Raw genomic sequence first — 72,089 nt, forward strand, 5'->3', positions numbered from 1 at the left:
GTTGACAAAACATTTGGCAAACAATGTTAGCAGAAAATATTATTCAGTAACATTTTGAAAACATTTAAAAAATATTTTAGCAGTGTGTTTTCGTACAGAACATTTTAGAACATTTTCATAACCTTTCTATGTTATTAAAACGTTTTACCAAAACCAAAAGCACAAAATATAACCTGTTGAAAACGTTTTAAAAACGTTTTGTGTTTGCTGGGACGTCACCAATGTCACCAGCTACACTGAAATCCGCCAATCAAACTTCAACAGCCATGTTTGTTAGTTTTGAGAGAAGGTCTGGGGGACTTTAAAAGCCAGTCACCAGCTTGTAAATGCGCGATCCAAAGGATGAGCGGTGGTTTTTATGTTATGTGGAGGTTGGGATGGGGAATAAATCCCGGGATAAATCCCCATTAGTTTGTTTGCTAACTCCCCCAAAAAAAAAAAAAGAAAGAAAAGAAAATGTCAATCCTCACAAATAAACCAACTTCCGACGAAAACGTCAACCCTTAAATGTTGTTCCAATATTTTGTTTAATGTTGTGGAGCCGAATTATTTCTTACTTATAAATAACTCAAGAGCAGTACACCGGAATGAAAATATACCCTTTCTTAATCATTAAGAGGAATACATTGGTATGATTTTACCAACATTGAAATTTGAACTCTGCATGAGCAGCCATTTTTGTTTAATGCAAATTAGCATTTCCCCTTGCTTTCTTTTTCTCCTTTATTGATATGTTGATGGCGAGGTCCTTACAATAAACAAACTTTGATGTTCATAGCTTGTCTAGGTCAAACGTAGTGAGTGACATACGTTGGTTACTCTAAAATATAGGATAAGGAAATTAATATTAAAAAAATAAACACATAGTGCAATCCGCTGCGATGAAAGCTACACGTCAGGTATGATTATGTTAGTTTGTAATGCATCATGCAGCATGTACGATTTTGCCGATTTTCCGGCAGGCTGGTGCTCTCTAAGCCTAGCCCACCGCACCCTCGGATCTACCCCAAAATATTTACAAATTATAATAGCCTATAGTTTCGCCATCGTGAAAAAGCCTAAACGCTATTTACAAAAAGACTTATATAACAAGATGAAACAGGGACTATTTTAGTCATAAAAGGTCACTGCACGTTGGCAAGTGTAGTTATATACTTTTGTCGCAGTGCTTGCATCGGAGTGGGGGACTCGGGGTCGAGGGTGGTAGTCTTGAGTTCCCAGATCGGTACGCCTATGATCTCGTCCCGAGGCATTCCCTACAGAAAAATACAGGGAGAAACGGAGTAACTGTTGGCGTCACCGTAAAATTTTGACAAGTGTTTCAGAGACGTTATAAAGCAATTTTTGTTTTTATATAAAATATTGTTTACTGAGAGGAAAACTATACTCATTTTTATGTAGGATCTGTGACTCGGTCTTATTTCGCTGAAAACGTAATTTTCTGGTCATTTGACACGGATTTGTAATTCTCACTGCACAGATTTTTAATCTTACTGCACAAACGTGCCAGGAGGCACGTAAAAATAGCCCCTGAGATGACGGCCGAACTTTTCAAAAATAAGCATTGCACATGGCGTGTAGAGTTTACCAAACAATTATGGAGCTCAAGATAAAACTACACAATTTGTTGTTCTGCTTTAAGATCCCATGCATTTTGTTACATTTCTACATTTGAATAAACTTCGTCATCATTGGTAACTGTTTTTGATTCATTCGTTTCAGGATAATCATAAAGTTCTACATCAACATTACCGCCTCTCTTGGTCTCTTGTGCGCATCCCTTATTTACGTACTGAGTCGACACTGCTCCTTCCAAATTGAGGTCTGTGTATAACTCGGAGGTCCTTCAAAGGATTCAAAGCCATATAGTTATCCTCGTCATTTCTTGTTTTTCCTTGATAACCAAACTTTTCTTGTGAATCATCTTTCTGAGATGCTTTTTGTGGCGACGATGACTTCGCGTTCTTGACATTTGTGTAGCAGATGACACCGACAGCAACAGAACTGATCCATAAAATCAAAACGACCACAAACATTGCAATCCAGATTGTGGTAGAACCCCCTTTGCGTTCTTCTTGAGTAACAGAGTCACCTTGTTCATCTTTAGCAGAAGAGCCACCTTGTTTTGTCACCATGTTCGCGGAAGGGTCCACATCGTCATGATCATGACGATTAACCCATAGATGGACGTCCGCTCGTACAGTATTGCTCTCAAACAACGCAAAGCATGTTACCAAGGTACCATTGTCTTCAGCAAGCACGGGTTCAATCCGCAAGCTTGAGTCAAAAAGAAGCCTCCGTGATTGCGGAATTTCTGGTTCTGTTGTCCAAATCCATTTAGTCGGAATGACATGGGCCAGGTTGGTTTTGCAAGAATATTCTGCTTTTCCTAATACGTCAACACTTAAGAATTGTGGAAGTACAAAAATTGCGTATAAAATGGAATATCCATACAAGAAACATTTCCGAGAAATGGAAAACTCTGAGCTGTTCAACGAACATGTAAACACGTCCGTACTTCTAATCTGTGTGCTCGTAATCATAATTTCGGATGTTACAAACTCTTCATAATGATTAGTTATTGGAAGAATATCGTTGACTTGCTCTCTTTCAACTGCCCAATTCATTGACACTGGAGGGTTGCCTATCTCTGACAAACATGAAAATGACACCTGAGAATTCGCGGTCTCTGGTTTTACTGAACATATGGGGAATTCGCTGTTAGGGTAATACAAAACAGTTACTGTAAGAGATCAAGAGATCTTGCATCAAGAGGAATGTCACTACCTCGGTCATATACACTGCACGTGTAATTACCGCTATAATCTCTCGAAACATTTCCTATTGTTAGTGTTAGGTAGGTATGCCCCGATTTGAAACGAGGATGATATAAATCATCATGGTCACTGTAATATTCCAGACGTATATCTGATCGTTGTTTAAGTTTGTCATTGACAATCATGTCATTTCTGATGAGTTCATTACCGTCTTTACTCCAGACAATGTCATGGACAATGTCATGGTAGTTGAAGCCACCAACACATTTACAGCGAAATATAGTAGCCTCTCCTTCCTTTGGATTTGTCGGATCACTGTGCCGATAATGACAATGGTAAAATGCTGTTACGGTGGTAATCCCAATAAGTAGACATACTATAACTTGCTTTGTGTTTGCCATTATATTGTACGATTCAAAAAATGCCATTTGTACCGTTTGTAACTCGGAAAAACAAATTCAAAAAGCTTCAAAACATACTGCGTGGTATTACTACCTTCGAACTCTCTTAAAAAGGCTTTAATCTCTCTTGTGGTGTATCAGTAAGTATGTAGTTTTATATCCTTCGAACTTGAATCACTGCGGACTATAGATAATTAAATGTATACTTATTTTCCCACGATCTTTGGAGCATCAAACGAAACTGAATCAAAACCATAATAATAACAATGGGGTAGTGCAGAAAAATGAGGAACTATTGTGCAAATACAAATTTTCTTTAAAGGCACATATAAAAGTAACAGATGTGGAAATAGGAGTATAAACTGACCAGTATAGATCAGTTGTAGTCCTACTAATTCATGGCATATTGGATGACCTAGGGGAAAGTTAGCCCATATTAGCAAGACTATCCTTGCCTTCAAGGTGAAACAAACCTACTCATGTTACCCTCTGGCCATGGGCTGGCCTGGTGTCAGATCTTACCCAGGGAAAGATGACATTCCAATATATGCCTTTAAGGGGATACAAATTTCAAATAGTCAATTGACCATTTCGATCAATCCCATAATCCTTTACGATTTAACCATTAATAAGTCACACAAATACGCACATCAGTGTCAGTGGCGTAGCGTCATAGGGACACGGGTGCCCCCCCATCGATTGAAAAATTTAGAAAATCCCATAGGAAAATTGCCGAACAACGGCTTGTGCCCCCAAACAGACCCGATGCCCCCCACCCCACCATGGTCGGTGCCACCCTCCCCCATATGATGACCCACGCTCCGCCACTGATTATTTTTGTTTAATGTTAAGGTATGAAAATGGAACATACATATAAGGAACATTTTCGAGAAATGTTGGCGACGATGACTTCGCGTTCTTGACATTCCTGACTCCACTTCGCAGCGCGATGCGATGCTGCGATGCTTTTCAAAAATCGCAGCATCGCGCGATGAAATTAGAATGTACATTTTAATTTCATCGCGCGATTTTGCGATGTTTTAAAAGCATGTGGGGTCTGCAATCTGCATCTCCTTTTAAGGTCATTCTACCGACCTTGATTTTCGAGCAGCCAATCAGAAGCGTGCGCGGATGCGATATTGCAGTGCGATGCGAAAAAGTTGAACATTGTTCAACTCCATTGCGGACCGAAATTTCCACCGCGCGATGAGAATTTTCACCGCTGAGCTCGTAAAAACCTGGCTCAGATTACAGTTTTTATAGTATCGCAGCATCGTATCACGCTGCGATGTGGAGTCAGGATCGGGCTTAATTTTGTATAGCGGATGACATTCCCTCATTTCAAATATATAGTTTTGGTTTCTCTATTGTTCAGAAACCAAAAATCAAGGGATTAAAATGTGGAGATGAACTGGTATGCAATCATAACACTTTTGTGCTGGGAGGACACAAGAGGGTATATATAATCATAAGTATAATGGCCTATAACCATACGTATATAATAGCCTATTGTGCTAACATTTTAATTATCGATATCTATCAACGCCGGCGACTTTTGATGCTCTCTGCCGTAAGTGGCACACTTCCATGACACCATAAAATTGCACCCAAGTTCCGATAAGTTATGCATAGACATCGTTGAGACATAAAAGATGGATATATACGAGGCCTAGACCTACATGTAGAAATCATGTGCATATATTGAGGGGTGGGGGGGGTGTTTTGTTTATTTGTCTGAAATATAAACGATGCATGATGATGTAGATGATTTGATTATGAATTAGATTATTCCCGGAAAGCACAACCCATACCTCTTACCTATGTTCCCTCCGCCACCTATATATATCCTCCTCCCTCCGCCTCCCCACACTCGATATCGACTCTTCCCTATTATTCCACTCCACTCTTGAGCCCCCCCTCTCCCCTCCTTCCCACTTCCAATGCTCTCTCCCCCTGTTTTTCTTTCTCCCTTACCCTTACCCCCTCCCCCCTCACACACACACACATACCCTCTTTCCCTGGCGATCTCTTCTGTCTCTCTCTCTCTCTATTCTCCAATAAATAAATTGAATAAAAGTTAGTTTAAACCAGCTTTCTATGATATTGATCTTCCGTCATGCGACATGCACATAAATAGAATTGTGTATAATAGTGTTTATAACACTGAAGTCATAATCTGTCAAGTGCCTATTGTAATGTCTGTGGAAATATTTTGATGGTCTATATATTTTCACAGTGAAATCAGCTTAGGCTAATTCGTAGTCTCAAGTCAATGCTTTCAAACTAAATCAATGCTTTCAAATGTAGACTTCTTTGTTCGACTTCTCTGCTCGTGAATATTGCACTGCGAAATTTAAACATTTCTTTTGTATACTTAGAGTAGGTAACTTCAAATCAAATAATTTTACGATCCACACCACTTATAAGAAACTGAAACCAAAACCGAAACTGACTGTCACAAATGTTTGGTTTTAAACAAAAGGTAGAAACAATGAGTTCGATATCTTATGATTCAAGTGGTTAGGCAGGACAATAGGAAAACACGTGACCAAAACCAAAACCAAAACTAAAACTATATATTTGAAATGAGGCATTGACGGCAAGAGCACTGATCATAAAATCAAAAGACAAACATATTGCTATCCAGGCTGTTGTAGAATCATCTTCTTAAGCTGCAGATCCCCACCTTGTTCTGTCTTCATTGTCGAGGATATAACGGTGGACGGGCGACATTATTCTTCATCTTGAGCCGAAATAGCTGAGGCTAATATTGTAAAATATTTTTTGCAAACATTTTTTCGCCAAATATTTTATTAACACTTAAATAACATTATGTTAGAATATTTGCAGCAGGTTATGAAAACGTTTTATACCTTTTGTATGTCCTTTATATAACCCGACATTTAAACGTTTTCTGTCAACCTTTTCTAACCTTTTGCGAATGATGTCGGAAACGATTTGTTTGCTGGGTTTGCATCCGCAAAGCGGGATACTAATGTATACGATTAACTTCAGCAAGCACGGGTTCGATCCGCAAGGTTGAGTCCGAGGTAAACCTTCGCGATTGAGGAACTTCTGGTTCTGTAACCCAAACCCTTTTAATTGGAATGACGTGAGTCAGGTTGGTTTGCAAGAACATTCTGCTTTTTCTACGACGTCAAAACTTAAGGGCAATTGTATCACATTCGCATGTATTGCATAAAAGGAACATTTCCGAGTAATGCGCATAAAGCAAATTCACTACGGTAATACCAGGCAGATCCTGCCGCCAGAGATCATAATGGAGACGAAAACTTAAAAATGGATCTCGATTGTTTCTCTCATTGCTATTTTTGAATAAAAGAAAATTAATTGTCATGGTCGAATTGGTGAAACATTTCTTACACTGAGGTCGTCAACGTTGGCTAGCTATATGCCTTGCCCTCACTCATATTTTTTTACAAAAGTGCGACCATTTCTGAACATCTAACCTAGCTGTAATTTTAGGTCATGTTAGAGAAATATATTTGCTAGAAGTTTTGGAGAATAAATAAAATATTGGCTGGTTATTTTTCACACAGTGATGTTAACTAGGCAAGTGTCCATTCTCCCAACATACATCATTTGTACAGGTCACGCGTCAATGGTGAGAGCACTGTGTATTGTGTATAGGAAAACGGACAGTAACTGCAGTATGATGTATTGCATAAAAGGAACATTTCCGAGTAATGCGCATAAAGCAAATTCACTACAGTAATACCAGGCAGATCCTGCCGCCAGAGATCATAATGGAGACGAAAACTTAAAAATGGATCTCGATTGTTTCTCTCATTGCTATTTTTGAATAAAAGAAAATTAATTGTCATGGTCGAATTGGTGAAACATTTCTTACACTGAGGTCGTCAACGTTTAAAAATGGTCCGATATCATCGAAACTGGTCTCAAATTCCTTCCCTAAATATAAGCAATCTCAACATGCTCAAACAGGACAGATATCTACTTTACAATTTCAAGTTTGGTAATGTTTATTGTTGTCTTGTTCCCCTTCTCAATTAATGCAGCCAAAGTCCAATAGGAATATGTAGGCCGCCTATACAATTCAGTATTTGATTTAATTACCATGATTACTAGTATAAGTTATTTCATAGTTATTTTCTTCACAAAAAACGTAACTGGCACTGTATACATGTTTGTTTGAAAATGTTTGCAATTGATCACTTTCTAAAATAAACTTTCGTGTTAACATAGAACTTGAATCAATGCATACACAATATAACACTGCTTATTACGGGTAAAAGTAAAATCTAGTGAAAAAGATTGAATTGTATTCTTTTAATTCGAAAGAATAACTTTTTATTGTTGTCATAATAGCAAGCTTCCACTACAATAAGGAAATTTGTGTTAAATCCCAACTTAGGTTACATAGGCATATGGGTAAATGAAAACTGAAACAAATTAAAACAAAAAACACATGATTTTACAAGTTTCCTTCTCTGCTCACTGATTATCTCTCTTCCTTGTTGTTTTTGACACAGATATCAAACGTTTTTGGAAAAATTAAACAAAAATCACATGATTTTACAAGTTTCCTTCTCGTCTTACTGTGCATTTAACTGATGTGGCATATCAAATTCAAAACTTTTTCATTTTATTGACTTGATAAATGAGACAAAAAATATGTTGAATGATTCATTAAAAGTTGTGTGTTACTGTTTATGAGCTTTCTGTGTTACTTTTTAATATTTGAGTGACTATATATGAGTTTTGCCATTTTGTTTTGGTTAAAACCAGGCAGAAACAGGTTTTTGCCTGTTTTTGCCACTTTGCAAGCAAAAACCGAACCCTGACTGAGTGATTGAAACAATACATGCCTCCGATGTTATAGTAGTATCTGTTTTAGAAACCTATGGATCAAAGTTGTTAATGAATAATGTTTGAGGATTTAGGACGACGTGGGTAACGGACCAACTGGTTAAGGACGAAGTGCAAGTCCCCAGTATTCTTTATAAGACCGTTCTTCCTTGTGTGTAAAAGATGAGCCAAAATCCACTCTCTAAATAGTCTTCCACGTACACTTAATCATGGTTTTCATGGTTCTCCATGGAGTTGGGCCCTTCTTCCACAAATATTGGGTTAAAGAGGAATAAATTTTTGTTCATCCATGAAATCTGCTTTTCGCTATAATAAACTTTCTTGCTAATATATTGCATGCTTCTACTTGTGCAATTAATGGATAATTACCAAATTTCTGTAGCTATTTATAACGCATCTGCTTACGGAACGGGCACTTGCAGTATATTAGTGGAAGAAGGGCACAACTCCAGCTCGTATTAAGACCTGTACCGTTGCCATGGAAACATCATATATAATTTCGAATGTATGTAATACTCTATGTTCATGTATTAAAGGTCCCCTGAAGATGAAAACATTCTGTTTATAAAACCTTTTTCTTAATATCTCAAAAACAGTTTTGATGGAGTCGGGCCCTTCTTCCACTCAATTACTAGGCCTTTACAATTATTGTTCTGCTTTATCAAGATCGCACGCAGTTTGTTCCATTTCTATATATTTAAATATACTTCGTCATCTTCAGGATAATCATAAAGTTCCACATCAACATTACCGCCTCTCTTGGTCTCTTGTACGCATCCCTTATTTGCGTACTGAGTCGACACTGCTCCTTCCAAATTGAGGTCTGTGTAAACCTCGGAGGGCCTTTGCTCAGGACTCAGATCCATATAGTTTTCCCCGTCTGTTTCTGTCTTCCCTTGGTAATCAACCTGTCCTTTCTGAGACGATGCTTTTGGCGACAACTTCTTGACCTTCCTGTACCAGATGACACCGAAGGCAATAGAAATGATCCATAAAATCAGAACGACCACAAACATTGCTATCCAGGCTGTAGTAGATTCACTTTTGCGTTCTTCTTGAGTTGCAGAGTCACCTTGTTCTGTTTCCATTGTCGAGGATTTAACGGAGGAATGGTCGCCATGGTTAACCCATAGAATGGCATCCGCTCTTACAGTATTGCTTTCAAACAACGCAAAGCATGTTACCAAGGTACCATTGTCTTCAGCAAGCACGGGTGCGATCCGCAAGGTTGAGTCGGTGAAAAATCTTCGCGATTGAGGCACTTCTGGTTCTGTCACCCAAACCCTTTTAATTGGAATTACGTGAGTCAGATAGGTTTTGCAAGAATATTCTGCTTTCTCGAAGACGTCAACACTTAAAGACGATGGTATCACATGTATTGCGTATAAAATGGAATATCCATGCAAGGAACATTTCCGAGAAATGGAAAACTCTGAGCTGTTCAAAGAACAGGTAAACACGTCCTTGCTTCTAATCTGCGTACTCGTAATCGTAATTTCAGATGTTACAAACTCCTCTTCTTGATTGCTTGTTGAAGGAACTTCACTGACTTGCACTTGTGCGCTTTCAATTTCCCAATCTACTGACACTGCAGGGTTGCCGATCTCTGACAAACAGGACAATGCCAACTGAGAGTTTGGTGTCTCTGGTTTTACTGAGCATAAAGGAAACTCGCTTTTAGGGTAATACAAAACATTAAGTATTACAGATTCTACCACCAGAGGATACTTTTCACCCTGATGATGTACACTACATGTGTAATTACCACTGTCACGTCGGGAAACATTGCCTATTGTAATGTAGCTTTCATACCAAGAGTATGACAGATCAATGTCAGGTCGTTTGCCAAGTTCTTCATCAATAAAAGTACCATTTCTTGTGAGCTCATCACCGTCTTTACTCCAAACCAAGTCTAGGTTGTCAATGTACGCATCATATGACAAACAAAAAATATCAACTGTACCACCTTCCTTTGGGTCTGTCGGAACGTGAACAAAATCAATAGAGTATCCGTAACAAGAAGTTAAAATGCAGAACGTCAAATAAACAAAACAAACTCCCACCTGTTGCTTTGTGTTCCCCATTATTGTATTTATGGTGAGATTAAGCACAACTCTATGAATATGACAAGGCTGAGATTCATGCTCCTGCCAGAAGTCGATGTGAACTGATTTATTAATCGTGAAAAGTCGCGATTTCATATATACATGTAGTTTAGTTCATATTGTGCTGCCATGAAAGTATAATATAAGAGATAGTTCCTCATAGTTCCATGGGAAGTTAAGTATGTAATATATGCATACTTGTCTTATACTACATACAATGTAGTAGTTATATCTTTCGAAACCGTGCGACAAGGAAATAAAAATCAATGACCTTGACCAAAATAAGAACATGCGAAAATTTGTTGTAATGGTTGTAATTTAATTTTATTCGGTTCACTAAACCACAAAATATTAATGTCAACAACAAATCTATAGACGAGACCCAACTGCGGATTCACTACTTTTTACAGACCCATTATGATTTTCACCGGGGCGAATATGCACCTCATAGGTCTGTCACACTACGACGGACTGGATCAACGTACATCACCGAATACAAAAATATTTTATTCGGTGGAAAAATCACCAGTCCGGCAGAAGATTCGGTGGGATTTTGGGTCCGATTCCCGTTCGTCTCTCTATGCGTTGTGGCCGCTAATAATCCTGCAGGCGTCTTATATCCGATCGTTCAACGTCCGACAAATGACCGGATTTGGGGTCCGATTCCCGTTCGTTTCTCTATGCGTTGTGGCCGCTAATAATCCTGCAGGCGTCTTATATTCGATCGTTCAACGTCCGACAAATGACCGGATTTGGGGTCAACGTCCGACAAATGTCCGGATTTGGGGGTCCGATTCCCGTTCGTCTCTCTATGCGTTGTGGCCGCTAATAATCCTGCAGGCGTTTTATATTCAATCGTTCAACGTCCGACAAATGACCGGCGAATCCGTCGCATGTGGCATACCAACAGGGACGTCCACCCTATCAGAAAAGTGGGGGAGGAGAGGGTGTTTGAGAGGGTTTTTGACCCCTTAGAGGCAGTGACGTAGCAAGCACTTTTTCAGAGGGTGAACAAAGTGGGGAAAGACAACTTTTAAGGGGGTAAATTTTGACGAAAATGGTCAAATATTGGCTAATAAGTACAAAAGATCTACAAATCTGATATATCAGGGCAACCAGCTTCCGGGGGCAATAGAGGTGAGAAACCTTAGGACAATGAAGGCCCAATTGAAGCCATTTGTCATTTTTTGGATCAATTTTAGCACTATTATTGGGTACTATTTTAGTTTGAAACAGACGCAATTTGGTGAAACGAAAGCCTAATTGAAGCCATTGAAAAGTTTTCACCATTATTGTATAATATAAACAATTGTTTTAAAAATAACACGTGGATGTCCATAGCAGAAGCAAAAAGGATTAAGACTTGTCCATTTTTGAAAATGAAGGCCCAATTGAAGCCATTTGCATGGGGACTGTAGGGCCTATTTACATTATTAGGCCTAGGCCTATTGTGTATAAATTTAGTTTAAAAAATGGAAAATTTGGAAAATTGTTTTTGGTGCATCATTTTTACACTATTATTGCCTTAAACAAAAAACAAAGAAGGCCCGATTTGAATTTGCAAAATTTAAAATGTTACACTGATCCACTGACACTTAGATATAAGACTTCAGACTGGTAATTTCAGGTAAAGCATGCATGGATTGATATGTTAAAGTCAGGAATAGACCTATAAGTCAGTCTTAAATACTGACTTTGGTGACAAAATATCACGGGCCCTGCATATGGACTGGCCGGCAGTAATTTTCACAGGCTTTTGGGCCAAGGAACCACATTTGCTTAAAAGCAGTGTCTATAATAATCACAGGCCTATACTTAGGCTTACTAGTACTACTATCCTGGGCCTACTCAATAACGTATACAATTTAACCTTTTCCATGTTTTCTCTTCTTTTTTCTTTCTTGTCAATCACTAAAACTGGTAGGAATTTGATATTGCGTCCTCTACCCTTCAGAAAGTGCCCCTCCCTCAATACTACTTACATGCATAGGCCTACTACTAAATTACATGCAATTTAACTTTTCTCTTCTCTTCTCTCTTCAATTTTTCTCACTTTCTTTTCTTTTTTCTCTCCTTTCCCCTTTTTCTACTTGTCAGTCACTAAAGTACTGGGGAAATATGATATTGCGTCACACACCCTTCAGAAAGTCCCCCCATCATGATCGATGCACATGTTCGCCATAGGCCTACATCCGGCACAAGCGCCTGCGAAACCTTGCAAACACCTGCGGTATATAAACGAAAGAATAACGAACAAACCCAGGGTAGTATACAGAACAGTACGAACACACATCGGACAACTTCCGAACATGTGTATTCGGCACACTCCGTTTCAAGTTTTGTGCATGCACAAAACTTGAAACGTATTGTCGACGGACTAAACAAACATCACCTAACACGAAACGCATTTGGCGGATAATAACAGGACATATGAAGAACATAAAACGAACATTGACGAACACTAACGGATTTGCTAAAATACCATCCGTTTCTTATACGGAAGACCGATCCGGTGTAGTGTGACACTAAGACGGTCTGGGTCAACGTACATCACCGAATGCAAAAATATGCTATCCGGTGGTGAAGGCCTCACAGGAACGTATTTGCAACGAACACGGGCCGAGTGCAACGAACAAAGAACGAACATGAACGAAAGGAGAGCGAACAAACTCCGGCAATATGCAGCACCATACGAACACACATCGGATAAATACCGAACATGTGTATTCGGTACACTCCGTTTCAAGTTTTGTGCATGTACAAACTTGCCGACGGACTTAACGAACATCACCTAACACGAAACGCATTTGGCGGATGATAGCAGGACATAAAAAGAACATAAAACGATCATTGACGAACAACAACGGATTTACTAAAATGCCATCCGTTTCTTGTACGGAAGACCTGTTCGGTGTAGTGTGACAGACCTATCAGGAAACACAAAAATGTTTTCGACATCATTCACAAAAGGTTAGAAAAGATTGCCAGAAAATGTCGGGTTATAATAAAGGGTATATAAAAGATATAAAACGTTTTCATAACATTGAAAACATTTTTTGATAACCTACTGCAAACAATCTAACATATCGTTATTAATGTTGACAAAATATTTGGCAAAAAATGTTTGCAGAAAATATTTTCAATAACATTTTGAAAACATTTAAAAAATATTTTTGCAATGTGTTTTCATATAGAAAGTTTTAGAATGTTTTCATGAGCTTTATACAACCCGACATTTATTGTTATTAAAACGTTTTTACCAAAACCAAAAGCACAAAATATAATCTGTTTGAAACGTTTTAAAAATGTTTTGTATTTGCTGGGACGTCACCAATGTCACCAGCTACACTGAAATCCGCCAGTCAAACTTCAACAGAGAAGGTCTAGGGGACTTTAAAAGCCAGTCACCAGCTTGTAAATGCGCGATCCAAAGGACGAGCAGTGGTTTTTATGGAGTGGGATGGGGGGATAAATCCCGGGGATAAATCCCCCATTAGTTGGTTTGCTAACTGACCCCCCCCAAAAAAAAAAAAAATCCTCAAAAAAAAAAAAAAAAAAAAAAAAAACTTCCCGAAGAAAATGTCAACCATTAAATGGTGTTCCAATATTTTTGTGGAGCCCAAATATTTCTTACTTATAAATAGCTATAAATAACTCAAGAGCAGTACGGAATGAAAATATACCCTTTCTTAATCATTAAGAGGAATACATTGGTATGATTCTACCAACATTGAAATTTGAATTCTGCATGATCAGCCATTTTTGTTTAATGCAAATTAGCATTTTTCCTCTCTTTCTGAGTTGCTTCTTGTGGCGACGATGACTTCGCGTTCTTGACATTTGTGTAGCAGATGACACCGACAGCAACAGAACTGATCCATAAAATCAAAACGACCACAAACATTGCTATCCAGATTGTGGTAGAACCCCCTTTGCGTTCTTCTTGAGTAGCAGAGTCACCTTGTTCATATTTAGCAGATGAGCCACCTTGTTTTGTCACCATTTTCGTGGAAGGGTCCACATCGTCATAATCATGATGATTAACCCATAGATGGACGTCCACTCGTACCGTATTGCTCTCAAACAACACAAAGCATGTTACCAAGGTACCAATGTCTTCATCAAGTACGGGTTCAATCCGCAATCTTGAGGCAGAAAGAAACCTCCGTGATTGCGGAATTTCTGGTTCTGTTGTCCAAATCCATTTAGTTGGAATGACATGAGCCAGATTGGATTTGCAAGAATATTCTGCTTTCTCTAAGACGTGAACACTTAAGGATGGTGGAAGTACAAGTATTGCGTATAAAATGGAATATCCATACAAGAAACATTTCCGAGAAATGGAAAACTCTGAGCTGTTCAAAGAACATGTAAACACGTCCGTACTTCTAATCTGTGTGCTCGTCGGATGTTATAAACTCGTCATAATGATTAGTTATTGGATGAATACCGTTGACTTGCTCACTTTCAACTGCCCAATTCACTGACACTGGAGGAATGCCTATCTCTGAAAAACACGAAAATGGCACCTGTGACTTGGCTGACTCTGCTTCTACTGAGCATATGGGAAATTCTCTGTTAGGGTAATATAAAACAGTTACTGTAAAACTCCTTGAATAAGTTCATCAGGATTGTAGATATCAATTATTGGTAAATTATGCTTTACAAATCCACTTGATTACTCACGTTTTTTAGACGTTTCATCTTCCTACGGAAGACTTCATCAGTAATGTGATGAACCAGCAACACTCCTACTCTCATCTCCAGAGGGTGTAGTTCTTTGCAATAGCTGGTCATATACATGATTGAGTGAGTATGTGTCACTGTTCACGAATACCCCTATCAATAAAACGCTGGAGATAGTGAGAGATTATCTGGACAAGGACACCACGCTGAAACAAAGAACATTACTTAACACCGAGGACATTATTGAATTACTTGAATTTGTCTTGACGACGACATATTTTTCCTTCAGGGAGAAATTTACATGCAGAAATTTGGAGCGGCCATGGGAAGCCCAGTGAGCGCGATTATCGCGAACATTTTTATGGAATGGCTGGAACAAAAAGCCATAGCCAATGCACCCATCGCGTGTCGTCCAAAATTATGGAAAAGATATGTCGACGATATCCTCGAGATTATACCAAAGGGCACTACGCAAGAACTGACAGATCACCTCAACAAAGCGGATCCAACCAACAACATTAAGTTCACGCACGAGGAAGAAGCAGAAGGAAAAATACCTTTCCTCGATACGCTGATCAATCGGAAAGAAGACGGTTCGGTAAAGACAACAGTGTACAGAAAGAAAACGCACACCGACCAGTATTTAAACTTTGCTTCGCAACATCCCTTACACCAAAAAATTGGGTGTAGTCAGAACATTGCTTGATCGGAAAGACGCGATTGTAACGGAAGAGGAGGATAAACAACAGGAGGAGGAACACATCAAGCATGCGCTAAATCAATGTGGATATCCTAACTGGACGATTGAAAAAGTGAAACAACAGATCAGTGATAAGACCAAAGCGAAGAAGAAAGCAAAGGACAAGAACACAGAAAGAAGTAAGGGCATGGTAGTGATACCCTATGTCCAAGGCGTGTCCGAAAGACTGCAACGTGTGTTTAAAAAGCATAACATCCAGACAGCGATGAGACCACACAATACGCTGAAACAAAACCTCGTACACCCCAAAGACAAAATAGAAGCCACCAAAACTTGCGATTGTGTTTATGAAATACCATGCAAAAGTTGCAAGAAGTCGTACATTGGGGAAACCGGCAGACCTTTCGGGGTAAGACTGAAAGAACATTTAAAAGAATCTGAAAAGTTAACAGAGAGGAAATTCACACGCGCTGTTCGAAAGGAGTCGGTCGATGAAATTAACAAGTCCGCCATCACAGACCATGTTTCGCAACAAAACCATGTTATTGATTGGGACGGAGCCAAAGTAATCGACAAAGACTCATGTAAGCAAACCAGATGGATTAGAGAAGCAATGTGGATCAGAAAACGGGGGCCAACGTTATCAACCGCGATGAAGGGACATACTCACTCAATCATGTATATGACCAGCTATTGCAAAGAACTACACCCTCTGGAGATGAGAGTAGGAGTGTTGCTGGTTCATCACATTACTGATGAAGTCTTCCGTAGGAAGATGAAACGTCTAAAAACGTGAGTAATCAAGTGGATTTGTAAAGCATAATTTACCAATAAAAGTTACTGTAAAAGATCTTGCAACTAGAGGAAAGTCACTACCTCGATCATGTATGCTGCAGGTGTAATTACCGCTGTCATCTCTCGAAGTATTACTAGGCAGGTATGCCCCGATCTAAAAGGACAAATTTCATTTAAACCATCATGGTCGTCGTCATATTCCAGACGTATGCCTGATCGTTGTTTAAGTTCGTCACTGACGATCATGCCATTTCTAATGAGTTTATTACCATCTTTACTCAAGACAATGTCATGGTTGTTGGTTCCCCATTCACATCGAAATGCAGTAGCTTCTCCTTCCCTTGGATGTGTTGGATCACTGTACGCATAATCAAAATGGTAAGACGCTGTCATGGCAATGAGAATCCAAAAAATTATACATACTATAACTTCAACTTGCTTTGTGTTTGCCATTATTGTACGGTTCAAAAAGGTGCAATTTTTTCTAATTTGGACTAGTATTCGTAGCAAAACCGCTTTCTAACTATCTCCCTTGTGGTGTACCACACAGTGTCAACAGCCAGTGTTATAAATATAATCTTAATACTCCGTTGGTGAGCGACGGGCGATTGGTATTTCACTGAACGCAAGAAAAGGAGGCCTACCGTATCTGATTGGCTAGAAATCGATCGCTTTGTCGCTCAGAGGTGTAGTACAAACTCAAAATGGAGACATGTATTCAATTCGATTGAAATCGATGTTCTATTATTCACTCAGATAAAGAGAGTGGATAATGTACATTGTATTATAGATACAGCAGCTGGATTTTACACGGGTTCCTTTGTATAATTCATTTCTCAAATAGTTAAATATATCACAATTTTTACTTTGGATTTCAAAATCTTTACTTATATATAAAATGCAGTTAAAGATATCCACAGCAAACAGCAAGGCCCCGCTAATTAGTGTATTGCTTTTCGAGTTAGTGTACTGGAAACAAAACCTGCGTTTTACCTGAAAACAAATCGAATTTTCTATAATAGTAACACCATATGTGGTACTGATCATGCGCAAATCGTATAATAGAAACTAAGCGGCAGGCTCTATGGCACACAGTGACATCGCCCCGATATCTTCATAGTAGAAATCGCAATGGTAGGTTGAATCCACAGCCAAACATGGCTATTTTATTCGGACCTTATGAGATGCATATTATTAGCGAAGTGACCTGACTAAGGCTATGACAATAGACGGGGTAATTGATTTCTCGCTGTGTGAGCAAGCTTGTATACGATATTGCGGTCAATGGTTAATATACTGTTTCCACTTGAGTGAGTGCCGCTATAGCCTGCTGCGCGCTGTAGTCCATAGGCCTACAGGACCAACGCAATATAAAATTGAGAGTTTTGGTCAAATTTTGAGTTCAAAGCGCACGGCCAATTTTCAAAGCGCACGCTAACGACTATAATATCTGTTCAACACGTATTTTCAAGTGTATGAGACCACATCTGGTTTCTTGAGAAAAATTCATTTACGGGAGATATTCATCATTTTCTAACTCAGTATCCGAAGATTTTCGTCTGATATCAAAATCGTGCATAGCAATTCACGTGTATCGATCCCGTGTATTCATTTTCATGTCTCTGCTGCACCAAATAATTATTAGCCAGGCGATGTCGGTGTGTGGCAGGGCTATGGTATCTCATATTGTGATGTACCCTGTAAAATTGTGTATCATGAAATAGGGGAAGTTACCTTTATCATTATGCAATAGTTTGTTTATTATTACATCTAGGGGAAAACCCAGATGAATGCAATAACAACATCATTTATCAACACTATTTATGTCAAGGGGAAATCCCTGAGACTGTAAAGAAAGATGATGACATCATGGGAAAAACCCACAGGAAGTGATGTAAGGTGAAATGTTAATGTCTATTATTAGAACATTGGGAAAATCCCAGATTTGCTTAAAAACATCATGTTTGCAATAATTCTAGGCAGACCTGTATCGATATGATTGTAATGTGAATGGATGTAGCTACAGCTCTCAAAAAGAGAGTATTTAATGTTAACCAGTTATTCTGGATACTCAGGGAGTATTTCAAAGTGTAGCCATGGAGGATTCCTACAGTGCTACAAGTTCAGCCTTGCCTGAAATATGGTTATTTCAAAGCTACGAAAATTGACCAAAGTAAGACATAGAGGGTCTTCTGCGTATTGTGAAGGACTTTACGGAAAAGGTTACAATTATTATCATCTGGATACAGATCTGACAGGCTGCAATAGCCTTTATTATTGTCACAGTTAATAGTGTTGATCTGGGCTAGCTAGCTAAAATGCTTACAGTCCAGTTCCTTCAAAGAAAGGAAATTGCTAACCAGAATTAATTTATGAAAGTACTACTATTTGCCAGTGTTGTCGGAGAAGATCTAGAATACGTCCAAGAACGTACTTCTTCCAAGAAAGGAATATATATTCTTCTGCCGATTTGCTGAAGTCTGGTTAAAGGAGCAACACAAGTTACACAACTGTCAAAATAAGAGGGGACAACTGCATCGCAGTCCTGCTTCCTGAAGATATTGTGTGAAAGGTGGAAATAGCACCAAGTTTGGAGAAAGCAGCGCAAGGAGTTAAATTTGAAGAACTGCGCAAGGAGTTTAGCATAGGAGAACGGCGCAAGGAGTTTAGTATAGGAGAACTGCGCAAGGAGTTATAAACGTGTTTGGAGAACACCATTTTCGTATAAGGATTTTATACGCAAGGATTTATCAATGCAAGTGTACAAAGGACTTCGCTGATTTTCGCAGGACAAATGAATAAGGATATATTACAGCAGTCGTCCAGAACATTGCAAGAACTTTATGATCGCCAAGAAGAAGAATGCTGGCTAAGTAGAAAATAGATAAAGAGTGATTATTTTTGATTATTGTGTATGTGCATTTGTTGTCATATATTGTACCAATAAGAACGTGCTTTCAATTAAAGACTTAGATTTTGTCAGCATAATCAAACAGTGTATTTGTGTTGTGCATTCGTGTGAGTTCGGGTAAAAGGTGATTTTGGCCTTGAGTCAAGTACGACTCGTAACAATATCATGTAAATGGTATGCTTAGCCTGAGTCGCTCGGCCTATCTCGAACAAAAATCGCCATGCGTAGCTTTTGAAAAACGAGAGGATTCGCCGTACTATCACGGCATTTTTTGACACGAAGATATAGGGATGATGACGCAGTGTACCAGGAAGTATGTAGTTTTATATCCTTCGAACTTGATCACTACGGACTATATAATAGCTGATTAAATGTATACTTAATATTTTCCCACGATCTTTGGAGCATCAAACGAAGCTGAATCAAAATCATAATAATAGTATAATAATAATGGGGTAGTGCAGAAAAAATGAGGAACTATTGTGCAAATACAAGTTTCCTTTTTTAAGGGGATACAATTTTCAAATAGTCAATTGACCATTTCGATCAATCCCATAATCCTTTACGATTTAACCATTAATAAGTCACACCAATACGCACATCAGTATCAGTGGCGTAGCGTCATAGGGACACGGGTCCCCCCATCGATTGCAAAATTTAGAAAATCCCATAGGAAATTGCCGAAAAACGGCTTGTGCCCCCAATAAGACCCGGTGCCCCCAATGGTCGGTGCCCAGTCCCTCCCCCTCCCTCACCTCTCCCTCCCTCCCTCCCTTCCCCTCCCTCACCTCTCCCTCCCCTCCCTCCCTCCCCTCCCCATATGATGACCCACGCTACGCCACTGATCATTATTTTTGTTTAATGTTAAGGTATGAAAATGGAACATACATAATTATAAAGAACATTTTCGAGAAATGTTGGCGACGATGACTTCGCGTTCTTGACACTAATTTTGTATAGCGGATTAGCGGATGACATTGACAGCAAGAGCACTGATCATAAAATCAAAAGACAAACATTGCTATCCAGGCTGTTGTAGAATCACCTTTGCGACGCCGACGGTTCTTCTTGATCTGCAGATCCCCACCTTGTTCTGTCACCATTGTCGAGGATATAACGGTGGACGGACGACATTATTCTTCATCTTGAGCCGAAATACTAGTAGCTGAGGCTAATATTGTAAAATATTTTTTGCAGACATTTTTTGCCAAATATTGTATTAACACTTAAATAACATTATGTTAGAATATTTGCAGTAGGTTATAAAAACATTTTATACCTTTATATAACCCGACATTTAAACGTTTTCTGTCAACCTTTTCTAACCTTTTGCGAATGATGTCGGAAACGATTTGTGTTTGCTGGGTTTGCATCCGCAAAGCAGGATACTAGTAATATATATACGATCAACTTCAGCAAGTTACGGGTACATTTCAATCCGCACGGTTGAGTCTGAGGTAAACCTTCGAGATTGAGGAACTTCTGGTTCTGTAACCCAAACCCTTTTAATTGGAATGACGTGAGTCAGGTTGGTTTTGCAAGAATATTCTGCTTTCTCGAAGACGTCCACACATAAGGGCAATTGTATCACATTCGCATGTAAAATGAACATTTCCGAGAAATACGCATAAAGGAAATTCACTGCGGTACAAGGCATTAAGTATAGATTCTGCCGCCAGAGATCATAATGGAGGCGAAAACTTAAAAATGGATCTCGATTGTTTCTCTCATTGCTATTTTTGAATAAAAGAAAATTAATTGTCATGGTCGAATTGGTCAAACATTTCTTACACTGAGGAAGTTTAAAAATGGTCATATATCATCGAAACTGGTCTCAAATTACTTCCCTAAATATAAGCAATCTCAAACAGGACAGATATCTCTACTTTACAATTTTGTGGTAATGTTTAATGTTGTCTTGTTCCCTTACGGGTAAAAGTAAAATCTAGTGAACAAAATTGAATTGTATTCTTTTAAGGGGTGGGGTATGAACGTTTGGACAGTATTTATTGTGGGACATTAGAGCACATCAGACATATCGAATTGCATTCTAAATACGAAGAATGTCCTTCTGATATCAAATAATTTTGATATTTTGAAATTCGCAATGTAATACACACTTTATGGCAAATCATTAAAAATTGATATTTTTGATATTTAACAGTACTTGGAGTAAACTTTATAAATCTGATGATTTATACTTGAAAATTTTGATTTTTTGTATTGAAGATATGGATTTTTTTCCCCAAAAAACACAAAAAAAATAGGTCTTTTTGGGAAAGAAATCCAATCTTCAATATAAAAGGTCACAATTTTCAATTTATTTCGAGGACTGTTATATATCAAAAATTTGAAAAATATCAAATCTTACTATAAATAGGCTAATGTTGTATGTGTGTATGTGGTTTATGTAAAAGGCTCCGTCAGTTTCGATCAAAATGTCGCCAAATTCATACGGGAGATCGAGGAATATACGGGAAATTGCCTGGACTTTATTTGGTTGAAATCGGTCAAGAATTGGCTGCAAAAACAGTGAAAATATGGGTAAAAACGGGGTTTTTGTTATGAAAAACTGCAGCTGGTAGGCAGCGCGTCAGCGCCGCGTGCGTAATTCGCACTACACCAATGCGCGCGTAAACGGCGCAGAGCCACGCGACTTGCGAGCCAGAGACCAGTGGACATGATAATATAGAAAGTGGATATGATAATATAGAAAGAAGAAAAAATAAATAGAAAATAAAAGACAAAAAGGTACATGGACGGGTCCGCATACACGCTATGAGAGGACGTAATAAATACGGGAAAAAATGTGTGTTGTATAAATAACATGAAGCGGTACTATAAAGAAAATGGAAATTAAAGTGACAAAAGAGGTACAAGTAATAGGCCAACGGGTTAAAGTAACTAAATGAAACGGGAACGAAACAAAGAAGGAAAGAAACCATTCAGGAAATGTAAGAAAAAAAGAAGCTAAAATAATGAGAACAGAATTAAATAAAAAAACATGGAAACGAGAAATCGCAAGCAGCAAATAAAAAAAAGAGAAGCTAAATGTAAGAAATAACAGATTTAGAAAATAATGGGAATGGGGTTAAATAAATAAATAACATGGAAAAAAAGAAAGGAAATGTAAGAAGAGACAGATTTATATAAATAAAATGTACCTTTTCAATGATTCTACCTGTTCAGTAATTCTTCCTGTTATAGCGAACGCTCCCATTTAGGCCTACTCACTAGCGGGGACCCGCGCGAAGCGCGGGTATCCTGCTAGTCTTACTATAAATAGGCTAATGTTGTATGTGGGTGTGTATGTATGTATGTATGTGGTTTATGTAAAAGGCTCCGTCAATTTCGATCAAAATGTCGCCAAATTCATACGGGAGATCGAGGAATATACGGGACATTGCCTGGACTTTATTTGGTTGAAATCGGTCAAGAATTGACTGCAAAAACAGTGAAAATATGGGTAAAAACGGGGTTTTTGTTATGAAAATCAGTTGACCCAGCCCTGCGCGTCGCTGCAGCTGGCAGGCAGCGCGTCGGCGAGCGAGCGTAATGCGCACTACGCCAATGCGCGAGTAAACTGCGCAGAGCCACGCGACTTGCAGGCCAGACACCAGTGGACATGATAATACAGAAAGAAGGAAAAATTAATAAAAATTAATAGACAAAAAGGTACATGGACGGGTCACGGGATTATGATAAAGATGAACACGTCCGCATACACGCTATGAGAGGACATATACGGGAAAAATATGTGTGTTGTATAAACAAAATGAAGCGGTCGACCTACTATAAAGAAAAATGAAATTAAAATGACAAAAGAGGTACGAGTAATTAGGCAAACGGGTTAAATTAACTAAATGAAACGGGAACGAAACAAAGAAGGAAAGAAACTAATCAGGAAATGTAAGAAAAAAAAGAAGCTATAATAATGATAACAGAATTAAATAAAAAACATGGAAACGGGAAATCGCAAGCAGCAAATAAAAAATGAAGCTAAAAGAGAAATGTAACAAATAAAAGATTTAGAAAAAAAATGGGATACGGGTTTAAATAAATAAATAACATGGAAACGGACAATCACAAGCTAAGCAGCAAATTTTTTTTAATGGGAACAAAATAGCCTAATGTAGAAGAAACTGAAAAGAAAGGAAAAAAGGAAATGTAAGAAGAGACAGATTTATATAAATAAAATGTATCTTTTCGATGATTCTACCTGTTCAGTAATTCTTCCTGTTATAGTGAACGCTCCCATTTACTCATCTAGCGGGGACCGCGCGAAGCGCGGGTATCCTGCTAGTTTTAATAATTTGTCATAAAATTTGTATTATATCGTGAATTTCAAAAATGAAAATTATTTGATATCAGAAAGACATGCTTCGTATTCAGAATGCAATTCGATACGTCTGAGGTGCTCTCATGTCCCACAAAAATACTGTCGAAACGCCATAAACGCTCATTCTAGATCCCTTAATTCGAATAAATAACTTTTCATTGTTGTCATAATAGCAAGCTTCCTCTACAAAAAGGACATTTGTGTTAAATCCCAACTTAGGTTACATAGGCATATGGGTAAATGAAAACTGAAACAAATTAAAACAAAAATCACATGATTTTACAAGTTTCCTTCTCTGCTCATTGGTTATCTCTCTACCTTGTTGTTTTAAACACAGATATCAACCGTTTTTGGATCAATTAAACAAAAAATCACATGTGCAGTTTTGTATTACCATTGATCCTTGTTGTTTTTGCAGGTTCAGCACTTACTTCTGTGGGCCTTGGAACTGGTAATTTTTGGCTATCGAACTTTGCTATTTCTTCTGCCTACATTTGCTGTTTTTGTCCCACTGCATACTGTCTATCTGCATTTTACTTGTTTCCCCACATAAAGTTGGTGTACCTTGCTTTTTTTCTTTCCTAAAAATCACATGATTTTACAAGTTTCCTTCTCGTCTTACTGATCATTCTTTTCGTTGTATCTATCAATTAAAGGCATGCGTTTTCATTGCTCAATAGTGCATTTAACTGATGTGACATATAAAATTCAAAACTTTTTCATTTTACTGACTTGATAAATGAGAACAAAAATATGTTGAATGATTCATTGAAAGATGTGTGTTACTGTTTATGAGCTTACTTTTTAATATTTGAGTGACTATATATATATATGAGTTTTTGCCATTTTTTGGGTTAAAACCAGGCAAAAACAGGGTTTTGCCAGTTTTTGCCACTTTGCCGGCAAAAACCGAACCCTGGCTGAGACAAGACATGCCTCCGAAGTTATAGTAGTATCTGTTTTAGAAACCTGTGGATCAAAGTTGTTAATGGATAATGTTTGAGGATTTAGGACGACGTGGACAACGGACCAACTGGTCATTACTCGTTGATGGTCGATAGACGTCCCAATAAATCGGACTTAGTCACCGGTCAGTTCTACAGCATAGATATCCATGGCTAACGATGGTTAACTATGGAAACATGTTAAAGGACATCAATCAAAAAAATTTTCTAAGTTATTTATTTTGAGCGCTTTCGAGACGAGTAATGGATATATTCTGTAGATTTAGGTTTTGTCTGTGACTGCTAATGTGAGGCCGTCGTAGGTCGTACGGGGCTCAAACTTGGTGGGTGAGTGTAGTTCTGTCCTGGCAAGAAGAAGTTTATGTTCGTTAAGTCATCCGACCCCGGGGCCCCTCCAAGGGGTCATTTGAGGTCAAATGACTAAAAACTGTCATATGGGCATGAAACTAGGTCCTACGGGACTCAAACTCGGTGGGTGGGTGTAGTTCTGTCCTGGCAAGAAGATGTTCATGTTCGTTAAGTCATCCGACCCCGGGGCCCCCTCCCAGGGGTCATTTGAGGTAAAATGACTAAAAACTGTCATATGGGCATGAAACTAGGTCGTACGGGGCTCAAACTCGGTGGGTGGGTGTAGTTCTGTCCTGTCAAGAAGATGTTTATGTTCGTTTTAAAGTCATCTGACACCGGGGTCCGCTCCCACGGGTCATCTGAGGTCAAATTACTAAAAAGTGTCGTATGGGCATGAAACTTGGTAGGTACAGTCAACATTTAAAACAACATTTTTTTAAGGTCATTTTGGGGTCATCCAAGGTCACCACGGGTCATCTGAGGTCAAATTAGTAAAAACTCATATATGGGCATGAAACTTGGTGGGTACAGTCAACATTTAGAGTTATAAGTTTAGATAATTTTGGGGTCATCCAAGGTCACCCAGGGGCCATCTGAGGTCAAATTACTAAAAACTGTCGTATGGGCATGAAACTTGGTGGGTACAGTTAACATTTAGAGCCAAATTTTTGGAAGGTCATTTTGGGGTCGCCAGGGTCATCTGAGGTCAAATTAGTAAAAACTGTCATATGGGCATGTCACCATCAGCCTGGTAATCGCGCCCAGGCGAGAACCGCCAAATATGGTAACCGCCTAGTCTATCTTAAAACTGATGCATCAATGACTATGTTCATCATGTCATTATTGTATCATTCTCACATACATTAGGAAATGAATTTGGAGAATAGAGGCCTTGCATGTGACATATCATCCCGTAAATATGGCGGACTACTCAAATGCATTCAACAAAAGCATGATTGCAATCAAATAGGTTGATGACAACATTTGATTGAATGGACTGCACTCCGCCATAACTACGGTGAAGGACACCGGCTCAAATCCTTTGTTTGGAGCCAATCGATAATTTCATGCAGGGCCTCTATACTTTCTGTTAATAAAATACTATGCTGACCTCACACTCCAGTAATTTCAGATCATTGAGCTCAGTAATACATCAAAGAATGTCTTCCAATTCATGAAAACAAATAGATAATCTGCATATCGGATTAAAAGCTTGAGGCATTTCAATTGCAAGGCTCATTACTTGTACACCAACAACAACATAGGCCTACAAGTGTATATAATGTAGCATGTGCACACATCATGTTGTGGATGGTGAATCAAGCTGCAGTGCCTACCCATTCCCAAATAAATGCAGTGACCAACCGGTGTTCACTCATGATTGACGTACTGATCATTATGTATGATTTAAACTCATAGGTTTTGGCAATTTGGGATGGGGTGGGTTCAAAATGACCCCATAGGATTATACGGGGGTAAAAATTTCAAATTGCTCAAATACCCCTTTAAAATATATCAAATTATTTAAATAAATAAATAAATAAATAAATAAATAAATAAATAAATAAATAAATAAATAAATAAATAAATAAATGAAAAAATATTGAACAAATTGTAGCGTTGCTGGCAGGCGGATTCGAACCAACGATATTGACATTACCAGTCTGATGCTCTAACACTGAGCTATGCCATCATCTAGTAATGAGGGTCGAGTTTTTAGCGTATACAGTGTTTGTCTGTGATAATGCCACCTTGTGAAATAAATAAATATAAAATCTCAATTTTTAATTTAAATTTATTTGGTAATTTTCTAACCTATTATTTTCTTTAGAGCAGGGACAAATATTTCCCCTTTTATCCAATTTGGCCGCTAAATAAGAATCTACTTCTTTTATTACTGATTTAATTCCGCGATTTGTTCCATTCAGCAATATCAAAGATTAATGTCAAGCATCTCACGACAGATATTTAGTTGGCTTAGTGGTTTTGCACAGTGCTTTTTAACCGGGAGGTACCGAGATCGATTCCCACCTCTGCCTGCAATTTTTTTTCAAGACTGGGAAATAATAACCTGACATTCGCCGCTGACATTCGTACTGCAGAAGCGGAGTTGTAACTTGTTAAACTTTGCTCCTTCCGTAAAAAGGTACATTATTTTGGCACTACATTATTTCTTTTTTTCCACATTGCTGGTATTAAATATCAAATGGTCATAATTGGCAGTCACTTCAAATCATCGCCAACTGAACGAGGTTCAGGAATGTCCTCTCATTGTTAATTGTTGGTTAACCCACCACTTGAACAGGATTTAACCAAAGCAAACAAAGACTTAAGCTTTTTTACGAATGCTATACATAAGTATAAGCTTATTATCCTCTTCAACAATAGGATTAAAGATTGGTGCTTGACTGGAATTACGTGCTAGTGTCATTGGTTATTGTTAAAAGGCAATAAGGTGTGTAATTGCAATATTTCCACTGAATAGGAAAGACTCTCTACATCGAACCATGGATGCTGGTGGTTCGAATTAAGCCCGATCCTGACTCCACTTTGCAGCGGTATGCGATGCTGCGATGCTTTTCAAACATCTCAGCATCCCGCGATGAAATTAAAATGTACAGGTGGAGTCAGTATGGGCTTTAGGAGAATGTATCTTCCAAACCCAATTCGAAATGATGGGCTTGAGAATTCAACAATATAAATAATGGTAGCTCTATTATAATACACATTAATGATTTAAGCAGATAAAATTCCAAAATATAATACGTTTTCTGTCTTTGCTTGTCACGTGGTAGGCCTATGTTGAAGTTGCGATTATATTTTTAAATAAGTTTCAAATGAATAACAACAAGACAAGTGGCCGAGTGGTCTAAGGCGCTAGGCTCATAGGGTACTAAGCCGTGCGCCGTGAGTTCGAACCCCGCCTCTGCCAAACTTTAAAAGAAGTAAATTAAAATTTTACTTTAATTTTAATTTCATATTTGGGAAATGTGATTGGGCGTTTTATCGTAGGTCAACGAGTAATGAAGGACCTTGTGCAAGTCTCCTGTATTATGGGAGGCGGCATGCGAGACGTATTTATGCCAATACCATATCAATATCATTACCATGATATCAATTGAAATTACCAATACTATGAGGGTCAAAATGCCACACGCCAGTCGGGTTAGTGCTATTACCATGATTACAGAACCGACATCAAAGGTACACAAGTCATTGGCGTCCAGGCGTGTGTAAAAGTCCAGCCCTGGTACATTGCATGTAGAGCTCACCAAACAATTATTATGCAGCTCGAGATACAATTGTATACCTGAGTAGAAGAAGGGCCTAACTCCATTTTTTTTTTAAATGAGTTAGACCCAGTATTTTATTGCCAGCAGACATCAAAAGATGAGCCAAAATCCACTCTCTAAATAATAGTCTTCCACGTACACTTAATCATGGTTTTCCACAAATATTGGGTTAAAGAGGAATTTTGTTCATCCATGAAATCTGCTTTTCACTACAATAAACTTTCTTGCTAACATATTACATGCTTCTACTTGTACAATTAATGGATAATTACCGAATATCTTTAACTATTTATAACACATCTGCTTACGGAACGGGCAGTTGCAGTATATTAGTGGGCCCAACTCCAGCTCGTATTAAGACCTGTACTGTTGCCATGGAAACATCAACTATAATTTCGAATGTATGTGATACCGTATGTTCATGTATTAAAGGTCCCCTGGAGATGAAAACATTCTGTTTATAAAACTTTTTTCTTAATATCTCAAAACAGTTTTGATGGAGTTGGGCCCTTGTTCCACTCAGGTATTCACGCAGTTTGTTCCATTGCTATATATTTGAATATACTTCGTCATCTTCAGGATAATCATAAATTTCCATATCGACATTACGGCCTCTCGTGGTCTCGTGTAAGCATCCCTTATTTTCGTACTGAGTCGACACTGCTCCTTCCAAATTGAGGCCCGTGTAAACCTCAGAGGCCCTTTGCTCAGGACTCAAATCCATATAGTTTTCCCCGTTTGTTTGTGTTTTCCCTTGGTCATCAACCTTTCCTTGTGGCTCATCTTTCTGAGACGATGCTTTTGGCGATGACGACTTTGCGCTCTTTACCTTTCTGTACCAGATGACACCAAAGGCAATAGAAATGATCCATAAAATCAAAACGACCACAAACATTGCTATCCAGGCTGTGGTAGATTCACTTTTGCGTTCTTCTTGAGTTGCAGAGTCACCTTATTCTGTTTCCATTGTCGAGGATTTAACGGAGGAATGGTCGTCATAAATTAACCCATAGATCGGCATCCGATCGTACCGTATTGCTTTTAAACAACGCAAAACATGTTACCAAGGTACCATTGTCTTCAGCAAGCACGGGTTCGACCCGGAAGGTTGAGTCGGAGGTAAACCTTCGCGATTGAGGAACTTCTGGTTCTGTCACCCAAACCCTTTTAATTGGAATGACGTGAGTCAGGTTGGTTTTGCAAGAATATTCTGCTGATTCTAAGACGTTCACACTTAAGGATGGTGGAAGAACAAGTATTGCGTATAAAATGGAATATCCATACAAGGAACATTTCCGAGAAATGGAAAAATTTGAGCTATTCAAAGAACACGTAAACACATCCGTGCTTCTAATCTGCGTACTCGTAATCGTAATTTCAGATGTTACAAACTCGTCTTCTTGATTGGTTGTTGGAAGAACTCCATTGACTTGCACTTGTGCGCTTTGAATTTCCCAATCTACAGACACTGCAGGGTTGCCCATCTCTGACAAACATGACAATGTCAACTGAGAGTTTGGTGTCTCTGGTTTAACTGAGCATAAAGGAAATTCGCTTTTAGGGTAATACAAAACATTAAGTATTACAGATTCTGCCGCCACAGAATACTTTTCACCTCGATGATGTACACTACATGATGCAGTCATGTCTACAGTATGATATGAAAATATTGAGAGAGAAAAAATCAGGACCCACCTTTGCTTCAGAACATGTAGACAATGTGTGGGGAAAGAACAAAGCAATACTAGCACCGTGCATAACAAATAAAGTACTCAAAATAAATAATGTACCACATTATTATTACCTACTCATAAGACTATATTATTACAAAATTGAAATAAGAATGTCAAGCTTTAATCTCTTAACTGTGCTTAATTATGCAGTAATGATTACAATTTATGAACCAAGGTCATCATAAAAATGAAATGCAATCCTGGGTGTTTGCCATGTAATGATATATATAGAGCGCATAACATAAGGACCTATTATTTGTTATTTTCAACATTTTCACACGTTGAAAATAATTTTACAAAATATGTTAGGTAGAAATTAATGCGTAATCTGAAGATCAGAAAGTGTTCATAAAATAATTATAAAGCGTATAAATCATAATGATTAGATGAAAACCACGTTTATTGTAATTGTATTCCATATATATCTGAAATCAACCTGGTCTTCCAACTAAATTACCGTATATAGTCAGTCTACAAATGATCTTAAACTGATCATATACCGCAGTTTAAGATACCTTAAGATTGATAGCGCCCTCTGTTGTTTATCAATTTTAGTGCGTATGTGAAACGTTTGACATGTGATATGTTTGAAACCATAGAATATAAAAACTAGTATTTTAATAAGTAAATTTCCTGTATGAGGTATGGTGCAGGATAGGGATGTATAGGTCACAAAAATAATTAAACATAATAGTGCTCAAAAACAATATTGTTCAAGGTTGTCCCGCAGGGCTATAAAGAGACGATTAGCTTTCAAAAACAATAGCGATCAAGCTTAAACTGTAGAATGAGGGAAATCAGGCGGCGAGTGGCATGATGGTCGGAGAGAGCTGGCAAAATCGCTCGGCCGTATGGCATTTTCCATATACTCGGTTAGTTTTGTGGGGTTCATTATCGAACCCCAACGGGTTTAGCTTGTATTTATGTTATTTATTAATATAGGCCTCTTTGTTTGTGATATTTCAAGCGTTTTAAAATTTCAAAATAATCCCATTCAATTACACGGTTGACGATGGAAATTTACTGAATTTAGAGAATGCACGGCGCATACCACCTGAGGGAAATTAAGGGGCAAAAATGAAATGGATGACGGGCTGTCCCTAAAAACGAGGCTAACGGGACCATTATATATTGGAACTCCATTAGTTGCATGTCTTCACTATGGGAGGTTCCGGCCTTAGTCCTGCCGGGCTTGTGGGTCCGATGTGGGCCCAATATCGACATGAAAAACATCAAGGTCGCAAACACGGAAGGGCTGAGGCTGGAAACTCTCATGGTGATGACTTGCAACTAATGAAGTTCCGATAGAATAGCCCCGCAAGGCAAGAAAGCATATGGTCAGTTTAGAGCCATATGGAACTGACTATATTCGGTAGTTTAGTTTGGAGACTAGGTTGCTTAATATGATAATGATTTTTAGTTATATGTTTGATGAAATCATAGTGTTAAGAACCATAATCATATAGATTTAGAGATGCCTAGCAAATTATATTAATGGTTAAGACTGGCGAGCTATACAATGTGATATGTCCGATTTGTGAAACTACAGCGTATCAAAGAAAAATTCGTACACATTCAATTTTACCAACATGTAAACATCCAATCGTTGGCTTGTTCCAGATATGTGAATTGAACAATCTTGACGATTGATTTACTTTCTGCCGCGTTTGGCATGATATATAATATATAAATAATCAAAGAGAACATCTTCTGCCATCACATTTCTGCAAATCAGAGTAAACAATATTCAATTCTCACAAATGAAAATGTTTCAGGTTATTTTGCTAGATTCCTGCATATTGTCTTGAGTACATACCGTATACAAGGAAGTACACAAAGGACGATTTTTATTGTATTTGCTCCCAAAACAGTATATAATAAACCATATTGGGCACTATAGGTTACATACCACTAACGATACATGGAAATACGACGAGTAACTATTTGTTTGCATGGCATCTGAAAAGACTGCATTAAAATCGCTGAAATTGATCAAGTTATATAGCCAAAAAAATTACTTTTTAGGGTTTGATGCTTCAAAATGGTATATTTTCTCTCATATGACATTTTTGTTGTAATAGTACCAAAATTCATACGCACGGCTTCAGTTTTTAGTAAATATTCGCCCTACCATATTGTATCTTTCAGCTTCGAGGGCACACTGCCATTTTAAGGTGTTTACGGTTCAGTGCGTTAAAACAAGAAAAGTCTCAGGTCAACCTATGTTGAGTTTTTTATCATTTGGCATTTAAATAAAATAGTTTCACCTGATATTAGTGGCATTTATCTGTGAGAGTTCTGAATATGAGAAAATTCCACCCTAAATTAGCCATTTTCCCATTGAAACCCGTGTAATACATAATTAGTGTTATTTAACCTGTAGAGGTAACTGTTTAAACTTAAATAGATCTGCTCGGTACTTTAGAATCATTAAAAAAAAATTCCAACTTGATTCTAGAGCGTTGTTTCTTCCGACATTTAGCTCTAAATACACTTAAATGCCATTGTGTATTTGAACCTCTCCTCTTTCACGAAGTTGTGTCTCCAGCTGCAATAATTAAACAAAAACATATTTAGGCCTATAGCAGTAGTAGAAGGAAAACCTTGTGAATACAAATAAAACATTATTGAGCACTCTATTTAATCATTGTTAATGTTTAAAAAAAACCAAAAACCTGTTCTATATTTGTTTATGTGATTTCGATTTTGTGGTGTTATCATATCTCCTTCTTTTTTGTTATGTTTCACTTTATCTTCATTGTTCTCAAAGTCAACCCAAGTCAACCAAAGAAAGCCTGAAATACTTCACGCACAATCTGCTATAATGATAGACAAAGATAAAAAGACTAGTTTGCGTCTGACATCATCTGTCAATCAAACTCCGAGCACGGTTTGTTTACAAGTGTCGTGATGGTATGAGTTGCTGAACACGGCGGTAAAACCGCATACTGCAGTTACTGTCCGTTTTCCTATACACAATACACAGTGCTCTCACCATTGACGCGTGACCTCTACAAACAGTGTATGTTATAGGTATATGGGCATTGCCTAGTTAACATCACTGTGTGAAAAATAACCAGCCAATATTTAAACTATTCTCCAAACTTCTAGCAAATATATTTCTCTAACATGACCTAAAATTACAGCTAGGTTAGATGTTCAGAAGGGGTCGCACTTTCGTAGAATATGAGTGAGGGCAAAGCATAGCTAGCTCATAGCTTGGCAACTCCCCGTGTTAATTGAATGGAGATTTGACCGAAAAATATTGAGCTATATTGGTAACGGACCGCTCCGTTCTGAAGGATGCCACAAAAAACGGTACAAGCTACATTTAAACTATTCTATGAAATTCTAGAAAATATAGTTTTGTAACATGTCCTAAATTTTTAGCTAATTTAGGTGTTTGGAGAGGGTCGCACTTTTGTGTTTTAGGAAGGATATGTAAACGACAGATAACACCAAAAATATGAAGAAATTATTTCCAAACCGTGTTAAGTCAACAATCATTATGTTGCTCATTTTCAAGAATGCTGGTTTACAAAAGGCAGGCCATTGTCTCATTTCGTGAACAAAGGTACACACACACCGTAACACATACCATTGTTTCCTTTCGTTTCCTTTATAATCGGTTACCCAACTGAAGCTATAATACCAGCTTTATTGCGATATCGCACATGAAAACAGACACATGTGCACAACCAGAGAAGATCCGATTTAATCAGTTGAGCTGTTTCAATGAGTGTTATCTTGGTTTAATAGCTTTTAATGGGGTTTAAGTCCTGCAAAGGTCGAGATGAATTCTACTGTAGACATGACTGCATCATGGGGCGCCTTATTGTTAATTTTGCACCTTTTTACATACAAACCATCTCAAAAGTTAGGTCTTAATAGTAGGAAACTTTTTTTGGCGAAGGCACCATGTCCACAATGCCTAGAAAAGTTGCTTTTTGTCTTGTAAGTGTACGTATTTTTCGCCATTCACTGCTATTCCTTTTCTCCGATCGGCACCAGCCAGATGAATCGACCTTCCTTATACGCGCTATTAGCCAATCAAGGATCGTAGAGAATTTGATTGACAGTGACGTCAGACGCAAACTAGTCTTCTTATCTTTATCTTTCATTATAACAATAACACTCAGCTGTTATCCTGGCTGGTAAGTTCTTTCTTTTTTACACTAACTCATCTACATAAATCTGACGAATAATTGCGATACAGTGATTGACATAAATTAACTAACCTCTCTTACTTGGTCTTTCAGACTAACTATTGTCTGATTGAGATCTGACAATTGTGATGAATCCGTAATTTGTGTGTCACTCGTTGAAAGAGTAGATTTTGGCATGGTTGATATCGGCTCACCTTCAGGGTACTTGTAAACGGATATCATCTAAAATACAATACACACGATTTAAATGATAGCAAACTCGAACTAGTATGCCATTCTTTTCTAATCCACATTCTACGGATTATGCGGCAGTATAATACATCTTATATTTCATAATACATATTTTTGGCAAAAATGGTAGATACGTAGATAATTAGATATGTCGTATTAAACCCTGTGCATGTTAGTGTTTGTAACTCGATCGTTGTGTCCTTACAGTACCTCCGCCTTAATTTTAAAAAGTTTTCATTTTCACTTTACCACATACCGTAAAACCCCGTCTACAAGCATATAGTGTGCTTATGATGAAAGCTACATTAATCCAGTCGCCATTATGGAGTTTGAGCAAATAAATTACGGATCCAAGCATATACAAACAAGTATTATTTTAAGACCGATCAATTGTATTGGTATATTAACGCTTGCTTCGAATTAATTAAGCTTTTATAATAAAAAACACTATATATGCTTGTAGACGGGGATTTACGGTATATTGGTAACCTAAAGGCAGTAATGACCCAGATGTAGTTGTGTAAATTCTTAGGACGTCACCGTTTGGCTAACGGTGAAAGGCGATGAACTATTACATTATGTGTTTCTACCTGGTTTTGTAATGATAAAGACACATTTTTTTATATCGTCCAAAAATGGTGACTTTTATTTAGTATCGTACTAGAACTGACCATTGTCTATCACGTTTCCTTTTTCTTAGGGAAATGCTTCTACATTGCGAATTATGGCTGTTATTCCGAACAAAAAAATAAATGCAAAAAATATCTTACCTTTGGTAAAAATACTATTAACAACGTAATAGATGTACAGAATACGACGATGGATGATGTGAAGGTATGAAGTACTGCTGGATCATCTGCAACCAGGAAACTCACAGCCACTCCAACTATACACAGTATGGTGACGTTGTAGATACTAATTGCGATCAATTTACTGTCATTCAACGCTCCAATTTTCACCTGGAAATAGAAACAAAAGTCCGCTTATGTAGATATTTATATAGCGCTTGATGCCGTAAACAGCATCAAAGCGCTTTACATTTATTCCGCCATCATTAGAATATGTCGGAACCACGTTTGCTGGCTACAAATAGCGCAGGGTTCATTAGTACAACGATTGTAACTACCCATGAAATCTTCCCATTGCACCTGAGTGGGGTGAGGCAAGCGATGCAAAGCGCCTTGTCCAAGGGCACAACACGGTGGTGGATGGGGAACCCACGCAGATATGAGTCAAAGGCCGTAACCACTGAGCCACCGTGTCCTCTAATTATGATGTAGTTAAAACAAGTTAGCGCTTTAAACAAGTATAACTTAGAGACTTACAGAGTTGTGTTTGCTAGTTATTTGTTAATGATTTTTCAATATGAAACTGTTAATCTGTTAAGTGCTGAATAGGGTAAGTTTAAAAACAACAACAAAAACAAACATACGGATATATTTTATATTGTACAAAATTTGTCATATACCTTTCGTATCTCCCACGCCAGAAATGCACCAAATATCAGAAGCAACCCTTTGTACCCACAGAGTGTGAGCAGCCAATATAACATGTACGAGCAAGAGCATTCTTCTATATATCGCGATATACGTTGATTGGGCACTGCTGGATCATCCTGTTTGTATATATGACAATGGTACGTAATTAAAGTTACTGTTAACACCTTACTGGAGTCTTCTTCCCCCCTGCAATTCGGTACTTCTATATTCTTCACCATCTTCTTCTTCATCATCGTCTGCTTCATGATATTTTAATGTCATTTTACAAATGTATACCTCTTGTAAAGATGCAAACAAGATTTTAGATAAATAGCGCCATTAGTGTTTAACTTTGCTTAAAAAGAATACAGTTCTACATGCCATCAAACAACCGTGGGCTGCTACCAATATAATCTAACATAACATTCAACATGGAACCAATAAAGCCAATGTTTTAAAATCTCATACCTGAATGGGCAAATCTTGCACTTCTACACTCAATGGGTCCACTATTTGCCATATAGTTAGAACAGCCACATCGATGATTAACAGGATTAATACCAGCAAAAATAGATCTTTATCTGTAATAATCTAAATCATAATCAACACCAGATCTCATTAGAATTTTATTAAGCATGGTGACGGTTCGCAACACCTTGAGAATTGGGGGCCAGTTCGAATGACACACATGTATGAAGATCTTATTTCCAAACCGTGTTGAGTCCACGACCACATGTTTCTCATTTACTTGTGTGATACAATCACAATTACTTTGACAAGTTTGATATTAGCAACAATGAGTTGTACTATCAACAAGCCATTATTTACCATAACAATGCTGCATAACAATATGCAGACTATTGTTCTCATTTGGGAACCAAAGGCCTCACACAGTATTGTTACTATGCATCCATCCACTGTTTGCTTTGTAATGGTGCATCCAACTGAAATTATAATACCTACAACAACCCATTGCAATATCGCACAGGTAAATCAGAAACATGTGTTTATGGACTTACCACGTGTAGGAAATAAGCTCTTCATATATCGTTATGAATTCGACAGAGTGACGAATCGAGAATTTTGAGCAAATTGAGTTTTTGTATGCTTATGTTTCAGGTTATCTTTTATTTCCACCAAAAATTAATGGTAAATCTTACTCACCGACGTAGTTATTGAAATTTTGATTTGGACGAATCGCGCCTAGGCATGCTAAGTGCGAAAAATGAATTCGGCAGAGGGACGAATCGTATACTTAGCTGTACAACTCATGTTGATCTATAGTATTGTATAGCGGGAAACCCCGAATTTTCTATATTACATGTTATATACTAATATATTTGATACCAACGTATAGCTGTAGGTATCATCTATCCAGTGATACCAAAATAAGTACAAACATTCCCCACATTATATTGCTGTGGTTTAATAATGTGAGTGGGCGCCCGTGAAATTGGAAAATCCCGAAAAATCATGCGCAAAATATAGGCCAATATTGTTATTTTTGCTTTACAATCCTCGAGTTTTTGCTCAATATTACAGGGATGACTATTATATTTATAACTTATATAGCAAGTTAAGTCTACGTAGCCTTAGGACAATCAGTAATTTCTACACAAAAGCACCAAATCAAGAATGCGTGATATGGTTTACACGTAGTTGAATGCGTATTCGACCTCTCTCTGCGCAGTGGTAGAGACATTATGGATACAGCATAAAGCCGAATAGCTGTTAAAACGCGTTTTGAGGGATATATCGATTATTTCAGAACATGCAAATATTGCCAATAATTCGTGTACATTTACTTCTATAATATGCATTTCAAATGAGTGCTCACGAATGTTCTAAATTTTTAGAAGGAACAATGGAATGGTACCAAGATTTTCAAACGCCGTTTACTCATAACAGCAATTTTGCGTATTCGGCATGGCTTTGGGACTTGAGGGTGCAGTTAGTTTTCATAGACCTTCTCTTACTATTCGCTTAGCTGTCTTGAATGCTGTTACTTTATGTACACGCCAGGTTTTACTAAACATGGAACCAAATGCAAGAACAAATCCCACTGATAAAAACCACACACGGACCTGTAGAATGCAAAAAAGAAATAAGATAATAATGTACCAGATTTTGTCAATGCAACTATAAAGGCTCGGATAGCGACATTCTCGTGTAGATTTTTTAGAGCACATCAAACACACCAAAGTGCATTTTGAAACGAGGAATGTCCTTCTGATATCAAATAATTTAGATTTTTTGTTTTTGTAATTTGAGATATAGTACAAATTTTATGGCAAATCATTAAAAAATGACAATTTTTACATTTAACAGTCCTGGAAGCAAACTAAATAAATCTAATGATATGTACTTAAAGTGTATTTAGCTGGGATGAAAAGACATCCATCATATGAAAATCTTGACCTTTCGTATTGAAGATACTAAACAAAATTTAGGTCTTTTGGAAGAAAATGCATTATCTTCAATACAAATGGTCAAAACTTGAAATTGATGGTCGGCTTTTCCACCCAGTTACACATACTTTCAGTGTAAAACAAGAGCATAAATACAAGTATAAACAGCAATGTTATAAATATCTTAAACAGTTTTTAGTAGTATAATGATCGTAGTTAACGGATACACAATGCATCAATACAATGATACACAATACATTCAGGTTCATACCACACACAAATCCCCTCGTATTTCTTCCGAAGCTATTAAATGGCTGTCCACTCCAGCAGAAATGACGCTCAAATACACTAAGATACTTCCCACTAGAATAAGACTGTTCAAATTCGGACTTGACATTTTCATTGTCCTTCAAATAAACATAAAAACATTGATATCTGTGATGTGATCAGGCAAAATCAGTCGGAAGTCGGAAATATTGATTTTGAGATATTTTATATATAGCCAAACAAAGGAAATATTTTTTTTCTGTTTCTTATTATTTTGAAAACCCTTCAAGTGCTCATATCTTGGGAACGAATTGTCCAATTTGAATGGGGTTTTCTGCAAAATATAGCCTTGCAAATGCTTTATACATACACGTAGAAAAATGACTTCAGACTGATTTTGCTTGACATTTTAGAAATACAAGAAGTTTCAACAAATCAATTAACACTTTACTGAATGCTGTAATGAACACGACACCATCGATTATATTAACGGTAGTATAAAATGTGCACATGATTGATCGAAAAGAATCACAATGCATGTTATTGTTTGATACGAGCGGTAATTAATACGAGCGGTAATTGGTCTTTTTAAATCCATAAATGCCAGAAAAGTTCATTTCAATATCAGTAGCGACCTTTATAGCTGAAACGTTTATGGATGTTTATATCAGAAGATGAAAAGCAGAGGTTCAATGGAATCATCCCAATTATATTTATATATGCCATAATTTGCTCTTCTCCCACTTATTTGGTAGAGGATCGGATTAAAGAGTCGAATATCCCGGGTTCGAATCATGTTTATCCACTGCTTAATGCAACTTTTCAGGTAGAATCATTCTGGATCAATATATAATTTGATCAGCTCGTAATCGGCGGGAATTGTTAGGCTTTTAGCACTACGCCAAAAAGTAGACCCACGTTAAGAGTGATAGTTGACATGTCTGGTGTATATTGTGCGTGATAAATAAAGTAGATAAATTATAGGAGTTGAATTAATAATTTGTGATACTTCTGGCGAGATGTCAAAAGACAATTCTTGAAATAAAATATATTAATATTAATCCGCGATGTTATAAGGCCCGCCGATTACGAGCTGGTCAAACTTATAGACATTTGTCCTTTTTAATTGATATTAGAAGTGGTAATGATAACTTACTTTTGGATACGATATTTTATGTTGAAAACTAAAAACACGAGTGCTTCTAGCACTCCCAATGAAGCAATACTAGACATTACTATAAAGAGTTTCCGGTTTATTCCAAGATGTTGTCGAACGAGAGTAATAATTGGTATCGGTGTGTAATCCAATGGGATATGACCACCTAAAAGATTCAAATGAGATATACGCTCTTACGCTCTTATCTACTCTTACGTAGTAGTTAACTATGCACCTTATCCCTAAGTTGTGGTTAAGGTTTGACCCTTTTGTGGTTAAGAATTGACCACAATTTAGAGGTAAGGTGCATAGTTAAGGGGGTACTACACCCCTCGATAAATGTGTGTCTATTTTTCATTTTCTTACAAACCAATATAACAGTGGTAACAAAATTTATGTATATTATAGGGGCAAGGAATCCGATTACTACACTGGAATTTCAGCGACCCAAGGCATGCGGTTTGTTATTTATGATAAGAAATAAGGTACCGCTAGGATGTACCTCATTTCCTATCATATATACTGAACCGCTTGTCTTGAGTCACTGAAATTTCAGTGTATTAATTGGATTCCTTGCCCCAATAATATACATAACTTTTGTTACCAGTGTGTTATTATTTTTTGAGAAAAATTCAAAAATAGCCACAAATTTACCACATGGGTGTAGTACCCCCTTAAAATGATCCATTTTGACCACGTTGTTTTAAGAGTGTATCCACAGAATAATAGGGACATTAGAAAATATTAGTGTTTGAAACGGACTTGATCAACTTAAATCATTCACCTGAATTTAAACTGCACAATAATAGTAAAAAGTGCATGAATATGTGTTTTTCATATTAAATTAAACAGCTTTATTATAAAATGCAACACATTTCGAGGAAATAAATTTGAAAATAACTGTTTTGTTCCAAAATCAGCAGTTTATCCAAATTTAGTTTGATTCGTTATTTGTGCGGAGACCTGATTTTTTTTGCCTTTCTATATTACATATTCGTGCTAAAAGTTAATTTATGCCCTGTAGCGAATATGGGTCAACATTTAGAGCATACGTATTTTCTGAATAAAAAAAGCCTGCCCTATATCATGACATGTGTCTTGTAGCATTAATCAATGATTTTGTTTGTGCCTTATGAGCATTAATTAATTAACCTGATTACCTGGCCAAGTAACATTGGAGTACCACTTCAGCTGCAATTCTTCTTCATCACTAGGATCAAAAATTCCGATTTTCCTTTGAGCGAACTCTAAAATGTAACATTGATAAAATCGGGGTTTTTTGTTAATAGAATTGTGATTCAAAACTGCTTTTGTGTTTTATAGCCAATACGTTGGTTAAAATTGTGTTTACACCGGTGATTGACACAAATATTAGGATTAAAAAACACCTAACAAATCTAGCTGAGCCCAATTGGCTCAAGATTGGGGAAAATATTGGGTAAGAAAATGCCCAATATACTATCAGTGTGGTTTAACCCAAGATTCCTCAGTATAAAAAATATATATCACCTGGTTGTTTTCGGCATATAAATGGCATCCGTGAACGACAATTTCTAACACTCCATGAGCCCTGATTTAGCATATCCATAATCACACATTTCTCATCATTGTAATCATTAGGTAGGTCGCTTCCATCTGGAATCCACGAGACAACTTCTGAAGTCTCATCTTGCCAAACGTAAAGTCCATCTTCATTTTGGCGTAGTCCAATGAACCTTTTTACAATTATTTAAGATTGAAAGTTAAAGTTACTTAAAATGGAATGTGAAAGAATTGGAACCAAAAAAAATATTTCGAAGGTCTAGAACTAGAAAGCCTTAACTCACTTTTTAGCCATTTTGAGATTTTGGTACCAAAAAACAATTACCAGCACCCACAGATCCTCCCAATCATAAGACTTTAACCAATCAAACTTCATCTTGCAGATAGCACAATTCTACCAGATGACCATATCACTCATACCTGATGAAGTCCTCTGATTGTCAAACAAAAATCCAAAATTTTTATTTATTAAACAAACCTGATGAATCAAGGCGATGGACTGTGAATCTCAGGTCCCGGGTTCGAAAACTGAGTAGGTCCGGCTGGCTCTTTGTGTCCTTGAGCAAGGCACGTCACTCTACTTGCTTAGTGCTTCGAGGGCACTTTTCAATAAGCCGTCGATCCCGTGTACATGTATTTCTGACATAAATGCAGTGTGCAATGTGGAATAATTATATCCTCCCTCTTATTGTTCAAAGGAATCTCCTCAAGTTAATCGAGTCGGAACCTTCGGACTTGGGGAAAGCGCTCCAACACTACCTGCAAACTATGTCCCAATAAAGAAACCCTCCAGCACATTCTTAACATCTGTTCTACGTCCCACAACCAGGCTAGGCTTACTTGGCGGCACAGCTCCGTCCTGTCGACCATTTTGACCCAATTGCAGGCCGCTATTTCCCAAAATGTTATCTCTGGGGTTAAGATCTATGCCGACCTTTCTGGATGGACCATTGGCGGAGGCACCATTCCTCCCAATATTCTCACCACCAGCCAACGCCCTGACTTGGTTATCATAAATAACAACACTAAACGCATTCGGGTTGTCGAACTCACCATCCCTTTCGAAATGAACATTATCAAAGCGCATAGTAGAAAAATTGAGAGGTATGGATCTTTGATGAACGATCTTAAAATGTGTCCCGACATCAAAGCCGATCTGGTTTGTGTAAAAATTGGTGCCAGAGGGCTTATAACTTCTGAGAACACGGCCAGATTACGTTCCATATTTAAATTTCTCGGCGCCCAAAGTAACAAATCCGTGTTCAAATACATTTTTTTTTAAACTGTGCTTTTATGCAGCTATGCATTTTGGAACTCCAGACATGAACCTCTGTAGGAAGAGTGCCCCTACATCAAAACTTAGGTGCCTCTGTCTGGGTTTCCACATTGCATGCTTCCACTGTATTTTTATATATGGCATTGTTTATTGTGTATTTTATGCATGTCCTTTTAATGTTGTCTCGTCAAACCCTGTCTGAGTTAGGTTTTCCAGCTCGTGACCTGGGTTTATATGTGCCTTCTTTATTTGTTTTTTTTAAATAAAGATTGATTGATATATAAGAACGTCACAGGCTATTCGAAAAGAGCAAGACTTTGTGTGTTCGGTAAAATTTATTGAATCAAGTTGTAATTACTCCATGCAATTTTATTACTTGTTTTGGTTAATTTATTTATTCAAGTTGTAATAAACAAGTTCCTTAAATAAGAAAGCTCAACATTATGTAGATAACTTGAAAAATTCAAGTGGTGCTGATACTCATACACATAATTTTTCCCGATTCCAGAACAATACAGCATAAATTTTGATTGTAAATTTAATTTTTTTATCAAATGAAACATAGCTAATCATTTAGTTGCTTATTTCTGGAATTGAGAGGAATATTAATTTTGTAACCAACATTAAGAAAAAGGGTTTTTTAATGTCTGTAGTCTTTCTTTGATAACACTAATCATAACAATAGCAAAGAATGTTAATCCGGATGTGAATCTGCAAATGTTACTTTGTGACGTAGTGTTACTTACCATTCTGAAACATGTGAATTATTGAAAAGCTTAGTTCTAGTACTTTTTAATAGAAAGGTAAAATCTTCAATCCCATGTACAGATGTTAAAAATGCACTCATGTTTTGACAGTAAGCCGCTGCAGTATCAAATTCCTTGGGCTGGTTTACAAACATGAAGCAAGACCCATTATGATCAAACCATGACTCTTCGCACACCTCTGCATCAATAAAAGAAACAGTAAAGTTGAGAAATCATTCGATTGAACAATATTATATTTTATAATTTATGATGACACAAGAAAAGTAATGGTCTTGGAGAAACTTTGCATACAGCTTGAACGAAGGTAATTCATATCATGCTAATACGGCTAAGATATTCCGATTTCCAAAATATTGGCATCATCTAATTTGGTGTTGTCTTTACGTGAGTCAAGTAATTTATGTGAAATCATCCAAAAAGACACTTTAATGCGACAATATATTATTGCTAATCAAGTAAAAATAGATGAAAAGAGTGCAATATTTAATTGTTTTAACATTCCTTCTGCTGAAAATAATCTTTCAATACCACCTTTGTTCAGATTTTGGAAATACTGTAGACCACATGAGTATAAATTGTTCCACAAAATTTTGTAGACTGAGTGCATTCACATTTCATTGCAATACAATTTTGGTCCCCACATAATTGTCAACTGTTTTTTCCTAATGTGTGTTCTTTAAACAGCTTGGTACGCATGGTACGTGTTATTGTTATTACAAACAAAGAATTTGAATGCTTTTGTATTCCAATTTATAGTAGCTGTTTATCATATTGTTTTGCCGAAAGTGGCACAACAGTTTCTGAAAAATGTCATTTCTCACCAAAGAATGTTGAATATCTTACAGCTTAGTCTAGAAAAGGAAAGGTATCACATCTAGGGAAGAGACTAGGACCAAATCGATTGGTTTGTTTTTGTTGTTGATTTTATTTGGAGGGGGGCGGTGTTTTTGCATCATTTTTTTGGGGGCGCAAGCTGTATATGCAACGATATGATGGACGTGATACTGTCATTGTTTTTGTTTTGTTTGCAAAGGGTATGGAAAGAGAATAGTTACTTTGTATATAGAGTGAGCTTTATAATTTAACCATTAAAAATCTTTGAAATCCGTGTTGACGTGAATGACAAGACTCATCATACAAGACTAATTTATAAATAGACACGCGTCACGTGATTTCAACAGCAAAACATAAAACGATTAGCTGTTAATGTTTTCCCTAATGAAATGCAAATTTAACTGATGGAATTTTTGCAAAAATAATTACCTAACGAAGCAGCAAAAATACATTACTCAAACAGACGTTCAAAACAGAGAGAAAACGCATGTTCATGTACCTTGCAGTTGTGCAACAGCTACCAAACCAATTCGATCTCCATTTATGAAATTGACTGGACCCTGTATGGAGGTCAATTAAAGCCATATTGTAACATTTTCGATAAGAATTAGAATGTGTATTTTTTTCCCGAAAAATGTTAGTTTTTACTGTCAGATATGTCCTCTTTTAATTTTGGCCCAAACAGATGAGGCAATGCAAAGAAAATCGGAAAGTAATTCCAACGTATATGTAGCCAAATACGAGCTACTCCTTCAGACGTGAGCCGGGTCGTTTCTTCTGATATGTCATCAACGCCCCGCACGCCTTGTACGTACTGTGTTAGGTGCATAGCGTACGTGTTCGACTGATATTTCCATCGTAATAATAAACCGTCTGAACAAGACGGTCTTGATTTTTGCAGGGTATGTTAGTTTACTAAAGTACATTACAACCGTGTAAAAAACAGTATTTTGAAAAAATATTGAGGGCGTTCTTCTCACCAAATGTTATAATATGGCTTTAACTTTAGAATGATAATTAAACTTAATTAATGTCATTTTGATTATTGATATAATTACAGAAGCGTTTCAGGGTCTTGGAATATATAGAAACACAATTAGATTATTGAAATATAAATCGAGCCACGATTTCCGATACAAAACAATTTTATATCATACAGAGAATCCTTAGCACTGATGACCATTATTAATGCAGCTTCGCCGGATCGGGCCTACGTGCAAGAAACAGATGGTAATTTAGTAAATGATCCGCGCGTGCACCCTGTTGGTACAACAAAGATTTTGTTTCCTTTTAAAAAAATACGGGTGAAATAGTGAAATAAAATCCATAAAATAGTGCACTTTGAGTTTCTAAATCTGGATTTTCTTTTCTTATATAAAAAATAACCAAGTACATAACCAAGTACATACATATAAAAAAAACCTCAATTTCGCGGAAGAAACAACGTCTAGAGTACACAGCCGCGTTAAGTCAATAACTGCAATTAAATATCGATATTTTCTTTTCTTGTATTTATATAAAATATAACAAAGTACATACATATCAAAAAAGCTCAATTTCGCGAAAGAAACAACGTCTAGAGTACACAGCCGCGTTAAGTCAATAACTGCAATTAAATCTCGATATTCTGATTTGGTTTTTATTGTCTCCGATTTGATTTCTTACCGTTATACCTTCAAAGCTAGTTTGGTTTAAGATGCTTAGAAACATTTCTGTCATTTCCCTGTCATTGTACGTGAAATCTTCCAGACGTCGTGGCTTTCCATCTGAGAATATTTTTGTCTTTAATTCTTCCACACTCTTGTTAAACATCAATGCTACAGCCCAGGCAGCGTCGTACCCGAATGGATTGTAGTCATTCCAAGAACACTCGGCGTATTTAGGCCACGTTAGTTTATCCCGTATTATACGCACGTATTCGTCACTTGTCTGCTCGAATAAATTGATAATATTCGGTTATATTTTAAGAAATATTTCTCATATGATATGGTTGTATTTCTCAAAATAGCAACAGAACAGATTACTCAGAAGCGGATATACATGTACTTTAGCTACGGCACCATATGCAACGTTTATGGTGACATGACACTTGTATTGCTGAACGGTGGCTCTGAAAAGAGCTGTTACATATCATCAATATCGATAGGACCACAATTAAACCAGTAATTAAAAGGGATTTATACATACTATGCCTGCAATATTTGTTTCCATACTTGGTCGTAACTGAACCATATCTGTTGAAAGGTAAAAAGTGCTTTCTATGGCTATTTTAATTTCCTCCTTGGTGCATCTGTGATATCCATCTTGGAAATGCCACCATTTCTTTCCATACCAACCAAGAAGCAACCACATGTAACCTTCACCGGTTATTCCAATCTTGTATGCCTGGGGTATAAGTCCAAACCAAATTAAATTAGAAGATTGTCTAGGACAAGTAATCATGGTAATTGAATCAAATGTTTTACATTACTTTCTCACAGGCAATAAAGCCAACTTGCCAATAAATGGACTCGAGGAAAGTAGGAGGTGAATTCAACAACGTTTATAATTATGTCTCCGATTTTACAACAGTAATTAAAGATTTTCTGAGTGAACACTTAGCGGCTATTTACATTCCAACTTGTAAAGATGTTGACATGTAATCTAAAGGATTAAATCAAGATTAATTGAAGCAATTCATTTGAAACCTACCGAGGCTATTGAAGGGTTTTTTTTCAAAGCAATTAAATCAGTTAATTAAATACCTCTATACTCAAGTCGAATTCTCGAAATAAACTTTCAATTGACCGATGAACAACAATTTATCGACTCTTCAGCCTTCCGATATCATCACAACATCAGCAATGACAGTATTCATTTGAATGTTTGAGATTATTTTATTCAGCACAGTAATAATCACTTTGTAAGTCATAGAGATTTCCTTTAAAATATTAACTTCGCATATCTAAATTTAACTTTTTTCTTTGACGTATAGACTATTAAAGGTGGGTTGTCCGATGTTTTCATATTGTGTTTCCTATCGTACATAGAAACCAACAATTACAACAATCCGTTTCAAAAGTTTGAGTTGTAGGTCCAGCAATAAGCAATTATAATATTAGAAGCAAAAGTACGTGTGCAACAATGCTCCATTATAGCCCATATAACATATTTCCGGTAGTGGTAACTACTTTAGTTCACACCATCTAAATGAAACACATCTCGGGTGTAACATGTTTTCTGTTGATCTAGTCACACACCTTTAATTAGTAATATTCTTTAATGTCACGTACTCAAACTTCTATATACAGGTTGTATCAAAAAGAAATATACAATTTAGAAAATAGTATTTGGCAAACATGTCACGTATTGATTGTATTGGGTTTTACTTGGTCGTTAAAGGTCTACAAGCGAAGATATGGTCAATTGTGTTGTGTAGACTAGTCTTGGGTCATTTCGTGTCTTGGTGTCTCAGCAAAAGTGACTGAATTGAGTTGAATCATGAACCATCTGTTCGGTGCTCTTAAGATGGGTGATTTTAAAACAATGGGGCATTGGAAGTGGTATTTTGATTTATATGAATTTCAAAGCAAATATCATATTGTTTATTTAGTTATGACAATGAAGTGAAAGAAGAAGAAAAAAACAAAAACAAAAAAACCCAACCTTTGCTTTTGTTCCGAAATCTTTGACGATGAGCATGAAAGTTCATTTTACGTTACTGGTCCCACTGCATATTACAGCGAAATTGCAATTGTATAATTTTTATTGTTACCGTCTGTATATATCCGAAATCATTAAACATGTTATTTTGTTCATAATGAAGTTTTATTGTTTACTTAGACAACATTATAGCGCCCAGCTAACTTCGACTGAATCAATTAACAAGCAATTTTGGCATATCTACAAATCTTAAAATAAAAATTTCACCTGACTGAAAGCATGTGTATTTAATGGTTTGTATAATAATCTGCTGTAGGTAACGTTTAGATTAACATCGCACAAATCAATCAATGTTATTAACAACCAAAGTGTTAAGGAAATTATCGATTTGTATTATTGCTTTGCATTTACAAGAATTATTGTTCTTACCTCGCACAAAATGGCAGCTGCTTTGCTTCCATATACGTCCATTATGATAATTTTAGCGTCTTGTTCCTAGAAAAATGAAAGAAAGCACAACAAGTAATAATATGCATATCTATATAAACACACAAAAAAGAAAGTCTCCATTTACTTTGAGGACAAGTAACTTGATAACACTTTGTCAGTGTGCTTTGACTATATTTATAAATTCGCATTTGTAAATACGCACGTGACCCATGGGCACGCCATACCAAGACCAGCAAGCGTGACCAAATCCCCATGCCATTGACCACTATAAAGAAAAGGACAGGAACTCTTTAGATAAATATCATCAAATTTAAGTATTAATTGAACAGCAAAATTATTACACATGGGGGATTCCGAATTTTTGGTCTAAAATGGCCAAATAAATGAGGTTAATTTGGCCAAAAAACCACATACAGGCGTCAACATTGGGGGTTGTATAGACCACCCCCTGGCAAAATATTGGGGGAATTTATCCCCCATCCCCCGGGATCTATGCCTATGTTGTTTACCGCCTTTGCCAGTGCAGAAGGTCACTGTCTACAAGCAGTTATGGCAGCGTGGAGGTGGTCACGTCTATATTTATAAATACGTATTTATAAATATAGTCGAAGCATACTAGTTGTGAAAAACCAGAGAATCTTTTCTTCTCAAACCCAACCATTAACGATTATACATCACATACATAATGCGCCGCAGTCTGGATGAAAAATACATTTACAATCCCGGAACACAATTATGAAACAAAATTATTAATATTATATGCCAAAACGATATTTGTTGTCACGAAATTGAGGACTTTTGAGGGACAGGAGTCAACCGAGATAGCCTTACCTTTAGGTTCAGTATTTGGTTAACTGGATTATCGGCTACGGTTTCCGAGGTTATGATAGAAATATTAGCCTTTACCAGTAAATCTCTCAAGTGATCCACGTTCTGAATGGGAGAACAATGTGTGGTTTATGAAAGAGTTACAACAAACTTAAAAGGTGGGACAGGTGGAAGTGACACTTTTTCTAGTGGAAACATACTAGGAAACCCTTACTAAGTATATGAAACAAGTATATGCTGAAATACATATTTCATACTTATAATTACATATTTTCCGCATATTAATTAGCTAATTTGCATAATTAATTAGCGTAAATTGGCCAATTTTCAAAAAAATGTGGAGCCACTATGCATTGTCCTATGAAGTTCATTGAGGTGTCAAATTAAAGCTCTTTGAAAGATCTAGAGCATGGACCTACTTCTGGTTACATACAGGGTTAGGTAGGGTTACTCCATTGGATTTTCCAATTTGAGGTGAAATGGAATTTTGAAAATGTACCAAAATCACAATTTCAGGTATTTTGATTTATGAATTAAATAAGCTTTATTTTGATACTTCAATGAGCCCCATAGGACATTCTATAGTGGCTCCATATTTTTTCAAAATTCGATATTTGCTGAAAAAATGAAATGCGTAAAAAACGTCATGCAACGGGTTCGTAAACAAAGAAAATAATAAGATTCTTGTTGTAATTAGCACGCTTATTATACAATTTTTTATGTTATGAAAACTACATACATTAATGTGTCTAAAAATGACAACACTAATTTTTGATGAAATGATGATTTTGGCCTTTCAGTATTGCGAATTCAATCATAATAATTATTCATCATCATGTTTTTGTTGAAATTAGTTGGTGTATATATACCTATAAAAACTAGGAAATCATCATGGATGCTGGGAGAGAATCACTTCAAAATGTTGTAAATGCATGGTTATATCTTAGTTTTGCTTCGACCAGGTCATTTTGAATTGGATACTAAATTAATATCTGCATACGGTAAGCCGAAGTGAACAAAACCAGCGAGCCTCCCCTCATGTGGAGTTTAACCCTCTGAATAACCCTCAATCAAGTTATCCTTCTACTTATAAAGTGAGTGCACATTCGTATGGGTCGAATGTAGCCCTCCATATGTATTGATTGCCCCTCTCTATGGGTTGTGTTACCACCTATGATACTTATCGACTGTACCTTCCTATTGCTATAGAACATTCAATTGAATACCTGAATACAAAACCCACCCAAGTCCATACATGATGCAGTCATATCTACAGTAGAATTCACCACGACTTAAACCCCATTAAAAGCTATTGAACCAAGATAACACTCATTGAAAACAGCTCAACTGATTAAATCAGAACTTCTCTGGTTAAATCCACACTACACATGTTTCTGTTTTACCTGTGCGGTATCGCAATGAGCTGGTATTATAGTTTCAGTTGGGTAATCGATTATAAAGCAAACGCAAATTAACAATACTACTTATTGTTAACCAGCATTCTTGAAAATGAGAAACATAATGGTTGTTGACTTAACACGGTTTAGAAATTACATATCCTTCCTAAAACACAAAAGTGCGAATATTTCCAAGCACCTAAATTAGCTAACAATTTAGGACATGTTACAAAACTATATTTTCTAGAATTTCAGAGAATACTTATAATATTGGCCGGGTATTTTTCACACAGTGACGTTAACTAGGCAATGTCCTATTACCTATAACATACACTAAAACACCAAAGTGCGAATATTTCCAAACACCTAAATTAGCTAAAAATTAAGGACATGTTACAAAACAATATTTTCTAGAATTTCAGAGAATACTTTAAATATTGGCCGGTTATTTTTTACACAGTGACGTTAACTAGGCAATATCCTATACTTCTAACATACACTATTTGTAGAGGTCACGCGTCAATGGTGAGAGCACTGTGTATTGTGTATAGGAAACAGACAGTAACTGCAGTATGAGAAAGTGATTTTGAGAAAACTTAAAACAAATATGCAGGTTATATGCTGGATTTCATATGCTCAATAGATGCACGTAGAGGGTAGATTTGGGTTTAACTTTTATACATGGGTATAAGCAAAAATTTTTCCCCGGGGGACACTCCCTTTGTGGCCTGTACACCATCCGCGGTAATAAAAACGCGTAAAAAGGGTAGTTTTTCGTGGGTATGCACGATACCCGCGTATCGTGTTTAGGGTGTCAAATACATGAAAAATTGGAAAAAAAGATGGCAAAATTGCAATTCTCGCTATTCGCAATAAGGGCGCCGCCAGCGGTTTGCGATGTAATCGTGATGTATCATGGGAAAATCGTGAAGTACAGGGTGTCCCAGAATGATTTGTACCGTGTTTGCAAAAATAACTAAAAATAGAAGACGGGCAGTGTATCTATTTTTAATGACAGCATTATAATGTTGGACATGTCTCCTACTTATTCTGTTAATTTCAGCACGCTACCTTTATTTGTTTTGGCGTGACATGCAATAATGTAAAATCTATGAAAAACGACTCGCATACCTTTGAAAAATGGCACGATACGATTAAATGACGAACGTGGGATGTTTGGCACAGCATTTCGACGACAACTACTGTAGGGGTTGCGCCTTAAAGCTTGCCGGACAGCTGCAATGTTCGCTCTAGTTCTTACAGTCTTACGAGCACCTGAAGCTTCACTCTGCCGATTCCTGACAGTTCCGTGCTCGTCAAACTTCTTTACGTTATACACTATCGTCTAATGAATCTTCTTTGCGTCTCAACATAGCTGCCGGTTTGCCAGTAAGTTTTTGAAAGAAATCCACGCTACTGTACAGTAAATTGAGGATCCGTCTTTTCTGAACCACAACCAGTTCGATCTCTGCAAGCATTTCAAATGACATGGACCTCACACCACATTAACTATATTTAAAACTACCGCCAAAGAGAGAATGGGATTTGGCCACAAATTCCTATTTCCATATAATGATTGCTTCGTAACATCATAAATAATAGATAGATATCGGCTATTTAGTGGAACTATGAACAGGGCACAACTAAAATACCTGCATAACTTTTTCCAAATAACTTTGTGCTGAACGGTTAGTAATGTTACAGATTTTCAAAATAGGTTGCGTTGTCAAAACTTAGAATTCACCATTTTTACGCAATCTTCTATAACTTCTGCTAGAAACGTCCAATTTTTAAAATCTAAAAAATCTGAGAAAGCTAAATATATGTAGAACTAAAAATGCAAGACAATATGACCATTCAACATGCCCTTCATACCAAAAAAATTCCATCTTTCCCGGTACAGATCATTCTGGGACACCCTGTATCATGGGAAAAGGTCGACATCAAGTCCGCGCAATACGAATATTACCATGCTATTACATAGGAACACGTGACAATATTTTTAGTTTGTCAATATAACGGTATTACACGCAAATCGATAGAGAAAAAATTAATTGTGCACATTTCAAATCACATTATTAAGTATTATTGAGTATCGATTCGCGTGTAACACCTTTATTTTGACAAACTAAAAATATTGTCACGTGTTCCTATGTAATAGCATGGTAATATTCGTATTGCGCGGACTTGGATGTCGACCTTTTCCCATGATACATCACGATTACATCGCAAAATTGCTAATACGCGGAAATGAAATGGGTATGAAATTTGATGCAAGGAATAAAATCCCTGTTTAGGGTGTGAAAACAGGTGAGTTTACCTGTTTAGGGTATCGTTTTAGCCAAAGGTTAAATCCTTCTTTAGATTTCACACCACCAAATAGAATTATATCGTTGTGCGCTTTTAATTTCACTTCTCAGAAAAACCCATTGATTCTGAATTTAAGCATTAAAATGAGCAGAAATTTGGATCGGTCATGATTAGTAATATTATTTCCTGCAAGTGTACCACAGATGGGCGAGATTAAATAACTTTTAATGATTTTAAGCAGCCTTTTCTTTACAGAAACACTGGCATGGTTTTGCCTGAAAAATAAGCAATTCCCAGACATCGTAGACTTCGAGGACCAGTCGTAAAAAATAATGACGGTCAACCTATACTTTTTCCCAGCCAGAGGGATCAGGCAAGGGCTGATTTCAACCATCATAGCTGTCGCTTAAAACTGAGTCGCTCCTGTGAAGAAAAAATGACGTTTTCTTAAGGCAAATTTAGCACATATCTCTATGGAACTCTGATTTGGTGGTGTGAGATCTTTAGGGTACTTTTCAAAAGTTGATTATCGCGGATGGTGTACAGGCCGCAATGGGAGTGACCCCCTGGGAATTTCCCATGCTTAACTCAATTTGGCCAAAGTATGGACTTGGGTGGGTTTTGTATTCATGTATTCAATATCTCGTCCTTTATCTTTACCTTCGTACACATACTTACCAAAGCAAATACCTCCTCATTTCCTTGTACAGTTGCCACTCTCTTCCATCCAAAATGCTGAATGATTCTAACTCTGACGGGATTGTAGGTTGTTTCTGGCATGATTGTCCGATAGAAGAACGGGAACCTTTGGCGGTTCGATAAAACCGGGGAACTTGCTCCATGTGACATCTTCGCTTTGCAAAATGAAAGAAAATGAATTCAGATTAACTGAGGAACTTTCGTGATGGGAATCCAAAATCGCAACCATAGGGACAACTGTTCAGTGCAGTATAGCTAAGCTTTAGATTTTATTTGATCACACTGTTGTTCATGATTTTTATATTCATAAGGATGTATTTCAAGGCAATATTTTTACGAAATATGAAACATGCGTAAATGGAGGCAATATTGACTAAGGTAAAATTGACAGATTTCGCATTTCCATTTTTTGCCTCGGAATAGCTGGTAGCGTATAGATCTTTTCCACTGGTTGCAGATCTAGTCGAATACATGTAGCATGTAAACTCCTGCAGAAAATTGGACATATCTTCAATAGAGATAAGAAGTCAAGGTCAAGAAACAAAATTGAGAAAAAGAAGATTATTATATATTTAAACCAGATTTAGTTCAACCGTAAGCGAATAATAAAATAACGACAATCTTGCACAATATTGGTGCTAAAGGAGAATAATAAGATGAACAAAGAAGACAAAGGGTAGACGAATGAAAGGAAAATAGGAAAGGTAAAGGTAATAAAAAATAATGATATTAACAGTAAATAGATGAATAAAATTAAATGAAATAAATGAATAGAATGAAGATGAACATGAAAACAACAAACAAAGAGAAAGGTTGAAAGAATGAAAGGGAAATACTGCAAGTAATAATAATAAAAAGATTTTGATAACGAAAAAAATGGATATGAATTAATATAATGCAATTTATTGAACCGACTCGATGAAAACTGGAACTCCAATTATGCCGAAGTTAGCTAAGCGGAAAACTGACTGAAAGCGAGGCCAAAGATGTAAATTACATACTCCCAATTATGCAAAGTTAATTTGCCAAGTTACTATAATATCTAGCTGAGACTTGGTACATATGTAGTACAAATCTAATAAAGTATATTATATTTAGCATTTTGCTAGTTTTAATTAACGAAAGGACTATGCAAATGTTCAGCTTACGCTGGAAAGAGGCATCGGTACCTATCGGGACACCGATAGCACTATAGGACCAATTTAAAAAAATTTAAATCACTGTCCGCAATATTTTTACGGAAAATTCCCGGCAACTTTGCACCATTGATGAAAATGTTCGTTCAATAACACATAAATATTCTTCTGCATAAAAAGGTGAAACAAAATGTGCTTTCACAGGATAAGGCCAAAAAAAACCACACATGTCTGTTTCCTGTAGCATGTCTAAAAAGCCAAATGCAAAATGCGTTTGTTTTTAACCCGTCTTGAAATGAAAAAATAAACCTTTTGGCTTAAAATTGGAATGGGAATTCACAGTGGGTCTCTTCGACACACACACAAGAAAAATAATATTTCTACATATTAAAGAATATTTATGATTCCCTTTCAACCTGCAGATTAAAATGGTATTTTAAAAACATACATAGGCTTGGTTTGCATATACAAGCAACACCGTCTAGTTTTTCACTACGCTCGTTTGATGTGTAAATGTGTAATGTTTTCTCCAGTATTTTTTCACTACGCTCGTTTGTTGTGTAATGTGTACATGTTTACTCCAATTGTGTTTTATATTATTTTTTTGCGATTTTTCGTTTGTTTGTTTTTTGTAAGTAAAAAAAAAATCTAATACGCAAAATAAGCCGTCAAAAACGAAATGCGTGCAACGGGAAACAAACTTTTTTTTGGTTATTTGTTTGCTTGTTGTTGCTGTTTTTTGTTTTTGTTTGTTTGTTTGTTTTGGTTTTTTACTTTTTTAAACATCTGCATTAAAATCGTTGACATATCAATCTGTCGGCGTGACTATGATAATACATAACAATCTGGTTAAAAACGTAACATTTCTCATGGTCATGTATACGCCAAAAGCTTTAAAATAAAGCAACATGCAAAGCTTCAGACTAGTGCGTGAAGATTATGTATCAGTATCTTGTATTTTGGTTTAAAAAAATAATACAAATATTATTGCTCCTTTTCACGTGTTATTTATTTTAAAATATATCTATTTCTATATCTACCGTTACAAGGTTCCAGTGATGCGATGTCTCAGCTAATGGAATCGTGGCAACAGAGCATCCTCCACCAATATTTAAAAGCTTCTGTGGCTCGTGAAATAACTGATGAAAGAGCACGCGAGTAACTTGTCCAGCTTCACACTGTAGTAGAAAGGAAAAACCACGATTTCAGTTTCACAGCATTTCATTTACAGTTTGTACAAAATATGACTGGACAATACGAATGAGCCGTAAACTCGGCAAATTGTATTCTGAGTTACCATGGTTACAGTGTAAAATGTGCGTGAAGGTCGTATTCAGATATCTCAATTCGGTGCGACAAGTATCTCATCAAACATTATTTAAACCAATCAATAATCCTACTGCTGAAGAGGATAATAAGCTACTACCTATTTCTATAGAATCCTTTAATAGTTCTTGTCTTCGTTTGCTTTGGCTATATCCTGTCAATTTTGTCTAGGTACGAGTATGTATAACCAATAATTGACAATGAGAGAACATTCCTGAACCTCGTTGACTGGGGATGATTTGAAATGACGGCCAATTATGACTGCTTGATATTTATTACCAGAAATGTGGAAAAAAGACACATGTAGAACAAAAAAAGGTACAATTTTGTTGAAGGAACAGAGTTCAACAAAGTCAAATGATATACCATTTTAAAGCGTATGACATATTTTTTCTAAACACGAAATAAAACAAAATTGACCGGGCCGACTTTACAGCTGATTCGTGGTGTCCAGTCACAAATGAAGACTTTTTAACCTTGACAACCTGCGTATTGCCGAACAAGCGGTGAGCCCATGTAGCTAATGTATTATGTGAGAGCTCAAACATATCGGTGACTCTGACTACCCTTGCATATTCGGATCGTTTTTGAAAGCGACAATGTCTACCAAATTAAAATTATAAACAAAAGTAACCACGTTGTGGTTAACTTAAAGTCCATATTGTGGTCAAATTGAAATGACAACTTTGACGTGGTCACCTATTAGAAGTCACTTGCACTTCGTGGTAAAATAGCAGCTATTAGCATGATTAGCAACACGTTTGTGTGTTCATGATCATACCGTCATACGTGTTGGTAGTTTAAGGCCCATTCAGTCATCCCATCATAATTGTAAAAAAATAAAATTGTTTATAAATTGCCTAAACATGAAGGATAAGTCATTCAAATTGTCATTGGGTATTTTTGAAATGAAAAATTTGGCAAAAATAAAACACCCGAAGAAAACAGCCCCATTGACAAATACACGTAGTAGAGAATTACAGATTCGTGTAAACTGTCGTCTATTGTCTGTAATACACGGCTTTCAGCTTAACCACTAACAGTCTATATTAGCACATCTATGGCACTAACAAAGGTGCAAAAAAAGGTGCCAAAACCTGAACTTTGATGATTTTTATGATCCTCATGATAAGCAAATCACTGTGTTGGTCTTTAAACAACTTTCACGACAAGTTTTCTTTGATGGCCAACACGTTTGTGATTATTTTAATCCACCCATGTTAACACCCCCACCCTAAATGAAGTTAGTAATTTGGAAAGTTTGCAGCTAAATTGTGATACATTCCAGTCTACAGCGTTGGTAGAAATCCTACTAGCTAGCCACTACCCATTGGAACTACATTTTTCTGGTATCTGAAGTTTGCTCAGTCATCTTTCATAAAAGATATATATTCTATGGTGTTATGAGAGCATCTTCTTGGTTAAAATAAGCATTTTAAATTCTTTGCACATTCATCACCATTTCCAAATGGATATTATTGGTCGTGATACTTCTTTTATATATTTTATACACATATTATTTTATTTCATTTGCTATATTTATTGGCGATATTTAAGGTATGTTGGTTCTCCTACCTTGGTGTCGTTCCAAACCATCCGCAGTTCATACTCGGGTAAAATATCCTCTCTTCGATTGATTTCCTCTAAGGCTAGATCTACTGCAGGTAAAGTCCCACTGCTGTCCCATGACCCGCTAAAGCCAAAAAATCCACCAATATAAATGGGGATTTTAGACGAATTATCAGGACTTGAAAGTCCCATCGTAGCAAATAGCAATATAGTGTTCAACAACATCCACAAATTACATGAAGTGAGTCGCATGTTGATGTTCTCGAATTGTCCCGTGACATGAGATAACATCCAATGGGATAGCTGTCAACATCGATAATACTTTATATATGTGAGGAAAAAAGGAAACCGATAATTTGACACACGGAGCATGCGCAAGCTACGAGCGTGTCTTAATTAACGATATACCACACTAGCCTGAAATTATCATTAAGCAAAACTTACAAGGTAAATGGTCAAATTGAGCTAAAGTGACCATTGTAAATTCAATTAATCTTTTCTGTGTGTGTGTTATAGCTTCGATGAGATCCATGAAACCTGTTATTTCTGGGAATTTTTAATAAAAGGTCATTTTTTAAACTGTCGTCTCTTGAACTTTTACAATAAATATTATTTTTTCAACTACGAGTTTAATTGCAGTTTTACAATGCAAGCAAAACTAACAAAACAAAAACACACTGTTCATTTTTCTGAATAGAATCCCTTTTGATCCTGTAACTATTCATTCAGATCAGATAAACTATTCATTTTGATTTATATATTATCACTTCCGTTTTATCTTAACAAATACCTATTCAAATTGACGAGATCTGAAACTCGTTATTTGAGAAGATTACCCAATTCCTTTTGAGAAGATTCTGTTATGTCCATAATCCCTTCGGATAAGACAAACTATTCAAATTTGTTTTTTTTTTTTTTTTGGGGGGGGGTGGAAGGGTATTTTTTAGAAGAATCTATTCTCATATTTTTAAAAATGACAAGGAAATTTTATCAAATTTGATGAGTTTCTTCTCATTTTGATGAGAATATCCAATTCATAATAAATACAATTAAGTTTGTCATTAACAGACAGAAGAGTGCTCAATACTTTTAACAAGTAGAGCTTAATGATAGAAAATCACCAGCGTGAGCTGGCGTGAAACTCAGAGTAGCACAATATAAATGAAGTAGTGCATTATTGTATCAATTTATAATAAACATAATTTTTCAGACAAGTAGAAAAATGTGCTCTGCCCGGGAATCGAAAACACGACCTCATTTACAAGACCGGTGCTTTAAACACTCGGCCAGGGAAGCTTCATTATTAAGCTGGTTGATATTCGAACCCATAAGCGCTCACTTAAACTTATCTCTTCCCTGCAAATACAGCCTGTCTAAAAAAAATAATTGTGCAAGTAAAAAGCGCCCTCTGTGGCAATTAGAAAATACCGTTGTGACATAATGCTTACATCAACGTCAAGGCCATAGTCTTAGCTCTCAAATGCCATTTAGTCTGTTCAATTTGCTTGTTTTAAAAGTGGCACAATTGTGATTTTACTAGGGTTGGGCATACATCAACGTTTTTTATCAATATTAATATAAAACATATTGTTTCTATGGCAACATTTTGTGTGGAACACAATTCTGGTAAAATTTTTGACCTCCGATGATGTTTGATACCACTAAAGTTCAAAAATTCAAAATGGCCGCCAAAATTACGCAATTTTGCCAATAAATTGTAAATTTTACACTTATATGGCATCCAATATGTCTTATTATAGGTTTTTGGTAAGCTTAAAAAGTGAATAGATGTACCTGTAACTAGTTATGTGGAGTTTGTATTAAATTTAATCCAATTTTCAGCACAAATTTTGCCACAATCGTCTTTTTGAGCAGAGCAAGGTGATGTAACAGTGTTCTTTCTAGTGTCACTGTGGTAGTTTACTTTAAAGTGGATACCTTATTTGGCTATTCATCCATGCCAAACTCAGGGTTTTAGCACATAACTTAATAAAACATCAATATCAATATTCAAGTTAGATTCTGATTTCACAGCATTTTGTATAGACTGCCTCAGTTCATCGCATGAAAACTTCACCATTTTGAATTTTCCATCGTGTTTTTCTCTTCGCCTCTGACGAATATCAGGGGCAACTGTTACCCTAAGATAACCTACTTCACTGAGTAGTTCCTTTTCTGTTCGGTCCTCAAGTATTCCTACTTTGCTTGGTGTAACAGGACCCTGCTGGGCCTTGCATTCATCACGGAGTTTCATTGTTCTGGTCAGTTCCTTCTTCTTCAGTTCTGCTTTTTTCATGAGAGCCAGTCTTTTTGTCATTTTGACTGTATGAAGGTAGTTTGACTCTATCTCCTTTACATCAGATACATATTGTCAGAGGTCCTTGCCCATTTCCATTTGTTTCGTTTTTCAACATTGCTAAGTGTCGTAAAAGACGGATCAGAAAGTAACCAATTTGTCGTTATGATGTTTTTACGTGAATGGGTTTGGACTGATGTAGATCCGCCACTTGCAACAATGCGTACATCCAGTTTGGCGAATTCTGATTCACACCCTAGATTTGTAAGAGGTGAAAATTCCATCTTGTCTTCATCAATCTCTACGTCCATACCCTCACCACTGCGGAAGAATGCCATTTCAGATAACTGTCTCTCTAACGTATCAATCACTTCATCAAGCACCGCACCATGCAGTCTACTCTTGCCATCACGACTATCCATAGACTCATCTCTGACTTGCTTAAGCTCAGGTAGCTTTCGTTCAAAGAACTTGCGCACTCCTAACCAGGTACGCTCACTTCTATCAACATTGCTGCCTCTGTCATCTATTCCTAAGAGATCCATGAGAGGGAAAATGAAAGCATCTCCCAATTTGGAGTAGATTTTAGCACAACACAATAACCAGTTATTCTGAATATACGTCAACACTGCCAAAACTAGCTTTTTAGCTAGCTTTTTTGTTTGTTTCTTTACGACATGGCATAACTGGGCATTAACAGCAGAGACAAAAAAGTCATTAAGAAGCTACTGACGAGGAAGCACCATGAAAGCGATTAACCTCCCGGCTGAAGCTGGCCCTCAATTTAATGGCTGGAATTTTGGGCAGTTAGAGAATTCCATAAGTGGGCTGTAGATGGTAGAAATGATCTTTCATGGCTGACAAGTTTTTATCTGCCACTGCTAGGTCATGGGATCTCACAGACCGTCGCAACCTGGGGTCATGGACGTGGATGTCTGGTATCAGCTGGCATAATAACTCGGACCCTCCTTGTAAAACATACGATGGAGCTTGGCTGCTCCAACTGCTCTGCGGTGGCTCAATGGCTGAATACGATGATCTTCATATGCATTCGTTGGCAGACCAATATGACACGCTTAGCTCTATTTTGCAGGAAATATTGCTTTGTGATCTCTGCAATTCTACCGAATCTATTACCAGTGAAACCCTTGAAACCGGCATGTTCGATGTCTTCCATCTCCATCCATGATGTATATTCGTTACACAGTGATATGGAGTGTGCAGCATGGCTAGGAGAAAATAGCTTTGATATTGCAATGAGGGCCAGCGTGTAGACACTTGATCCTGGTGATGTGAAGACCTTCTCACTTGAACGAAGATTTTCTGTTCAATGTTCTTAAAGACTTTGTCAGCTACGTGAGTCGCGCCTAGTATAGTGTGTGCACTGCATTTGAGGATTTTCTCTTTAGTCACCCGAGACTTTGCAAGAGCTTGGAACAATCGCCTGCACGATCTGGCATCCAAAAGTCTATCGCTGCGAGGCAGTTCAGTTTTAGATCATTATGCAACAGCACCATCAGCTCCTGAGTGACTGATATTTTCTGTAGACTGTTGTCATGGTCTTTCGAGACATGTTAGGACCTGATAATGTGATCAGCTTTCACATCATACATTATTTTGATGCCCTGCTGGTTTGGTTGTGTCGTCAAGACCTACAGTAATTACATCATCATCACTCTTAAAGTGTTCAGCATGAAGCATCCTCTAGATATCGAATCACAGTTCTGCGACTTGGAAAGACATAAGTTAAGTCCTTAGCAGATTTCCGACGCTTTGCTGTATCGTCTTCTGATGTTTTATCATCTTCACTATCCCACTCCTCCTTTTCACTTATTTCTTCCCAATCTTGACCACAAATAATATTGGCTGTTTGGACAATAATACCAGATAAATATCTGGGGCTGACTTGTAATGTAATCAGCTAAATATTAGACAGTACAAAATCATACAAGGTATATTAATGGTGTAAAAATGTTGGAAAAACAACATTTTTTGTGTTTTGGGGGTGTTTAAACAAATAAAAAAAAATTTACCACTTAACACCCTTCATGTACAGAAATTGATGTTAAAAGTGATAAAAATGTGTTCCTTGACCCTGATAACCTATGAAAAGACACGTCACAGGTTGGTAAAGTATGAAAATAAGCGATTTAGTGCTTAAAAATGTGATTTTGGCGGCCATTTTGAATTTTTGAACTTTAGTGGTATCAAACGTCATCATACGTAAAAATGGTTAGCAGATTTGGACTCTGCACTAAATTTGGCCATATAAAACACTCGTTTCAAAAAAAGTATGGTGATTTGCCCAACCCTAATTTTACCCTTTCGTTGTTAACTAAACATATCTCGAGATTAAAAAGAGAAAATTGAACAGAACAAACGGTATTTGAGAGTTACGAATGTGCCCTTGACGTTGATGTAAGCATCATGTCACAACGGTATTTTCTAATTGCCAAAGAGGGCGCTCTTCACTTGCACAATTTTTTTTGAGACAGGCTTAGTCTTAGTAGCTAGGGCCGTAAATGCCAGAAATACATGCCATCCTTACTGTAGAGGAAATATAACTGCGTATTAAAAACAAAACAAAAATGACAAAAAAAAATGAATTTTCTTGAGTTGGAAACGTTAAAGAGTGTAATGAGCATGCGCAGATCGTAAAAATCAATCATTTCAGCTGATGAATGGCAGCGGCGCATGCGTATGCGCATGCGTATGCGAATGCGTATGCGCAATGTTAAATTTTCTCAAAGATTCTGGAGCGACTTGTCTTTAACAGGTGCATGTCATACTTAGATCACCATCGCATTTTATACAAACGTCAATATGGTTTTAGAAAAAACCACAGCACATATGGCAGTGATTGACTTGGTTAACAAAATTACAAAATTACTGAAGCTGTTGACAATGACAATTTTACAGCAGGTGTCTTTTTAGATTTATCAAAAGCATTTGATACTATAGACCATACTATATTGCTTGATAAACCCTATCACTATGGTTTTAGAGGTATTACACACAAATGGTTTGAAGATTATTTGAGTAATAGAAAACAATATGTTTATTATAATGGTGTTCCATCTCAACAGCAAAATCTTACTTGCGGTGTGCCACAAGGTTCAATACTGGGTCCATTGCTTTTCATTATATACGTTAACGATATTCACTTAATTACTGAGTCACTTGATGTGATTTCATTTGCTGATGACACCAATTTATTTTACTCTCACAATCAGTCTAATGTTATTGAGGAGGTCTTCAACAAAGAGCTTATTAATGTGAATAGATGGTTCCAGGTAAATAAATTATCTGTCAATGCTAAAAAAACTAATTATATGTTACTCGGTACCAAGAAGAACACAAAACCCGAGTACAATTTGCAACTGTTTCTTGATTCTGCCACGCACTCTACAGTAAGAACACCGCTTGTAAATGTGCCAAGCACTAAGTTTCTAGGTCTACAAATTGACCAGAATATCACTTGGAAAGAACATATTGATAATATTGTAAAAACATGTTCAAGAATGTCGGTATCATTAATAAATTAAAAAAATATCCTCCCACATGAGGCGTTATATACATTGTATAAATGTATTGCTCTTTGATATTACCGTATATCAATTATGGTATTTTAGCTTGGGGATGTGCATGTTCATCATACATAAATGATCTTTTAAAATTCAAAAGAGGGTACTTCGTATTATAAGTGCAAGTGATTATAGAAGTAGCACTAATCCCTTACTGATTAGGTATAATACTTTAAGTGTCAGGGATATATATACATTTGAACTTGGTGTATTTATGTACAAACATAATAATGGACTTTTACCGAGTGTTTTTGATGATTTGTTTGTGAAACAGTCTAAGATCCATGACTTAAACACCAGATATAAAGATCGTCTGAGGCTTCCATTTATCAAAAGAGCTTTCTGTGAAAAATCTATTAAATATGCAGCTACTAAGTTATGGAATAAAGTTCATCATCGATTAATCAATTCCGCCATGTATTTAAAAAACATCTTATGCAAAGTTACTATTAATTCTTATTGTATCTGGTTAATATGACCACATTGGATATTTATATTTTATATAGTTTATTTGTGTTGTGCATTTTCTTATTTACTATTGTTTACTGTTATATTTTTTGTGTATTTAGGTTAATTCATATCAAGATTTGACAGCTTACAGTTGCTTCGTCATTAAAATGACAATCTGCTGCCATGTTAATTGATGAATTAACCAATCAAGGGATCACAGACTTTCAGGCCTCTTCTTGGCATTTCCTGTGATTCCTTCACTCTCACTTGTATTATGATTTTGTATGTATTCTATGTTTTTTGCTATTTTGATGAGTGAAAAAAAAAAAAAATGAATTAATTAATAAAGAAATGTATCTATCTATCGTACAGGTGGTGTGCGTACAAATACAGGTGTGTTATACTAAGCTTGACTGCTCGGCCCATGTATCGAAACTATTAAACACGGCGGAACAAAATCGCCATGCGTGGCTGTGAAGAACTAGTGGATTCGCCCTACTATCATGGCAATTTCTGACACCAAGATATAGGGATGCTGACGCTGTGCTGCACATGATGTGTTATTGACAGCGCCATCTACATCAGCTACAAATAGGAAGCAGCCGACGAGAAAGGTCAAAGCAGATCATTCAATTTGAGAAAGTGCTGTGATACATCACTTTTACTTGGATTTGTTTAAGAACATTTTATATAATTATTTTATATAACTTTTATATAACTTCCTGTACTTCCACTTAATTTTATAAATCACCAGATAAACAAAACAATTTAAATATATCTAATAACTACTATATTCATTTTAGAAAGTACACTAGCACCTATTATTTACGAGTCGAGATTCACTGGAAATTTATGAGAATTCTTTCGAAAGCGATGAGAATTGGACAAAACTATGAGAATTGAAAGTGTTCTCATTTCTATGAAACCTTGTGGACATGCTTTTTCATCCAAATGAATACAAAATACTAATTTACGTGCAAACGATAGCATGCCCCGATCAGTCCCACATTTTAAAGTTTTGATTTAAGGTTTCATAGAAATAAGAACATTTTCAAATTTTGTTATGCTCTCGCGTTTGTCAGCGTTGTCATGATATAGCTGCGCGTGAATGAAATTGTTCTTTTTGCAGCTGATGCTAAAAATAGCAAACATTATCACATGTAACTGGCCAATCAAATGACAAGAATCTTTGCATGAGGTATACAAATCAATATCAATGTAGCTTTATTTACTTAAGGTTGTCTGAACCCTGGAATTATGGAAACTTTCGGGCCTCATAACTTCTAAATTGTTGGTCTAACGTATATAAATACATATTTAGAATAGCAAAGACTTGATAAGTTCATCTGTGAGGTCAAATTTGGGCCAAAATGCCATTTTTGGTCCAAAATCCCAAAAATAACGGTTTTTGGCCCACTTCTTTTTCGTGCAACCTAACAAAAAAATGAAAAAACGGGTCCTAGATATTTTGATCTAGTTTTTAAAAATTAATTTTAAAAAAATTGGGCCCAAGAATTTTTTTTGTTAGGATGCACGAAAAAGAAGTGGGCCAAAAACCGTTATTCTAAATATGTATACTTTTATGTACTTTAGACCAACAATTTAGAAGTTATGAGGCCCGAAAGTTTCCATAATTCCAGGTTTCAGACCAACCTGGAACGCTGTCTACGCCGATCGAAGTATAGTTTCAGCTATCATTGCTATGGTCTCAGCGATGCTTTGCCTCGTGGAAAAAATGGCGATATTACTGACAATTATTGGGATTTATTTTGGTGTCATCGGTTACTCTAACAGCCAGTCAGAAAGGAGGCATAGGCCCAAGACTGACAACAAGCATGAATATAAAACATTCCTCGCCGATCATCACTTTATAAAATAACAACTTTATTTTAGGGAATGGGCTTTACCGGTGGGTTTATGGGATATGGATTTTGTTAAGTGTCATTAATTTGGACGAAATTGATGTGGGATGGGACTTCTTTTGCTATACTTGCAATTACTTATGTTTTTCTCGGTTATTTTATGCTTTTTTGTTTTATTAGGTTTCTTACTTTCGTACTTTATTGTTTCTTGCTTTCTTTTTATTGACAACATAAGTCATTTTTCTTTTTGGAATAAAAGTAGCCCTGAAAAGGGCTGTTTAGTTTGTCTTTGGTTCTTTTGAAGTGAGTTTATCGTGCTCTGCCCTCTACCTGGTTGCCTCCTTGACGAATACAGGTTTCAGCCCTAGTCCTCATTGCATCAATTGCGTTGGGTACCAACCTTGTGCGCGGGATACTTGCGAATATAGCAGTAATACGTTTGCAAAGATCTTGGATTTTGCCACAAATGAAGAAATCAAGTGGTGTGAGGTCTGGTGATCTTGCAGGCCACTCCACAGCATGACCCATCCCAACCACTCTGTTTGCTATCCGTGGTCAGAGTGAAAAACGGGTACTTGTCTTTAAAAGGGCATATCTTCAAAAGTTGTTTTGGTTTATTAAAGCTAACAATTAAAGATTTCTTTACATACCAAAATATATTTGATCAACTTTTCAAAAATAGGCGAAAAAGAGGGCGCAATGAGGGGCCTCTTTTTTTGGGGGACACCCTGTACTTGGGATGATACTTTGAGAGATTTTTAACGACCACCGAAGAACGTAAGTAAAAAAAAAGAGATAATTAAGTAAGTATGTGAACATTTTGTGTTTAGATAATTGAAGAGATCGAGGGATATACATGTAGCTGTGGTTAATATGGATTAATATTTTTCACACTTCAACTAAGGCTAAAACATTGCGGGAGTTTTAAAAAAGTACTAAATCTGACCTGTTTTCGAATACTAAAAGACAGGGACACACGTAAGATATCATGAGACGTTTAAAATGAATTTTCCAGGCATTTTTCTTTGCATATTTTCTTTGTTTTAACTTCAAGCGGTCACAAATTACTTTGCTAAAAAATATTATCCATAACATATCAAGTTTATACTTATTTTTCCTCCCTCAAAATAAATGAATAAAATAAAAATAATCAGGGTCGGCAGTATATTTAGGTTATATAAATTAAAATTACATACCCTGCCTTCTAAACCAGATTAATTATTATACCGGGATTGGGTATTACCAATCGTTATGACGTACAATCAATATTCATAATAATATCCTTTTATACATAGAATGCATCAGTTTGTACACAACAAATATTTCATATTGAAAACCCTCCCACTCGGCTGTTTCAAAAAGGTAAGCAGGCCTTTAGCGATAGATGCTAAGGACAAATCTTTTCAGATTGAATATTTAGGCAAAAAGGTTGATTTTCACTTTAGTAAATCGTTTGCCAACTGAAGTTATAAGGACAAATCCTTTTTCAACTGAAAAAAAGACATGCTATTACAATCAATGTGAGCAATGTAGCAATATTGTTTCTTCGTAGCCCCGCAGGGCAATCTTGAACAATATTGTTTTGGGTAAAGCCTCCAGCATACTTTCCTGCCGCTTGCCGCTGCGGCAAGCGGCAGGGCGTTTCAACCAATGACAAGCCTTTATTGTGTCCGTTTGTCTGCAATGCGCGTGCGCCACGCCGCTCAGCGGCAAGCGGCAGGGTAGTATGAAACCAGCATAACATTGGGGTTTTTTACGGCCGATACCACCACCAAGCTTACCCTACCTCATTGGCAAATTTTACTTATCAAATTACTAGTTTATATATTTTATGGTGTCAAACGTTTCAAATATGCACTAAATTTAATATACAGACGACGTTGTCTTCCAAAGGTTGCACGATTCTAAACATGAGGTGCTGAACAGTATCCCATGAACTGTTTCGGAAATAAATCTAATACTGGAACTTACTTTTTTGCAACTTTGCTATGATGCGTCTAGAACCATCAGACTTCATCAGTCAACTGACCCGCTAGACTTACCACGTGATAGACGGCTATGTATCGTCGTGATGTCCCATGCATTAGATAAGTTAAAGCGGAGTCCCCCTCTCTTGTTTAGGGTTGGCTGCTGAATACACTCCCAGATGGTTACTTTAATGCCTCTCCTATGCCACTGTTCCTCCTGATCTAGTATAACGACTTCTTCGTTCCTAATTGAGTGTCCTGTATCCTTTAAGCATGTTAAGTGAAGGGACCGGGCCATCAAAACGATACCTAGCGGTCTATCACGTAACTAGTACAGCGTCACAGTTGCATGATGAAGTCTGGTGGTTCCAGACGCAACGTAGCAAAGTTGCAAAAAGTAAGTTCCAGTATTATATTTATTTCCAAAACTCTTTTAAAACTGGATAACTAAGAACATTCACTCATTAGTATCCCATGTATTTTTGCATAGTCTACTACTCAAATTGAGTGTTTGGCAGTACATTAGAAGTAGCACTTGATTTGATGGTGAAGTTAGTGTTCATAAATGAGTAAATTAGTCAATCTAAAAATCAATTTCAATGTTAATTTAAGAGAGTAATATTTTTATCTCAATTCTAAAATTGAATTCCAACTATTCCTATTTGATTGCAGCATGCCCACATACTCTTGGAATGATGAGTGGTGCCATACCAGATTCCATGATTACAGCCTCGTCTTACCTGCCACACGCATCAGGTGATCGTGTTCCACAAAATGCAAGGTTGGGGAGAACTGGATTTTGGGCTAATGCTGAAACTGATCAAGTTCGCCCATGGATTCAGGTCAAACTACGGACAAATCACCTGCTAACTGGTCTTCAAGCGAAGGGAAATTATAACACTGATCAATATAGCTACTAAGTGGACACCTTCAACAAGGTATTTCTTCATTATAGACTTTAAAAGCAATCTTTTTTTTTCGTTTGAGCATATTCTAGCAGTTGATGTTGTTGTTGCAACTGTGCGCGCAGTAATAAAACAATAATTTGTTTAAATATTTTGTTTTTCTGATGAGTTGCAGTTTAAGGGATCATTGGACTATGTTTGCCGGACAAGAGGTAGAAGGGTGGATTTTGAGGTGTATGTGTTGGGTTCATATTGGTATTTAGAATGGGCATCGGCAGAAGTGTAGCGAAGTTAACCTTTCATGCATGCTTCACACCTAACTTTATTTAAACATTCCGTGCAAGAAGAATTTTCGAAAGGCTAGCATCGACCGACGGCGGTAGATGCCAGTACACTGTATATGCAAGTATGAATACAAGATCATTCAAGTGTATAGATATCGTATAAATGCTGACCACTCGCACCCGGGATTCTATTATGCTTGCACCTATAAGATAAGTGTCTTTTTGTATTCAATCTATGATTACAGATTACTCCTTTATTCGCCAAACGCCAAGAGTTTCTAGAATGCTGTTAAAATAAGAAAACTTTTAATACTAATTTATTACACATTCTAGGAAAGCATGGTTACCTTTTGAAATAACCGAGTGAGAGGGTTTTCAAGAAAATATTTTTCCTGTCAAAACTGAAGCATCCTCTGTATAAAAACAAATATGAATATTAACTGCACATCATATATAACGATTCGTGATACCCAATTATGGCACATTTGATTTCGTTTATGAGGCAGAGAATTGTATTTCAATTTTATATACGCCAAAATATTTTTTTAATTGAGCGAGAATGGCAATAGAAAAAACGTTGAAAATTCCATGTAAAAATTACATTAGACCCCGCCAAAGATTACTGTTTCGTTTTTATGGTAATCTAATCTTTTATTTCCTGAAATAAAATTAGGGATCTAATGTGGATTTCTTGTATAAATGATAAAGACATCGACGTGTATACAAGAAGCTACAAGAAAAATGGTAGGCCACATACTGACTGTACGGCGAGTAGCAGGCTAGTAGCGCACGTGCGAGTCAAAATCGATATAATCTATGAAAAAACTATTGTGCATGTATAATATATGCTCATTTATTGTCGGATTTCTGTTTATAGAACACGCAGTTATCAACAATTGAGCGCTATTAATACACATTAATGTTTTTAAACAAATAAAATTCTAAAATATGGTACGTTTTCTGTCTTTGCTTGTCACGTGGTATGTTGAAGTAATGAAGTTGCGATTATATGTTTAAATTTCACGATGACACCAACAAGTCCTTGTGGCCGAGCGGTCTAAGGCGCTGGTGATATGTCGATACTGTATAGGATTACATGATAGCGGCTCAGTGCAGCGTGGGTTCGAGCCCCGCCGGCGCCTCTGCCGAAATAAATTTCCTTTTTATTTTGAATTTCATATTATGTTAGGGAAATGTGGCTGGGAGAATGTATGTATGGCGAAGAGTGGTGTGATTACAGACATACACAGGTGATGAGCACCTGCTTATAGTGAAGGGCGATCTATTCAAAATTATTTTCCTTTATTGCTATGGCAGTTAATATTTACGTCACTTCTACGGCGAATACGTTTTATAGACCTAGAAGTGAAAAACTAATGACAAGGACACGCAATGATATACGGTCGGCGTCAGTTTCATTTATTCGTCACAAAAAAAAAACGTAAACAAAAATCTTTTACACAGCTGTTCTATCGTTCTGTAACTGCATCGGTTGGATCTAATGATCCGGATACCATGAAGAAGCTTTCCTTTGCTCTGGTGAAACCTATCCTGGAGTATTGTGCTCTAGTTTGGGCTCCTAACAGAGAGGGTCACAAACATAAGCTGGAAGGGGTCTAGAGAAGGTTCACCAGATACTGTTTTCCTGATCCCTGGCAGTCTAGGCCTTCTTACAGCACAAGGCTCCAAATTCTTGAGATTCCCACAATTCTTTCTCTTTTTGATTATCTGCGCATTATGTTTGCTGTTGGATGTCTGTGGAATAAATACAATATTAGCTGGGCTGACTATATCAAGATTAATACGCTTTCCTCCAGACAAGTAGTCAACATAGATTTTCGGCATTTCCATCGCAGCCGAACTGATACTTTCCATAAGTCCCTCTATGTCGTTTTCCCTAGGTTATGGTCCACTTTACCAAATGATGTCTCCAGTGAAATTGTATTTAGTTTATTTTTCTCTTTCGCGCAAATTGCGCAGTTGTGTGTACCTTTATCAGTAATATGTTGTGTGTGGGTTTTATTTTTTAAATCGTTTTTTATAATAAAATATTTTTCTTTTTTGTCAATGGGGTTATCGGAGACCCTCTTTAAAGTAATTTAGTTCGCTATTAGGGAATCTGCCAGGGACCCCGTTGACTGCATATTTTGTATATATATTACTTTCTCTGCTTTTGTATGTCTACTTGCCTGGATTATCAATAAATCAAATCAAATCAAATCAAATCATCATCATCATCCTCATCATCATCATCTGTCATCGTCATCAACATCATCATCATCATCGTCGTCGTTGTCGTCATCATCATCATTACCTGATTATTAGCCACACCACCACACCAACAAAAATATATCAGATTAATCAATTTGCTGCACGTCCTCAGAGAAAATTAATATACAAATATTTAAGATCGTGATTTATTACGTATCTAATTGCAATTACAAACACAACTGCTAAAAAAATAGACTTTTAACGTATATTTTGAAAATAAATGTTGTTCTTCGAACCGGGCTTCGAACAAACAACGAAGAATTCGTGGTCTTATATAACAGACACAAACGGACATATGGTACTCATATAAAATATAATTAATTGTAAATCTCCACCCTACCCTGCTACGACAATTTTCATGGAAGTTCAAGTAAATTTTCAAACTTCGTTTCGCAAACTCTCTTATGTTTAAAATAACTTCCAAGAACAAAATTGTTATTCAAAATTGAATGTTTATGAGTGCAATGGTTAGAATATTTTCAAGAGGTGAATTAGGGACTGTTCCATTCAACAAGGCTTTGCCGAGTTGAAGGGAACAGTTCATATTTCACCAAATGAAAATATTTTTCCATTGAATGAATAAAACATTCAATAATCACCAGGAAAAAATAAATGAAAAAATATCTAAACCATATATATTTTTACACCTATAGGCGAGTCGAGGTGGTCATCGCGAGCGCTATGCCCTCGCATTTATCAGTGTTGCCAATGTATAGCTGCGCGTGAATGCAATGACAATTTTACCATTTTGCAGCTGACGCTGAAAATAGCAATATAATCAAAAGTAAATGACCAATCAAATCTTTGTATGAGTTAATATATTATAAGAATATAAACCAGTATATCATTTTTAACGTAGCTTTACTTGTAAGACGTCTGGTAACGTACCCCTGCAACTACGCAGATAGAAGTATATTTTTAGCCATAATTGCTATGATTTCAGCAATATTTTGCTTCGTGAAAAATGGCAATATTATTAGTAACAACATTATTGGGATTAATATTAGTGTCATCCGTTACTCTAACAGCCTGTCAGAAAGCAATAGGGAGTCCAAGCTCAATATTAACAACGAGCATTCCACGA

General features: G+C 36.7%; 3 protein-coding genes and 1 long non-coding RNA gene across 4 annotated transcripts in view; all 4 read right to left on the reverse strand.

Annotated features, from left to right (window-relative positions):
• Positions 1–2,135, reverse strand: part of LOC140152187 (uncharacterized) — a 6,264-nt gene extending 4,129 nt beyond the window's left edge. Inside the window, exons 1-2 of the mRNA XM_072174487.1 lie at positions 1,794–2,135; positions 811–820 (exon numbers count right to left, since the gene is read on the reverse strand). Coding sequence (XP_072030588.1) covers positions 811–820; positions 1,794–2,135 — 352 coding nt within the window. The remainder of the gene's footprint in view (positions 1–810; positions 821–1,793) is intronic.
• A 30,263-nt stretch (positions 2,136–32,398) lies between these two features.
• LOC140152188 (gamma-aminobutyric acid type B receptor subunit 2-like) lies at positions 32,399–40,853 on the reverse strand. Its single transcript, XM_072174488.1, has 9 exons — positions 40,771–40,853; positions 39,611–39,776; positions 38,459–38,594; positions 37,756–37,863; positions 36,248–36,370; positions 35,770–35,916; positions 35,072–35,260; positions 34,143–34,292; positions 32,399–32,452 (listed from the first exon to the last, which is right to left on the reverse strand). The coding sequence occupies exons 2-9, from the start codon at positions 39,685–39,687 to the stop codon at positions 32,399–32,401; spliced, it is 984 nt and encodes a 327-aa protein (XP_072030589.1). The 5' UTR covers positions 39,688–39,776; positions 40,771–40,853.
• Positions 40,854–46,195: 5,342 nt separating this feature from the next.
• Positions 46,196–53,328, reverse strand: LOC140152189 (gamma-aminobutyric acid type B receptor subunit 1-like). Its single transcript, XM_072174489.1, has 4 exons — positions 53,317–53,328; positions 48,953–49,054; positions 48,101–48,166; positions 46,196–46,414 (listed from the first exon to the last, which is right to left on the reverse strand). The coding sequence occupies exons 1-4, from the start codon at positions 53,326–53,328 to the stop codon at positions 46,196–46,198; spliced, it is 399 nt and encodes a 132-aa protein (XP_072030590.1).
• A 27-nt stretch (positions 53,329–53,355) lies between these two features.
• Positions 53,356–57,620, reverse strand: LOC140151868 (uncharacterized). The gene is made up of 3 exons (XR_011858984.1): positions 57,393–57,620; positions 55,532–55,669; positions 53,356–53,505 (listed from the first exon to the last, which is right to left on the reverse strand). It is a non-coding gene; the product is annotated as an uncharacterized lncRNA (long non-coding RNA).
• Between the last annotated feature and the right edge of the window lie 14,469 nt (positions 57,621–72,089).

Source organism: Amphiura filiformis, chromosome 5 (genome assembly GCF_039555335.1).
Source record: "Amphiura filiformis chromosome 5, Afil_fr2py, whole genome shotgun sequence".
In the NCBI taxonomy this organism is placed as follows: domain Eukaryota; kingdom Metazoa; phylum Echinodermata; class Ophiuroidea; order Amphilepidida; family Amphiuridae; genus Amphiura; species Amphiura filiformis.

Excerpts from the sequence above, each read along its gene's own strand:
- LOC140152189 (XM_072174489.1), bottom strand. Across the intron at positions 48,167-48,952 it reads ACCAAATACTGAACCTAAAG|GAACAAGACGCTAAAATTAT; the intron begins GTAAGGCTATCT and ends TCATTTTTCTAG. Across the intron at positions 46,415-48,100 it reads CAGCTGCCATTTTGTGCGAG|GCATACAAGATTGGAATAAC; the intron begins GTAAGAACAATA and ends CTTATACCCCAG.
- LOC140152188 (XM_072174488.1), bottom strand. The coding sequence starts at position 39,687 with ATGTCTAGTATTGCTTCATTGGGAGTGCTAGAAGCACTCGTGTTTTTA. Across the intron at positions 35,917-36,247 it reads TGCAAGATTTGCCCATTCAG|GATGATCCAGCAGTGCCCAA; the intron begins GTATGAGATTTT and ends ATATACAAACAG. Across the intron at positions 35,261-35,769 it reads TGGCGTGGGAGATACGAAAG|GTGAAAATTGGAGCGTTGAA; the intron begins GTATATGACAAA and ends TTCTATTTCCAG.